This window comes from Sander vitreus, chromosome 11 (assembly GCF_031162955.1).
Source record: "Sander vitreus isolate 19-12246 chromosome 11, sanVit1, whole genome shotgun sequence".
Taxonomy (NCBI): Eukaryota; Metazoa; Chordata; class Actinopteri; order Perciformes; family Percidae; genus Sander; species Sander vitreus.
In genome coordinates, this window is record NC_135865.1 from 23154066 (window position 1) to 23222925 (window position 68860).

Below are 68860 nucleotides of genomic sequence, written 5' to 3' on the forward strand. Positions count from 1 at the left end.
CTTGCACTTTCCTATGAATCATGGGCAACTTTAGATCCTTTTTAGGAGGGCTCAGGCACTAAATTTCATCTCAGCCCCCCTAAAAATAATAATTTTTTAACACTTTTGCAAGGCAATGTATCCGTGTCACATTCTCATTAGGGGCTGAGCCCCCCTATAGGTTTGATCCTAGAATCACCCCTGCTATGAATGGTGGGGTATTTGATTTCTTTTTTGGTTTATGAATGACGACCTGTGAACAAGTGGGCACTCAATAAACCCAATAGAGAAAAGGGTTCAAGTAGGAGTGGTGTTGTGTTGTGGCACAAAAACCCAGCAGGAAAAGAAATCTGTAGCAGGAAATTGACAGCGACAGAGGAAGATGTACTATAGTAAATAGTAAAATATTTCTGTAAAGGTCTACTGTATGTTAATCAATGCGATCTGATAAACAAGACAAATGACTCACAATTGGTCGAGTAGGTGGCCCTGCTCTTTTAATGTCATTTATACATACATGTACATGGTTACATTAATGGACGCACTGAAACACACAACAATGTCACGCAACAGAAAAATAGACCACTGGCCTCAGACTGATTAATTCCTTTTGACTGGAACAGAAGTTTATGTATTGTTTATCTAATGCCTTTGTGTAGTCTAGGTTTTTACGTTTAAAGGTTACACCAGTGATTTTGCACATTTTTGCACATTTAAATCACATGCACTTCACATAATCACAAGTATGTAAAACAAGCTATTGAGTTTTTTGGGTGTGCTTTTTTTCAACCACTATTCCAGGCAGCTGATGTTTTACATTAATTTTAGTAAAGAGTGACAATCAATTAGTTGGAAACCAACAGCTTCTTGGAATTGATTGAAAAAATACATCCTAAAGTGTCCACCATGCATTTAAAACTAGTCTGCAAAACAAGAGAAATATACATGATTTGTAGTTAAGGAGCTGAAAACTCAGATAAAAACACTGGTATGGTCCTTTAAGTTTCTTAATATCCACAGGCTCACATTCATGATTTAACAGCTGCTATAAATGTACCTTTATGGGTAGCTGTGAAAGTACAAACGTGTTTCATGAACAGGCAAGCCTACAATTTCTAATTTATCCACTGTTGGATAAAGTCTTTAACATAACCTTTTTATCAATCGAAAATTACACATCTTTGGAAAATGTTCAGTGGGGTTTGAATATAAGTATTCAACGTAGTTACCATCTGATCATTAAAGCACAAACTTCATAATCATTAAAAACATACATATTTTCTCTTCACAGCAGCGATTTGTGACACATCTTTGTTTCTTGATTCCAGTGCTTTGACATATCACAAGTCAGTATACAGTATTGTGACAGTAACGATGAGAAAAAGATCAAATGTTCATTATTTTCCTTTTAGTGTACTATACTGATACATGTATGTGCATGCTGCCACTGTTTAGCTTAATGATATGTGTGTTTGCATGTAAGAAACATTAAGACCACACTTTGAATAATAAATAATCTCATAAAACAGCCGACAGTAGAAAACATACAAGGATCAGCAAGCAGTCTGATTGGTTAATTTACAGATTACTAAACCCTGACATGTGTACTCAGCACTTCAGTGGATTTAGGCAAACACTGTGTTTATTACAGTATCGCGACAAAGGTCTTCAATAAAAATCAATGTCCTCTGTAATGGTCTAACCTCTTAAACTTTTGATTTTCCACTTACATTTCCTTTGAGCTGATAATAAAACTTTTCCCCACAGAGGTTGACAGTATCAGATATATTCCATATGAGGATATGGAAGCTGTATACTGTAAGACTCCATGTCCACCTTTCCCCAAATTTTAGCCTGACATATTTTGAGTCTCTACTAGAATTCAAATAAAGTTCTGTGGGTCTGAACAATGTTTTGCTGCAGGACCAACTTTGTATGGTTAAGAGGTTTGCTTGATATCCATTTTTTTTGTAACACTCAGTGGACTGGGTGCATCAACATTAGTAGCTATTATGAAAGAGAACATTTGGTTCCAAACACTGGAAAAAACCTGCATATTCAGATAACATGCAGTTTAGAGGCCTCCATGTGTACACACCTGGCCCACTGTGAGTACAGTAGAAACTAAATTACAGTTTCAAAATGACATGCTCCATACTATTTTATTTTTTTAACATTTGGGGCCTTCCACCACCCTCGGATATAAATTTAGATGAACAGGATAGGTGTAGATTAAAAATGCTTCTAATGTCTCGAAGGTCCTCTTCTCTAGTGGTTGATATGAGGTGCAGAAGCCTACACAGACACTCAAGTAACGGACTTATTTAAGGAACTTGAATGAATAGTTTCCTCAGTGTCACATGGACTGAAGCTGAAATTGTGCCCAATCAAATGTTACTGATATAAGTTTGACGTGTGTGATCGTGTGATTTCTTTGCCTCTTAACATGATAACAAGAACACAGTGTAGGTGATGTGAAGCACCTGAAACCAGGATCAGCTGATGGTATACAGTTGCAGAGATGTGGTTTCAGTCCAACCTGTGCCACCCATTAGCAAGAAAAGTAACAGCATGTAAAAGCTGCAGATAGACTGTAAATATGCTCATCAGCACCATCTACAGGCAAGACCTGCAACAGCTTCAACAGTGTTGCAGACAACAACTGCAATTTATATTATATATATATATATATATATATATCTGCTGTTGTGTCTGTTTGTTTACAGGTTTTATATTTTACATTTTAAACATGACTAAAATATAACACTTGTCTCCTCTAAGTGTCACTGTCCTCCATGACTAGCCTCTGTGTTACTTTGTAGGCAGAAAGAGGGGGTCCTAACTAGATTCGGTGAGTTTAAGTTAATTCTTGACCTTAGACAGCAGTTGACAAGTGCTCTTCAAGGGATAAAGAATACAAAAAAAAAATGCAGTCTAAACTGCGGCTGCTGTTACTTTCTTTTCCTGTAGGTGGTGAAGGTTGGCAGGTGTAGAACTGATCAAACAGCTTCCTTGTGTGGGAAAACTACAGCCTGCTACACGTGAATGAGTGAGTTTGAGTTTGTGAGTGAGTTAGTCCAGTTCCATAACGTGCTTCACATCTACAAAATGTAAAGTGTGGGTATCACGGTATCCACTGACAGTGCAGAAATGCATCACTTACTGTTTCGTGAGTTTCCAGTCTGAAAAGCTTCAGGAATGCATGGAAATTAAGTAAATAAGGTGTGTCAATTCCTTATAAAGTCAAATTCTTCCACCCTACCAACACACTCTTATACAATACAGACCCTCACACACATACACACAGAGAGATCCCCCACCAAACAGCACCCTTCACACAAACAAACACCCACAACCGTCTGTAACCTTGTTTCAACCAAGGCCTGTCCTGTTCCCAGGCTTCACCGGCCTGCAGTGTCCTCACTGTGAACACGCAACAGCCACTGCTTGTTGTTGAATAACTGTTAAATATTATCCCGATGACATCGATATTGTTGGATATGCTTCTCTCTTTCTCTTCCAAGTGCGACCGGCAAACAGAGGTGAACAGAGTTTCCTGCCGACCGCTGGTCACCCACAGATCTCAGGACACCACAGGAGTCATGTCCCATAGCTGCAGATAAACATGAGACATAATCAGTTTTCATGGTTGTCAGTTTGAACTAGTTTTTAAAGGGAAATGTCTGCTGACTATTTCTAAAGTTCAGACAGAGATGAGCAATTAATCCACATGATCTACATCTGCAAAAATCGAGACCGATTTCTGGAATATGGTTTGTTTCATATGCAAGTTTCTGGATCTGACACTCATAATGCCATATTAAATGTAATATTAATTATGAGTTTTCACAAAATGTTACTGTGTGCTTGCATGTCTAAACTGAGACTCATGAATACAACAGATACTGTTTGTTCCCATCCAGACCTTGATAACCTTGTCGGTGCCAGAGGTGAGCAGATTCCCAGTGGTGGGCTCATAGTGCATGTAAACAATGCAGTGCTTGCTGTCGTGGAAGGTGGCTGTGGGTGCTCGACTAGAAGACACGAAAGGAATGCCAGTTACTTTACTGTGTGAGCACTCAGAACGCTGAGAGCACAAAGGTTCAGTATACGACAACAACAGAGGATGATTGTTACTCACTCCTCGTCGGTGATGGACTCGTGGCAGCTGTCACACACACGCACCTCGAACTCGAAGCCCATGAGGGGGATGGTGGAGCGTTTGGACGAACATTTGCCACACACTGCCTGGCCACACTTCCTGCAGTGGTGCTAAAGAACACAGGAGGACTTCAACACGTCAGCTTTGATTATCAACAGTCTCAATTCTTACCAAGAAAAAGGGTTAGTAGCCTAATTATCGGAGATGGGCCAACACCATTGTATTGCAAGTCACAAGTAAAGTCCTAAGTCATTATGCACTCTTCACCAAATGTAATGCAATTTTTGAAATGTAAAGCAGTAACAGTACAATACATCTACAGACATACAAATGTATATTTATCACGTCATAACAAACACCATCAACAAGTACCATCAGGTGTGTTAGTCCAGACAAAATTAAAGTCATTTGTAATTTCTTCTCCGGGAACCATCACCTTATCGTGGTGGAGAGGTTTGTGTGTCCCTATGAACCTGAGGGCTGTGTTGTCTGGAGCTTTGTGCTCCTGGTAGGGTCTCCCAAGGCAAAGTGGTCTCAGGTGAGGGGCCAGACAAAGAATGGTTCAAAAATCCTATGAAAAATCAAGGAAGGGATGAAGTGACCCTACCCGGAGGAAGCCCGGGGCCCCCGTCTGGAGCCAGGCCCAGATGGAGGGCTCGTCAGCGAGCGTCTGGTGGCCGGGTTTGCCACGGAGCCCGGCCGGGCACAGCCCAAAAAAGCTACGTGGCGGACATCCCTCCATCCCATGGGCCCACCACCTGTGGGAGGAACCGCTGGGGTCGGGTGCGCTGCCACATGGGTGGCAGTGAAGGTCAGGGGCCTCGACGGACCAGACTCGGGCAGCAGAGGCTGGCTCTGGGGGACGTGGAATGTCACCTCTCTGTGGGGAAGGAGCCGGAACTTGTGCGGGAGGTGGAGCGCTACCGGTTAGATCTGGTGGGGCTTACCTCTACGCACAGTCTTGGTTCTGGAACCATACTCCTGGATAGGGGTTGGACTCTTTTCTTCTCCGGAGTTGCCCAGGGTGTGAGCGCCGGGCGGGTGAGGGGATACTCACAAGCCCCCGGCTGAGCGCCGCTACGTTGAGTTTAACCCGGTGGACGAGAGGGTCGCCTCCCTACGCCTGCGGGTTGTGGGGGGGGAAAAACTCTGACTGTTGTTTGTGCATATGCACCAAACAAGAGTTCAGAGTATTCGGCCTTCTTGGAGACCTTGAGTGGAGTCCTGCATGGGGCTCCAGTCGGGGACTCCATAGTTCTGCTGGGGGACTTCAACGCACACGTGGGTAATGATGGAGACACATGGAGGCGTGATTGGGAGGAACGGCCTCCCTGATCCATAAACCAGAGTGGTTGTTTGTTGTTGGATTTCTGTGCTAGTCATGGATTGTCTATAACGAACACCATGTTCGAACATAGGGATGCTCATAAGTGTACTTGGTACCAGAGCACCCTAGGCCAAAGGTCAATGATCGATTTTATAATCGTTTCATCTGATCTGAGGCCATATGTTTTGGACACTCGGGTGAAGAAAGGGGCGGAGCTGTCAGCCGATCACCATCTGGTGGTGAGTTGGGTCAGGGGTGGGGGAAGACTCTGGACAGACCTGGTAAGCCCAAACGGGTAGTGCGGGTAAATTGGGAACGTCTGGAGGAGGCCCCTGTCCGACAGACTTTCAACTCACACCTCCGGCGGAGCTTTTCGTGCATCCCTGTGGAGGCTGGGGCCATTGAACCCGAGTGAACAATGTTCAAAGTTTCCATTGCTGAAGCTGCGGTGAGGAGCTGTGGTCTTAGGGTCTTAGGTGCCTCAAGGGGCGGTAACCCACGAACACCGTGGTGGACACCGGTGGTCAGGGAAGCCGTCCGACTGAAGAAGGAGTCTTTCCGGGATATGTTATCCCAGACGACTCCGGAGGCAGTTGCAAGGTACAGGGCCCGAAGGGCTGCAGCCTCTGCCGTGAAAGAGGCAAAGCAGCGTGTGTGGGAGAAGTTCGGAGAAGACATGGAGAAGGACTTTCGGTCGGCACCAAGGTACTTCTGGAAAACCGTTCGCCACCTCAGGAGGGGGAAGCGGGGAACCATCCAAGCTGTGTACAGTAAGGATGGGATGCTGTTGACCTCAACTGAGGAGGTAATAGGGCGGTGGCAGGAGCACTTTGAGGAACTCCTAAATCCGACTAATATGCCCTCTATGGTAGAGGCAGAGCTGGAGGATGAGGGGGGATTGGCATCAATTTCCCTGGTGGAGGTTGCTGAGGTAGTTAAACAACTCCACAGTGGCAAAGCCCCAGGAATTGATGAGATCCGTCCAGAAATGCTTAAAGCTCTGGGTGTGGAGGGGTTGTCTTGGTTGACACGCCTCTTCACCATTGCGTGGAAGTCTGGGACGGTGCCTAAGGAGTGGCAGACCGGGGTGGTGGTTCCCCTTTTTAAAAAGGGGGACCAGAGGGTGTGTGCCAATTACAGGGGTATCACACTTCTCAGCCTCCCGGTAAAATCTACTCCAAGGTGCTGGAAAGGAGGGTTTGGTCAATAGTCGAATCTCAGGTTGAAGAGGAACAATGCGGATTCCGTCCTGGTCGTGGAACAACGGACCAGATCTTTACTCTCGCAAGGATCCTGGAGGGAGCCTGGGAGTATGCTCAACCAGTCTACATGTGTTTTGTGGATCTGGAGAAGGCGTATGACCAGGTGCCCGGGAGATACTGTGGGAGGTGCTGCGGGAGTACAGGGTGAGGGGGGTCCCTTCTCAGGGCCATCAATCTCTGTACGACCAAAGCGAAAAGCTGTGTCCGTGTTCTCGGCAGTAAGTCGGACTCGTTTCAGGTGAGAGTTGGCCTCCGCCAGGGCTGCACTTTGTCACCAATCCTGTTTGTAGTATTTATGGACAGGATATCGAGGCGTAGTCGGGGTGGAGAGGGGGTTGCAGTTCGGTGGGCTGGGGATCTCATCGCTGCTTTTGCAGATGATGTGGTCCTGATGGCATCATCGGCCTGTGACCTTCAGCACTCACTGGATCGGTTCGCAGCCGAGTGTGAAGCGGCTGGGATGAGGATCAGCACCTCTAAATCGGAGGCCATGGTTCTCAGCAGGAAACCGATGGAGTGCCTTCTCCAGGTAGGGAATGAGTCCTTACCCCAAGTGAAGGAGTTCAAGTACCTTGGGGTCTTGTTCGCAGTGAGGGGACAATGGAGTGGGAGATTGGTCGGAGAATCGGCACAGCAGGTGCGGTATTACATTCAATTTATCGCACCGTTGTGATCGAAAAGAGAGCTGAGCCAGAAGGCAAAGCTCTCAATCTACCGGTCAGTTTTTGTTCCTACCCTCACCTATGGTCATGAAGGCTGGGTCATGACCGAAAGAACAAGATCCAGGGTACAAGCGGCCGAAATGGGTTTCCTCAGGAGGGTAGCTGGCGTCTCCCTTAGAGATAGGGTGAGAAGCTCAGTTATCCGTGAGGAGCTCGGAGTAGAGCCGCTGCTCCTTTGCGTCGAAAGGAGCCAGTTGAGGTGGTTCGGGCATCTGGTAAGGATGCCCCCTGGGCGCCTCCCTAGGGAGGTGTTCCAGGCACGTCCAGCTGGGAGGAGGCCTCGGGGGATACCCAGGACTAGGTGGAGGGATTATATCTCTAACCTGGCCTGGGAACGCCTCGGGATCCCCCAGTCGGAGCTGGTTAATGTGGCCCGGGAAAGGGAAGTTTGGGGTCCCCTGCTGGAGCTGCTACCCCCGCGACCCGACCCCGGATAAGCGGATGAAGATGGATGGAAGATGGATGGATGGATGGATGTAATTTCTGAGCAGAATGTTTTGGATGTTGCCACCTGTTTTTTTTTTTTTGTTGACCTCATTGCAGTGTTTACATTTGAATGTGATCATCTGCTGGTGTGATCCAATAAACACACATTTTCTTTGGTTGTCAAGAAAGACAAGAGTTACTGCACACTTTTGACATCTTTTTATTTTTTATTTTTGGGCTATCAACTCATTCCAAGTCAAAACCAAAAGTCTGTGTAAAGTCACAAGACATTTTAGATTTTGTCAAGTCAAGTGGCACCACACCAACACTGGTTTAAACACATGTGAGTGACCTTATGATATTGTTGTTTACTTCATGTTTGTTTCCATGTGTTTCCATATTTTCAACTGATTTAGCAATAGAACGATGGTCTTAACGTATTGTATTGTATGTATAAAGTATTACAATCTACTGTGCACGGTTGTGTACTGCTTACAGTGCTGCTTTATTGGTCCAATTCTCAGTTTTATTTAGCTTTTTGTGTGTTCTTAAGATTTGAAAGCGAAACACAGACTTCATCTCCAGAAACACCAAGTGAATGTCCCTGAAGTTCACTGTGCAGGCATTTCTTGTTAAATGTATTTTATTACACTGTATCCATGAACTCTGGATCCCACACACACACACAGGAAATGAGTAACCACAACATAAAGCTGTTCCTGAGATTGAGACAATATAACAGCCACATGACGTCTGCTGACCATTATTGTAGGAAGAGTTGTGTATGTTTTTTTACTGGAACGTTGTTTGGGATAAATTCAGGGTTTGGTGGAGCTAGTTTGTTTTTGTGTCTGATGATTTATAATTATGGAACCTTTAATATAGTGAAAGGAATACAAGAACATTAGGAATGGGTTTGTACAGTACCTGTCGCAGGCCGATCTTCTTGCTGTCCCACATCTGTTTGAAGTTCCAGAAGAAAGGCTGCTCACACTTCTGACAAGAGTCACTGTCCAACCACTCTGGGGTCTGTGTAAACAGTTTTAAAATAGTAAAAGTACTGCATCAAATTAACTTCCAATATAAAGAAAATCTATTTAAAGCACAACTTAAAAAGTTAAAAAAAAAAAAAATTTTAAATGATTAAAAAAGAAAATTCAAGACAAGTGAAAAAAAAAAATTAAAAAAAAGAAAGACATTTTGATAAAAAGATAAAACAAACTATAGTATGGCACAGAAGTCAGAATTTTATAGACTTTAAAAAAAAAAAAAAAGAGATATGCCTTTTTTGAGCGGGAGATGGAAATGTCAATATTAATCCCATGTCCATCATGTGTTTAGTTTGAAGGAGTCAGGATGTGGTTAGCCGAGTTTAGCGGTCTTATTTATACAATGAATCTTATTCATGTAATTCCTACAAATCCAGGAGTATGAAATCTAAAATTGTAGTTATTGGGAAAGTTACGTGATAGAACAATTGCTTGATAAACAAGAGATTATTAATCCGCCTAGTACTTCTGAGTCTCCTGCCAATTTGGGCCAAACAACAGAGACTGAGGCACAACAGAATGACACTGAGTGACTCTTTGTTAATAAAGAAGCAATAAGGCCTTACTGTGTTGAGAACAGCAGAGCACAGAGGGAGAGGAGAGGATGTAAGGCTGAAGCTAGACTGTTTGTTTGTAAGAGAGAAAATCAAAAAATATTCTGCTAATCTGGTGATTTTTCATGGATCTCCTAAAATAATTTTAATCTAGAGTAGGAGGGAGAGCAAACACATCTGCATTTGATCTAACACACTGATCTGTATAACAGTACAGTATGTGCACATGTGCAAACAGGCATGAAAACACAGCGCACACATGACTCCAGTTTTTTTTTTTTTTTCACGTGTCACAGTTCACAGATTAAGTGTGAATGTGTGGATGTCACACTCCATCAGTATGCTGCCTCCTCTTCTCTCTCTCACCTCTTGTCGTGTAACATCCATGTTCCAGATGACGATGCCTCCATCTGAGCTGCAGGAGATGAGCTGACGAGTGTGTGAGGCATAGCACAAGCCCTGAACCTTGTCACTGTAAAGTATAGAGCAGAGGGGTTTGTGTCCTGGCATGTTACCATGAACATAAGTGGTTAGTATTTTTTTTTTAAACAGTCAGAGCGATGGGCTCTTTCAGACATTGATGGTTGTAGACATGCACCTTGTTACGTAAATCTGATATCAATTTTAAATGTTGGTTTCACGTCTGAATCAGCACCTCATTCATTGTAACGTAAAAGTCACGGTGGCCAGCTCACTAAGTCGCACCTGTAATATTTCTGTAATCCTGTTAACGCGGTTTGAATTGAATTAGGGCTTATTTTCATTTTAATTTTCAATTAATCGATTAATTACTTGATCTATAAAATGTCAATATTGCGAAAAATGCTCTCACAAGTTCCTGAAGCCCAAGATGATGTCTTCAAATCACTGTTTTGTCAAACCTACAGTCCAAACCCCAAAATATATTTGGCATTTTTGCTTGAAAAGATTACTTCAACGATAAATCCATTGTCAATGTAGTTAATTTTTTGATGATCGACCTCAACTCTAAATTGAATGCAAACATAAAAGGTTAAATATGCACAGGGAGAGATTAAATGCATTTTTTGTTTAGATTCTTAAGATTAGTAAGTCTTCATGCCACCTGCATGAATGAATCATGATAATAGGAATATCCAGTAATTAGGAATTAAATGAGAGTCCCAAATTACAGCTTGACATTTTATGTTTGTGCACTGTCTGACTTATTAAGGGATTGATTTTGTGCCATTGTAGCCGTTCTGTTAACCTGACAGCATTCAAATCAGACGTATGCTGTGTTAGAAGTTTTACAGAAATGTTGCTTGTTGATTGTCTTTGCAACTTTTACACAAAGATACTCTGGGGGTTATTCAAAACATGAGAGAAATTGCACAAAAAGAATTGCGCAAAAAAAAACAAGGTGCATGTCTGTAAGAGATACTTTAATATTGCCTCATATTACAGTTTTTCTCAGTCGCCTTGGTACATTCCTCGAATCATCCTTAACATTTGCAAACCTGTAAGTCGATTTCTTCCACCATTTTGCATTTAAAGACATATTCAATGAACTTATGCCTATATGTTTTGGGGGGTAAGACAATTCAACAGACATCCAGTATATTATAAGCAACATGACATGAGCAATTGATCATGTAAAAAACAGCAGACAGTTGTACATGATCAAGAGCTTGCATGTACAAAAGCAATTGCAATTTAATTTATCTTGTGCACAAGTGACTAGATCATGTGAAGGTTGAAAAAGCAGTTTTGAGAGTGTCAATTGTGATCTGAGAAATGTACCAAAGCGACTGAGAAAACCCGTAAGCATTCAACACACTAAAATAGTTAAGTACCACAGTGCCATAGAATAGACAATAACAATCTGTAAAAAAACAAACCAAAAGAATACAAAAACAGAAGCACAAAACAGAAATGCAAATAATTACAACTTATCAGTTTTTAGTTTCATTCTGATGAATAACTGCTACAGTAGGAGACACATTCAGAAGTGGATGTTTGTGACTCTTACTGGTGTCCTTGCATTTCAATGGCGGTGCCTTTGCGCCCTCCGATATCCCACATGATGATGGAGTGGTCTGAGCTGCCGGAGAACAGCACCCTCTGGACCGGGTCCCAGCACAGCGCCGTCACATTACCTGGAGCAAAGTACAACACACGTGATAAATGTAGGAATTTAGAGCTATCATGCACTGGTTCTCACAAGTTTTTTTGTTTTCTTCCTTAAAGGTGCTCTAAGTGATGTGACGCGTTTTTTAGGCTACAACATTTTTTGTCACATACAGCAAACATCTCCACACTATCTGCTAGCTGCCTGTCCCCTGAACCCACTGTAAAAAAAAACACGGTCTCTGTAGACAGCCCAGGCTCCACAAATGCCAAGAAAAAAAAACTGTGCCAACCTGCCCAACGAAGCATAACAAACAGTGTTCCAGCCAATAACCGACTAGGAGGAGTTGGTTGAGTCATGAACGTGCATTGTGGAAGTAGGCTACTGGCTAATGCTGCTGCAGTGATGGCTCAACCAGCTCCTTCTTGTCGGTTATTGGCTGGAACACTGTTTGTTATGGTTCGTGGTGCAGGTTGGCGCAGTTTGTTTTTGTTGGTGTTTGTGGAGCCTGGGCTGTCTACAGAGACCGTGTGTATCAGCTCGCGGATAGTGAGGAGATGTTTGCTGTATGCTACAAAAAATGTTGTAGCCTAAAAAACGCGTCACATCACTTAGAGCACCTTTAACTGATTTTATGTGGTGAGCCTCAAGGCTAATTTGACTGATACTGTTAAAGGGGCGCTATGTAGTTTTGGCCATTTCTTCGCTTTTTTCTCGCAGGTTTCTCTATAGAGCTCCCCCTACAGCTTCGGAATAGATATTTGGCAGCTCCTATGTTTACTTGTGTCTGAGACTCGCTCGGTCAGTCTGCTGTTTCCTCATTCTCTGTTCCTCCGACAATACTTTCCTAGCTTTCGGTTTCTTTTTTGCCGGCTCAACCATGACGACAGTCACTACTATATTTCTGTTTAATGTAGACCCTCTTTTATTAGTATCAACTCTTTAAAGGTGCCAGAGTGGAGAAATGTAGGCAGTCTTGGAATTCAACACAGACTCAACCTTGACAACTCGACATGGACTCGAACACTGGGGACTCGAGACTCGACTCGGACTCAACAGTTGGTGACCCGACTACAACACTGCGATAGTGTGAAAAACTCCATCGCTACCTTGCTAGCAGGTTCCTGAATGGCTGTATGTGTGCAGTGCCGTGAAGCAATTTGATACATCGCGAGACCTGATATCACGCGATACTTCCTGATGCTGAGGCTGGTGGCTCACCGGCCGAAAGTTGAAGGGTGGTTGAAGAGTGTTTTTTCCGCTCACCGGCGCTGTGGGGGAGCAAGACGACCACCATTCAACTCAAAAAAAGTCATATAACCATTCCAAAGACTCTAAAGCTGTTCAGTTAAGGTAAATTAAGCTAAAAAAAGATAAAAAAATTAAAAAAATAGTTCTCCTTTAACATGCCTGACTACTGTTGCCTGACTACTGACTAATGTCGTCTCTTTTTTCTGCTTTTCTGATATTTCAAATGACACTCAATGAATACCTGAATATGACAAACATCCTTTCACAAAATGCAAGAGCTTTGTTCCTCATGGCCCTGAACTCATCTTAAAACTAATTCAGATGTCTCTTTATTCTTTAACCCCAATCACCAAGCTGGTATCTAAATACTTTAAATCCTATTTAAGACACTGTTAAATACTTTTTTAACTGCCTCCTTTTTTGAAGCAGTTTCCACAGTGACAGGCAAAAGATTTTATTGATCATTCAGGACCATCAGGGATCTAAATATCACTTCTTAACTGGCTGAATAAATCTGCAACCTGCCTGAGGACAACAGAAGTTGACAGAGACCATCTAGCATCATGTGAACTTAATGCAGCTACTGTATGAACCTTGGTGGTTTGTGTGAGGTTCCTCTAAATATAAAATAAAGCATAACAATTTAATTTTCCTCTTCCTTTATTCTTTTTCTCTCTTGGCAAAAGCTGTTCCTGATTGATATTTCTGCAGAAAACTGTAATTGTTTCATTAACACGTTTATTTATCTGTACATTTATCTTCTGTACAGACAACATCTGAGTAAATATTGTGCAAAAACCGATGAGGCTGCAAGAATTCAAAGCTTCATCAATGTGTGTGCTGCAACAAAAAATGACTTTCATTATGAATCAATCTGTGCAAAACCCCAAAATATTAAATTGACAAAGACCGAAAAAATCAGCAAATCAGTCGACTATCTGATTAATTCTTTCAGCACTAGTGTGTACTGTGTGTGTGTGTGTGTGTGTGTGTGTGTGTGTGTGTGTGTGTGTGTGTGTGTGTGTGTACCAGTGTGTCCCTTAAAGGTGGTGACCAGGCTGCAGCTGTCCTGCTCCAGCTTCAGGATGGTCACCTGACCAGACTGGTCCCCTACGAAGGCGTGTCTGGTCTCCACATCAAACCTGGGATAAAATTAAGGTTGAAGAAGAAGAAACTGGGTCCTGCTGAAAAACCATTCATGCATTCATTTGGATTTTTATCTGTGACTGGACCAAAAACACAGACCAAAAAAAAGCAAAATCCCACTGCTATGTCAACAAAGCCGCACAGTGTGTGAACCAAATCCTTTTATCGGCGTGTAAATTACAACATGTAAGATTTGAATCAAAGCCATTTGCAGCGGCAGCGAAGTGGATGACTCTTAGCTCTTTCACTGGCCATTTAGTCAGTCCTCTTCTGACCTGGTTAAGTCACTGCAGACCAAAATCGATACAACACTGCCCATAAAAAGGGAAACGACTGCACAAGGAATAACCTATAAGATTTCCATCCAATCTAAATCCTTCTGCCTTAAAAACAATAACAGAAATAATAGCAATCTAATTACTGGAACTTTCAATTTACTTTCTTTCTCTGGAAACCGGAGATATTCTGTGTCATTACTAGTGAGCACAGGCGATTTACAAGTGAAAAGACATCTAAAGATCTAGATCAGTGGTTCCCCTTACAAATCAACCTTTAACAATATTTGGAAAATTGAGAAACAAAAGAGCAAATTAAGTCAAACTTTTTGAACATTTCATTAAAATAACATCATTAAGGACATGCAGCAAGAGCTTCCGGTTTTACCTTTTAACTGCTGTGCACATAGGAAATGTTAAAACGAGTTAAAACTTTCCTCAAGCTGCATTTAGAATTTAGACACAAAAACATCTCCAAATACCAGAGAGCATGATAGGCTTCGTCATATTTTCTTAACCCGTTTGCTTTATGAGCATCACTAGTCTAAATATGTCTTCTATCTTATACGTTACATGTTATTTTGATGCTTTCAGCATCTGTTGAAATGAGATTCATTCAAACTTGCTGTAGTTATGCCATTTATCCCCAGGTCGAGTGCGCCCCGCCTGCAATGGCTCTATGCTCCACTATGACTGTTTGACCAGCAGCGCTTAAATTATAGTCACCAAAGGGCTTCTAAAACAACCTTAAAGTAGATGTCTAAAACACCACAGCTACAACAACATACATTTTCACATGCCAATTACAAAATTACACATTTACACTTTACACTCAGTACAGAAACAGCCCTTATTATTCCATCTAAAGTCACTCCAAACAGAAAATGTAACTGTCACTTCTCAGCCTCTCCTCTCCCGCTGGTTTTAATGCCATGCTAACTAGACAGGTTAGCATGTAGAGGCTAGCATCATACCAGCAGTCTGATGACTTCACAGCAGGCTCATTGGTATGGCTCAGCCTCGCTGCTGAGCACTCAACAGCCTTTCATCTGGCCATTACTGAAACCTACTCAGATCGTTTCCTTGACAACAGCATGACTGATGCCTGTTGCTAGACCTTCCCATTAGAAAGAAGTAACTTGAAGCTAGTCTCAATTGCCCTGTCTTATGTTTATGTGGCCTTAAAATAGACTGTGTTGTCATAACAAAAAGCCAGAGATTTTTCCCAGCGCAGAGCACCAAAGACGGCTCGTCACTTTCCACTTGGTTACGTCCACTCCGTTTAGCAGGAAGCTTGGCTGTCAAGTTCATTGAGTGCACTCTAAGGGCAAAGTAGCAGACAAATCAAGTAAACAAACAAACCAGGAGGGGCAGAAAGGGCATTACAAGGATACTGTAGTCCTGAAACACAGGCGGCGGTGCGATACGTCCCCAGCTGCTGGCCGCTTTCTGAGCAGTGCCAGTTGAAATTTTTGTCCTGACCGGTGCTCAGAAGCCACTCCATCTCCAACACAAACAGGACCACGGTCACTCTGCCCTGATGGGCTACAGGAGCACAAAAACATACATAAATAAAACATATACGATTATTTTCCCAATTACATAAATCACATTGCAGGGGAATACCCAGAAATATTGGATAGGGCGGCCGGTGGCGTCAACAATTTCAAAACCGTGTATAATCAACAGTGTGCTGAAATTGCACAGAAATGCACTTTTACACCTTATTATGGAAACAGCAAGAGGGTGCAATAGTAAAGAATAATAGTCCAGCACCACCGGCTTCTTTTAGGAACGATCTGAAAACAAATGCAGAGAAAGTTGCTCGGAACTGGTGTAGAGATATCTAGAGTTTCACAGTACGCAGTCACACGTGACACAATGACGTATGATACACATCTTTACATAAGATCAGAGAATTACATACCATGAAATGTCAACTATAAATATTATTTTGCATTCCTCTAAAAATCAATTTTTCCAAGTCTTGTATGTGCATTCATACAATAAAACACATCTAATGTAGTTAAGGCTGTAGGGGAGACGTGTAGAGATCGACCAGTTGTGCTCTGGTCCAGTTATTTCTGAGTGAGTTATACTCAAAAGAAAGAAATAAATTATGAAAACAGCTAGAGAACAAACATTCCTCAGGCTGCAGGGTTTTTCAAAGCATTCAGTACAGAGAGCAGAGTAGACTATATTAGCATTGAATTGTCCTGAAACTGCCTAGTAATACATACATTGTGATAAAAAATTAGGTCCACGGATTTTAGAGAATAGTGGAATTTTAGCAGGGGGACAGCTCCTAGAAATTAAATGATTTCAAAGCAATAAGGGAGTAATGAGGGCCAAGGAGCAGGTCAGTTACATATTTTAAAGATACACTTGATGTTACACATGAAGGTATGACACAAATGGATGCACATTACTACATAACTAGGTGTCTGCAGGTATCAGACAGTTAGAAATTGGTCTTTTAAAGACTTTGTGTCCAAGAATAAAGAAAATTATATAATTCCAGGTTTTTTATTTTCCCTTTAAAAATGGGGCAAAAGAGAGGTTATTATTTGTTTGAATGGGGCAACTTATAAGGGCTATAAGTAGATTTTTATCTTTTAAATTATTCGATGAGATAATCCCAATTTGTCACAGTCTCTTTTTTGGTACCACCACTGAAAGTAACCAAAGTCAGACATTTTCAAATCTTGTACATATGTGCTTTATCTGGTACTTTCAAGACAATAACTGCCACGATATTAACAACTTGATACTTGAGGCGCGTGGTCTGACCACGTGGTAAATCCAAAGTGTTTTTACCTGATCCAAAAGGCCACACTCGAAGGAGTGAAGCCGGCATTGAGAGAAGGGGGAGAAGCGATGAAGTTTATATATATATATATATATATATATATATATATATATATATATATATATATATATATATATATATATATATAAATATGGGGATTTTCAGACAGACAGTCTGCTGGAAAGCATTCATAGTGTTTCTGAAGCAATTCAACCACCTGACAAGCACTTTTGACAGAGTATACTGGCCCCGAAAAGTTGACTTTGTGTTTTTTAATCAGAATGTCTAATACTGCAACTGATGTAAAGTGACAACATTAAAAACAAATTGATTAGACTAAGCTTTAAATATTTGGAAAATTTAATTTTAAGATATTTTACCACTGTTTCAGGAGTGGTATCTTTTGGTTCTCTTCCAGACTTCCAGACCCCTCGCTCCCACACACACTCACTCACACACACACCCCTCACTCCTACACACACACACACACACACTCACTCACACCCCTCGCTCCCACACACACTCACTCACACCCCTCACTCCCACCCACACACACACACACACACACACACACACACACACACACCTTCCTGTCTCACCCTGGTAGGTGCTTGCTGGGGTCATCTTATTGTAGTCTTCTGACAGGATGAAGTCCTAAAAGACAGGAAGTGGACATAAATGTTTTACAGTGACTAACGTCAATGACTAAGGTTTCCAAATAAATCTATAGATGGCAAACAAATTATGTTACTGGGTTTAAATTTCAGTATGTATGTACTTGAACATTACAAACACGTTTGAAAAAGTTTAAGATTTTCACTAAAAATGTGATTATATTTGAAGCATAGGCCTTCCTTTTGCAGTCAGATAAATACTTTCCACCTATCTAAAAAAGTAAATGCAAATGTCCTAAGTAAAATAAATAACCCTGTGCATAGGCGAGTGAAAAGACGCTCTTGGTCTGACGTTGTGATTTCTTCTGAGGCCAACACAAAATAATAAACAATTGTCGGTTGTTTGAGATAAAAAATTCCTAGAAAATGTTCTGTTATGTCACTGTCTGACATTGTGTTCGGCTAACTTGTTCCAAAACAAACGACTCCCTACATCTATGAAATTCTCAAACAACAAAACAAAAACTGGACTGTAAAAAAATGCTGCATCTTAGAATAGACTGGCCTGTACTGTGTCATACAACCAAACTACTAGTGAAACAGCAAGGAAGCCAAACAGTCTTCAGTTGAGTAAGGAAAAGAAAGAAAGCCCAAAGGGTTGTGTTTGTAGGCGAAGCAGGCTTGGTGGTTTGTCTTACACAGATACTTCCAGTATCCATCCCCAAGGACAGCCTCCTTGTCTCTGGGTTAAAGGACATACAGGAGCATGATGCTGGAGACACAAAGAAGCACAAGAATAATAGTGAACATTCTGCCTGTATGTATGCATGTACCCTTTTTTCTTGGAATATTGAATAATATTACTGTTTTTGGAAGGTTTGGTGTAAGACAGACTCTCTAAAGAACTTAATTTCTGTCGAAAACGTGTTTGTCTGATTTCATGTGGTGAAAATAGACCCAAAAATCAATATCCTGTACATAATTTAGACCATTTAACCACTTTGGATGACGGTGTGTTTTTGCAATTTCCTGAATGTGATAGCTGAGGTTTGGGGGACTCAAAAAAACGTAGGACCAAAGTCCCGGCAATTTTTCACAGAGCACAACAAAAATGAAAAACGTGTGACGAAGCAATTCAAAGATGCCTTTAAGTATGAAAAACTCAGAGAATTAATTCCTTCTACCTATATAATATACATATTTAAGTAATTTCAGTCAAGATTTCCTCCCTATAAAAAACTGAAGGACAAAATGTAATTGCTATATCCGTAAATCCTGAAAGTAGTGATTACTGTATGCAATTTCAGTTTTTTTTAATGTCTAATATATGCAGCCTCTGGCACTGCTGTTGTAAGCTACAGATATTGCTGATGGCAGCATGGAATTTCCTTCAGTTGCACAACTGGAGGGAAACGAGGACAAACAGTGTCACAGACATGCAGCACTGCAGTACTGAAGATAGGAGAGAAGAGAGTCCTGTAGTGAATGATCCTACAGGAGTTCAGATGCTGAATCCAATTTCAGGAGCATGTTAACTCTGCGTTGTGGACCGCACAGTGGAGTCTGTGTAAGTCATTATGTTCGTTGTGATGAGGAGAGACACTCACACAGAATGAAAGCAAACACAGAGGAAGAGTGAACAAAAACATGAATGAACAACAGGCCGGTTTAAAGAAGTACATGTTATCTGAACTAAGTTACTTACTGAAGTTACATACTCATGACTTATTGGATTACACACAACGATCATTCATCTTATTCAAACACAGTCATGCATTTGTTTAAGATATTGCCGTAAAACAAAGGCCATAAATCAAACATTATAACACAGGTACAATTTACATATAAACATATACTGTGGGTGAAAAAAAAAGTGAGCAAGAATACTTACTTGACATAGTGTGGTAGACACTGGGCCAGTACTGGCCACTGTCTCTCTTTAGCCATACCCGAATAGTCCTGTGGGGTAAAACCATAATGTTTTAGCATCTGCATTGCCAAGAGCCCTCATTGCATCTGAGCTGTAATGCTAAACTCTTAAAGTGTTGCATTCTCTGTCACTTTGTGCTGTGTGTAACAAGGCAAGACAGCAAACATTATAAAACGGAACTCATAATCTATCATTCAGATGGACACTGGCTTAGTCGTGGGACAGTTCAGGAGCAGTTCAATTCGCTGAGATTTGAAATTGACCATTTTTTGGTTGAAACTAGCAACCCTGAGTGGTTGGCAAACCTCACTTTTTTTAGTTGCTCTCACTTGTCATCTGAACACATTGAACAAAAGCTTGCAAGAAAAAAAAGGTGGGCTTGTGTTGCAAGTGTATGTACACATGAAATAATTTGTTATGAAGCTTTGACTTTTTGGCAAGCAGATCAGCGATGGCAATGCGGTACATTTCCCAACTCCTGCGGGAAAATGATCTCAAGGATCCCAAACGCCAACATTTCTGTGAAAATGGGGAAATATTTAACCAGCTTTTATAAGCTTTCTCTGCTAAAGGAATACAGGAGAACATGCAGTTAAAGCTTAGTAAAATCCAATGGGATGATACTCTCCAAAGTTGCCACCAGCAGCACCAAGTGAAATCCAATAGTGGTAAGATGACCTTAGTACAGATTCAAGTTTAAACTCAATAATTAAAATAGTCTCTTAAAAAAAGGCTCATGGGCCAGGACTACACTTTGTTCTCCATGTGGCCTCTGGCATGAACATTTTGGACACCCTAAGCTTTACAGCCTTCTTTTCCCAACTTGTAAGTCACTAGGTAATACCATATGGTTAGTTCATATTTAAGACATATTTTCCCATAGAAATTGTTTTATTACGAGTGGATACTGAAATGTTCCAGGAAATGTATTGATGATATATTTAACATATCTTAAATTGCATAGTTTCTTCTATGTTACTGTACTATGTTTATTGTGACTGTGTGACAGTGATGGGAGTAACACGTTACAAAAGTAAAAGTTGCTGTAACGCAGTAATATAACGCATTACTAATAAAATGTCGGTAATATTATACCTGTTACAATCTCAGTAACGCGAGTTACAACGCATTTTAACCCAACATTTAGTGGTGTTTTGTTTTTTTTAAGAATTCACCAACACCACAAAACATTTCGGCACAGAAAAAAAAAGTCAGCGAGTGTTATTTCCTGTTGCTGTATTCGGTGGTTGAAATGACTGCAGAGACGGATACATTTGCGACATGGACATTATTTTCAGGAGTTGTTTACGCTGCGTTGAAGCGAGCTGTCCCGTCACTGTTCCCGTGGTCAGAGCCAGAACCAGACACAATATAGGGACATCTGTGTCCTGTCAGTGCCGACAGCAATGTGACCGAGCAACTGACAGATAACAACATGTCAGGAATTAATGTTTAGTCTTGCTACACGTAATATCATTACATTTTATCAGTGGTGGAAAGTAACTATACCGTAGGCTAATTCGATTCAATTGTAAGGTGCTTTTAATTGAGTATTTTCATTTTCAATTCATTTCATTTCATTTTACAATTCTGAGACAGTAATATAACTAATTACTCTCAAATGACAGTAACTAGTAATCAATAATGTATTACATTTTGGAAGTAACTTGCCCAACACTGGTTGTGACTGCATCAAAATACCAAGGCAAAGTCCTTCTATGTGAAAACCTATCTGGCAACAAACCTGATTCTGTTCCTAAATTAGTAAATATAAGTAATTAAAGACAACTTAGAGGTAAGAGGTAACTGTGATTGCACAGGCTTTACAGGGCATACAACCTTTGAACATGTAAAGGATCACACCTACCCTCAAGCACTTGCAGATATCAATACAATGGACACACACACACACACACACACACACACACACACACACACACACACACACACACACACACACACTAACATAACACACAATCCACAACACACACAGACCCAGGCAAGTGTAAACCTGGGAGAGTGAGGGGAGAAATGAAAGTGCTCTTGTTTCAACTATAGTGACCTCTTTAAGGGCCCCAACCCCAAGGTTGAGAAACTCTGTACGGTAAAACCATGTTTTACTAGCTTTAAGTGCCATAACATGTGAAACACATCAATATAGCCCAAACTGCTCAGAGGATAGCTTATGTTTTTTTCTGAATGGGTTCATTTTTGGTAGCTAGCAAGCTAAGGTTAGCCGTTATTAAAAATGAGCATAGCCAACAGTTAAATCTGATTTAATTTAATGTTTTATTGACGTTAAGTAACTTGGATAATGGTAAATAAAAAAATCTAAAAAAATCAAAGAGCATACCGTTACTGTGGTTAACTAGCATGAAATTCGCTCAGCTAACACTTTTATGGAAACGTTAGGGGATGTTTTCTTCGTAAACAGTTGGACTGTTTCTATATGAAATTATTAAGCCAGGAGGAGCATCAATGACCGACATGAGCGGAGACATTGTTGGAGGGGGGGGAGAGAAGCCAGTGATGGTTATAAATTGGGATGTGTGGTCTAGCCGCCGCCCAGCTCAAAGCATAACGTACCTGTCTTCGGACACGCTAATAACGCCGTCTTCCTTGGGAATGATGACCGCTGTGCTCACAACGTCTTGGAAAGCCTCGATTTTGCTGAGTAGACATGGCTTCCGAGCTTGCGGTTGGGGTTGAATTTCGGCCGCCATGAGTTGGTGGTGCCCTAACCTCCGTCTACGGTTCTGGCTCCGGGAAACATAACCCCCCCCCCCCCCCCCCCCCCCGGTCCGACTGCAAAGCCTTGGCTAGTAGCTGCTAGCTAACTGTCAACAAGCAGCACAGTGTTGTGACGGCTCCAGAGATGCTGCCAGTCAGCTGACATCAGACACCAAGAATTTCCTGTAAAACATAATATCAAAATAAGACTTCCTGTCAAACTTTGCTTTATTTTGTTGTATTTTCAAAATAAAAGCTTCAGACTAGTCAAGTGTATCTTTAGGCATACAAAATGAGGTTTTGTGGTAATACAAAAAATAAGAATAATAAACTATATATGGCACTTTTCTTAGATTACAAAGTGCTTTACAGAAAAAAAAACACCAGATAAAAAATAAAAAATAGCCTAACACAGCTGATCAAAAAACACCTGGGTATAAAATAACATTAGGAAGGCAAAATCTGAGCAGATTTCAGCAATAACATTTGAAAGTGTGATGCGCTATCTTAAAAAATTATGTCATCATTACTAAAACGACCATACCACTTTCTGATAAGACACCGTTATTATAAAGGGTTCATATACTACAGTGATTTTTTTATTTTTTTATTTTGGCACTTCCTACTTTAAAGTTGGGGGATTCACAAGCACAAGAGACGTTACAAAAAAGTGGTCAGGGGACAATTGATGAAAGAGTTGATGAGATATCCTGACTTTAAGTCCCCATGTGGATAAAGTTCCAAAAACACAACAAAAACCTTCAGGTTACCAGGTTGTGGAAAATCCTTCTCAATGTATGACACTTGCTTCGTCTTTTAACACAGCTCTTTACTCCGGAACCAAATGGACTACTTGCTTTCTGGAAAAGGGCTGCAGGTTATAAACCAAAAAACGTATCAACATTTCTACAACTGCAGACTTTTTTTTTTTTTTAAACATTTGAAATTGCAGACGACTGACTGGGAAACATGTGACACTGTTGTTAATGACTTTATTAACATTTGTCGTGTAGGCTATTACAAATATAGAGTAGACAATTTTTTATTAAGGAGTTAAATAATTAAAAAGATGGCTTTTTCGACAGAAAGAAAAGCATCTTTCACATGTTTTGTGAATACACTTTTACTATTTTAGGTGTTGACGGTGGATTTACAGCTAATATCAGATAAACTGTAGGCTAGTTCCCAACTTGCAGGCCTATATCAATTATACGACATACAACACTTTGCTTTATTGTTTGTTCCCTTTTTAATATGTTTATTGTTTTCTGTATGTAGCCTACCTAATAGGCTACACCAGGGCAAATTCCTTGCAAGTGTGAACTTGCTTGGTGGCCTAACATCAGATTCTGATTCATGTCAGCCTGCTTTTATGTTGAAGGCAAATAACGTTGTCTCTTTTACATTATTCTGGTGTAGCTTTACACATTTCACTGACGGGGCCCAACCATGGATGTTGTCAGTAACTGGATACAGTATTCGGCGGGAAGCCCCGTACATTCCAATGAGAGTGCTCAAAAGCCATGGATGTATTAAGAGAACGTGGCCAACCGGGACCAACACCATGGCCAACACAGTAATCAAGTTTCCGTGATAACAAAACATCCCACTTCCGGTTATGACTTTCATAGTAAAACCCTCACAGACAATCATGTATGTTTTAGTAACGTTTTTGATCCAAGCTATTAGGCCTAGTCTATTATAAAACATACAGAGATACATAATCTATTTAGGTGTTGTGTGTTAACATCAGCAAACATAACAATGTGACACATTATATGAAAACACTTAGTACCTCCTTAGGCGTTTACAAAGAGTTGTGAAACACGACGAAAGTTATTTCCGGTCACATTTTGTCTGGACTTCAGAATAAATGTCTAAAACTAGTACGGTAGGTATGCTGGTAGAAAAACTATGAATTTGAGCTCTTTGGATGTTCGGGGCTCAAATTGTTTGGAGCAACAATAGAAGGCTAGATCGTAGTAATAAATATATTTTTTAAAGTGGAACAAATGTTGCATTTGTAACATAGCCTATTTGAAACATGTATAACTCATCATATCATAGAAAACAAGTGCAAATTGAAAACAAATTTATATTGTTTTGAAATGTTATCAAGACAAAAAAACATAAAGAAGTCGAAATAACGGAGAACAAATTATTGAGGATAGCTCACAGATTGTGATTTAGCCTATTTTTACTCTAATGAAGAAGTCAAAAATAAAGGCCACAATGTAAAAAATACTCAGTAACAAGCAAAAGCCCTGCATTCAAATTTAAATTTCAAACTTACAAGTGTACTAATATAGAAGCATAAGCAAGAAATTACTTTCCGTATCATTACAGAATGACAAGTTTCAGAGGGTTTTGTTACTGTTTATATTACTAGATTTACATCAGGCCTACTAAAGCATTAACATGTAAACATTATTTTATGTTGTAGCTGGTTGTGGTGGAGCGATTACTATTTTTAATGCTGTTGGGTAGCCTAATTCTTCAAATATAGACTATACCTGTAGCCTACTTAACTTAAATAAAATACTTGAGTAAAGGTGTGTTACTTGGTTACTTTACTTTTCACTTCTATGTAGGCCTATACCATATACTTAGTTAGTTCACACTGGCAATAAATAAACAACAGGTGTACAATTTTGCCCTCTAGATCACATTACACCAGCCACATACGGTAAATAATTTTATTCTGAAAGACATGTTAGTGACACGCCGGAAAAGTGTGTGTGTGTGTGTGTGTGTGTGTGTGTGTGTGTGTGTGTGTGTGTGTGTGTGTGTGTGTGTGTGTATGTTGCTCCAATAAACTCTGTCAAACAGGGCAGACCTTCCTCCTCTTTGCTATCGCCAACCACCGGTTGGTTTCCGCTTATTTTTTGCGGAAGTGATGATATTATTTTCCAAGGAGCTAATTATATAGGCTTAAATAGTATTGCACAATCGCGCATGTCTGGCTGAGTGACATGTGGCATTAACATTGGAACCTATAATCAGCCAGGATGATGTGCAGCCTGTAGAGGATCAATTGAAATAATTCTTAAGTGTGTGTTACAATAGTTGAGACATCATATGACAAAACTACAGGTACAAAGCCAAAACTGATGGGGCAACAACAGAAGTCTGCGTACTAGCCTACTTTATTAAATCTCACTCATTTAATCTATTTTCAGAACTATACAGTTTTAATTTCTTATTTTTAGCGAATATGTAGGTTGTTGCACATATAGAGCTGCAGGGTGTGTGAGTGCGTGCGCGCGCATGTCAATCCCTTGCAGCGACTATTCAGCTAAACCTCTTTTCCTTCACATCGTTTCGCCGAAAGGGCTGTCTTTATTTGGTCATCACATGAAAACCAAAGTGCCATAGTGTCAGCGAGTACTTTCTGTTTACCCTTGGTGCATTCCTCGGTTAATATTTAAATGTTTTTATCTATCTATATCTGTGTCTATATATACATATATATATATTGTCTTTCTTCTGTTCTCTCTCTAGGGGTTGTCTTTCACATTAGCCCACGCCCGTGCACATAGAATGAAGTAAATGTTGATTAGCTCAGCTCTCAGGGCACACACCGGCTCATTCTTGAATAATGTGCTTTAACAATACGGCAATGCTCCGGAAAAGAGTGCGTCGCCACATATGTTGTGTCCTTTAACACATAATGCATGTACAGGATATTTTCCTTGCATTCCTGCCTCTCAGACAAGCAAGCATGCGCATGAGAGGCTAAGCTTTGGCCTTATTTGGATATGGTAATGAGTGGCTTCTGACAGCCAATGAGGAGTGAGATGTTTTACACGTGACGATGATGGACCTCTTGGTAGGCGGGGTCCACCGCGGAGCTTTGGTTAAAACCAGTGGACAACGCACAGCGCATTCAGTGTAGGGAGAAGCAGGGACACACTATGAGGGGGAACTTTGTTACTATGAAACTTAGGAATATTTGCAAAATATTGTAAAAATTATCAAAATCCCTCGTGAATCAATAACCTGCCCCTAGGGTCTGAGGTTGTTAGTTTAGTTTGCCCGAAAAGGGCTTCTACACTCACTATTCTTACACTTTTTTGAAAGAATGTGTGAGACAGAGTTAGCCAGCTAGCTAGCTAGCTGAGAGGTGATACAGGCGGCAGGAGAACAAAAGATCTTTTTGCGTTTTGGCCGGTTGTACTGACATCAAGTCCATGCAGAACGTGTCATTACCATCACAATGCCCGTTTTACTTTTTCTGATAGACACGTCCGCTTCAATGAACCAGCGCACCCATCTGGGCACTACCTATCTGGACATAGCAAAAGGCGCTGTTGAGACTTTTATGAAGGTACTGTAACCACGGGACACATGAATATTGGGAGATCCCGAGCGGGATTGTACTGTTGCAAGCTCGCCTGTCAAACCCGATCTCTCGGTAACCGTAAATAATTCTCTACTATTTCCACAGCTCAGAGGGAGAGATCCGGCGAGCCGAGGGGACCGGTATATGTTGGTAAATTTTGAAGACGTTCCGTTCGGGATAAAGGTAGAGTTTGTTTTCGGGTCATGTCCAGCTTTACATTGCGCAGATTGACTGTCCGTCCATCGCTCCACCACGTTGTGATCACTACATCAATTGTGTAGAGAAAATCTTCAGGAGGAGCTTTCATACCCCTTTTAAAACATGGCCGACATTTTGTTTCAATGTGAGCAGCAAGGAACTCTGGGTGTTATTTATACAGCGAGGTGATATCTGGGGGGACAGGGAGGAGGAGGAGGAGGAGGAGGGGGGGTGGTGGTGGTGGTGGTGGTGGTGACAGACTAGCTTACTTTACTTGTTTAGACCAAATTGCCACTTTAGTCCCGGCACACATGGCCACTTTATAATTTATGATCGTAGACCGGTCGCAGTAGCCTGGTGGAAACGGATCTTAACTGCAGTGCTGTCAAATGATTGGCTTGGGCAAATAGAGGGGAAGCGACCTATATATTTATGTTTATCAGTTCAGAATCCTAGTAAAATAAAGTTAAGCATTGACTTCTGCAGAAGTTGTCTGGTGCTCACAACAGTGGTGTAGTTATATACCTTTGTGCATGTTATTAACCAACATTTTTTTGTTTTGTTTTTTAAAGGCTGGATGGAAAGAGAGCCATGCCATATTCATGACAGAGCTGAGGAACCTCCAAGCAGCTGGACTCACATCTATTGGACAGTCCTTGAGGACCGCTTTTGATTTACTCAATCTCAATAGATTAGTGACTGGGATAGACAACTATGGACAGGTATGTAGCACTGAAGAGGCAGAGAAGAAGTCAAGTTGATGAAAGTGTTATGACAAGGTGCTATATGCCCCTACAGACCCCCTTCACCCACCCTCTACTCCCCTTCCCCTATCCCCAGTCTTACAAGCATCAATCACCGGCATACTGTGACCCCACACACTTTCAGTCATGTGCTTATGACACAAACATAACCGCAACAAAGTTACAAAGAAACAGGAACAACTTATTTTTTTTCATTTTAGTAACCGTTGATTTGTGGACCTCTGGTGTTAAAAACTGCCACTATGCTTTTAAACCATGTATAGCTTCATGCTAACATTTTTAAATGTACAGAGATTAGGGTTTTAAATTAGCTTTGACACTTAAACCCTAGAAGTGCATGATGTATTTCAAATTTAAGGATCCGTTACAGCCTTGGAGGGATTAACAGCCAAGTCTGCATAGATCTGCACTCAAGTTATTTTAGTAGCTACATCTAGCTAAAACTAAAGCACTCTAAAACAACAGGTCCGCTTTAAACCCCTGCCGTCATAAGGGTTATAATGTTCAGTTTTGCTGAAGCTGTTTCAGAGAGGTGTTCTTTCAACTTAATGATCGAGAAGGAATTGCTGTTGAATTATATTGCATTATGATGAGAGATGTTTTTATTCTCATTGACATAAATGAGGTGGACACACTTTTTGAAACCCCTCTCAGTAAGAGTACAGCTTCTGAAAGGACCATAACGGAGAGTCGGCACCTCTCTGAAATGTTTTCAACAACAACTGAACATTTAAAACCTTCATAAAGGTGTGATTTATTGCTGGGTGTTTTTTTTCAGACTGCATAATGTTTTGCTAGCCTGGTCCTACCAGACTCTGGTACATTTCATTTGTACAGAGAGTCTGGCCTCTCTCCATTGACAAGTGTTAACTTCCTTGAAGGCGGGTACTCTGTTGAAGTTCAAAACTATTGGATCTGCCCAGAGCCACTCTGGATCTGCCATAACCAATCGCTAACGTTTGGTCGTGACATCGGCTTAGCATCGCTAGCGTTCGCCTTAGCCAACTCCTTCACCACTAACTGAGCGAGCTGGAAAATCAAACTTTTCCCGAACCCCGTGGGGAGGAGGGCCACGACATCATGGCCACCAACAAAACTCAGCAAAGATTGTTCTTGCTCGGGCTTTAACTTCTGGATATTCGGCAGCATTGCTGCCACAACGGACCGAATGGCTTCACTCGTATCTTTCTCCACCGCCATTACGGAGCTACAACTCAAACTAGTGCACGACCTCAACGTCATCGTTCTCAGCCACTCCCTCTGTTCGCTGATTGGACCGGTAAAAATTTGGCCAGACACAACCCGCGAATATACCACAAACCCAGACGTAGTACTGAAGGGAAATGAAAATTGAGCAGAAGTACGTAGCAGGGCTAAGGCTAATGTTTTGCTTGGTAGCCATGAAGAAAATTGTAACTTAGTGTTTTTTCTTGCTTGCCAGGGGGCCTTTAAACTTGATTTGGGTTTAAATTCCCGTCTCACCCTTTTTGTAAGAAAGACATTGATTTTTATTTACTGGAATGTTTAGTTGGTTACTAATGCTGTAATTTTTTACTTTATTTTCTATTTGAGTCAACAACAAACATTGGGATTTATCTCACAGGAAAGTCTTTGAATGATTTAAATATTCTGTTCACAAGATCCTGAACGTTAGGATATAAAAAAAAAAAAAGCTTTACAGGACGAAAAAATGCCCTAATCTAGACATCATAGATGTTATTTCCATTGTGTTGCACAACTCAGTTTTTTAACTTGTGAAATTAAAACAAGTCTCTCCTCTAGCTGAACAGCGGAGTTGCTCTAATTCACAGCTGGCATTAAAAAATAATTGGTACTAAATATGGCAAACAAATATTCTTTGAGCTCACAAGGTCTGTAACTGATTCAATGTTACAGGCCCAGTTCCAAAAAGTACCGCCTAATGACATCACGTCTCTGTGTGGTCAAACTTCCAAGGGAGGAAGGGAGGTAGTTTTTGAAATTAAAGCTGTGCTAGATAGAAATTGTGAGATTGTGTTTTACAGTTGGAGTACTTTTCTAATCTTCTTTCATCGAGCCACTTAGTATAGTGTAATACAAAATGACCAGAGTGGATCTATCCCGATTTAGTCTCATTTGAAAGCAACGAGTAACAGCTTGCAGTAGATGTATCGCATCACCCTGTGAGGTTTTCTTGTCTTCTGTCCAGTGTTTTGAAATGAGTTGCAGTTTTCTGCCAAAATAGTCATTACAACTGTAAGCTTAAACGTCTAGCCCATATCCAGTTTGATTTGCTAGGTGAGTCTGCACGCTTGGGGTTGATGTAGAACCTGGACGTCTGTTTTCTAGTATGGAGGTAAGTCGAGATGAGCAATAGTGAATGCTTACTAGCATTTCCTAAGTAACAAACAGAAGATCCCTACCATCTGGGGTAATGCATACATACAGCATACATAATGTATGTTAGACACTCTCAGGCAGTTTGAATTTCAAATACCGACCTCACTATCACACTGGCATAAGTGTTAAGGACACAGACTATAAACTGTGACACAGACACATGCCTGTAAACACAAACGGCACATGCTGTGGTCAAGGTTACTGTTTATTGCTCTGGTCACCACTGACCTCTAATGACAGGTCGATTTAACAGTATTTCTAATTTAATGACCACCTCTGTGCTTTTTCAGAACTGCAGGCCAGTTTAAAAATGAATGGCACACTCACTCTATTTTAAATCATAACCGATTTAACTATTAGATTGTATTTAGCTTATGTCCTTCCAAAAGAAGTGGTATAAGGACCATTGTTAAATGGCTGAAACTAACAATTATTGGTAGTATCAATAATCTCTTTTGAAAACAAAAAACAAAAAGATATCTTTTAGTCTTAATGATGTTAAAAAAATAATGGAAAATGCTCATCTCAGTTTCCCCATAGCCCAATGTGACGTCTTCATATTACTACTCTTGTCCGACCAACAGTCCAAAACCAAATTCAGTTTACAATCATATAAAACAATTAATTTTCAGTACATTGACTAATTTATTAATTGACTGATTGTTTTAGTACTAGTGCATCACATCTCTCGTGAGCTGCTTTCTGTTGTATCTTTATGTAGTTGCTCTTTTTGTTTCTTGTAAGTGCAGGGAAGTGGAACAAGTGAGTTTCTGCAGAACATGAATGTGTTTATGAGAAGATAATGTGGTAGCAGATTAGTTTGAGAGCAATAGTCACATTTACACTAATAAAAAAGCTAAAAGCTAACCCTAAGCAGTCAAAGGTTTCATCAGCGCTCTGATGACTCTACACACCTTTCTTTGTCATGTGTTTTTCTGGATTAATTTACTTCAAGGACTGTAAATCAAAGGCAAAGTGATGTGGTAGCTTCACAGTGCTCTGTTGACTATGTATTTGAAGTGCCCCGTGTAATAACTCAATATCATCCGCTTTTCTTTCCAATTTCCAATTCATAAAAAAATTAGATTTTTCTTCCTCATGTTCGTAAGTGCTCATGGTGTAAGACGTTCAGTTTGGCAAAGAGGGAGAAGACAAAAGGGAGTAAGGCTGTGGGGGAGTTGATATTGCCCTGGAGTGCTTCTCTCTGCAGTAACAAGGAGCCCTCTAGGTTACCAGGCATCTGAGATGACTCCCCTGGGAGATGAAGATAAGTTTGGAGGAAGGGAGGGAGCCAGCCAGCGGGTAATCATGACACTTATCACAGTTTCATTATGAGAGCAATGAAAGAGCAGAAGAAATAGAGGACAGGAAAGGAGGCTAGTGAGGAAATAATATGACCGGTGATGTTTGGTCGGAAGTTATCACGTCAGCCCGGATGATAAACCTGGCTTTAATGGATCTCCATCAGCCTGGCATTGTGTTAGCAGACCAGCTGATCCTGCTGTTTCAGATGGACTGTAGCTGACTACATAGACGACCCATCTATGAAGTCCACTCCAGATGATTGGGGCTCCAATTACTGATTATTTTCATCATTGATTTATGCCCTGATTATTTTCTCGTTTAATCATTTGGTCGCAATTTCCTAAAACCCAATGTCATGTCATCCAATGGCTTATTTTGTCTGACAAATATCCCCAAATCTATTGACCGATTCACATAAGACAAAAAAGAATCAAATCTCCATATTTGAGTATTTATGAAATTACTGAGTGATTATTTTTCTGTTGCTTATCGTTTCAGCTCTACACGTGATAATGCACTGACCTGTCAGACTGTAGTGGACGAGATCACAGGAGCAGAGCTGGCTGCTGCTCTGTATCATCAGTATGAACTGATGTGATGTCCCCAAATCTAATTTGAATAGCTGCATTTGGCCTTTTTTTAGCCCCCTTATGACCAACACCTAATTGCATAGCAACAGTAAAGCTAAGTGAGCAGATGTGACACAGATGATCATCTCGTCGTATCGTCTGGCAAGTTGGCCTCATCGCCAACTCATTTGCATGCTAAGAAAGTGCTCGATATAATGGGATTTTGGGGTAGGAGGTAATAAAAAATTGCAAGGTTGTCATGGATACCTACAGTACAGTGGGTCTTGGTAGTATCCTGCTCTGTTTTCTTTGGGCTGTTTGTGTAACTGGACAGATCCATCATTCAGCAGAAACCACAGCCTACAGGTTGAGTCCAAACTGAGTGGGTCCACATCCATTAATAATCACAGCGCTGCCGGAACAGGATGGCCTTTATGAAAACTCTGTGTGACTCTGCAGTGAGGTCCAGTGTGCTGACTGTTTGCTGACAGGACTGCGTTGAGGTTTTACACTGTTAACTAACCAAGTTATTCTGTGGAGATCCCACAGGGCTGATGCAAAGTGATAAATGTAGTGCTGCTCCAGTTTCATTTTGTCAGTGTGTGAAGTGCTGGTGTCATGACATATTGTGAGGTCTAGCAAAAAAGAGGTTTCACATAGATCCTCAGGTAATGTACTCTGTCATTGTGGAGGATAGAGTGGCCATATAGTGCAGATACACACTAATACTCTTCATAGATGTACAGATGTTGTCACTCTGTGCTAAAGACTGTACTCTTACTGTTTCTGTGCATTATTCCCTTGAGTTAAGGTACTCTCTCTAGCCGCTCACTTAAAATAGATCCCCTTTAATTTAGCTGTATAATGATACGTTATCTGCACTCATTTATCCCTTAGAATGCTATAAATATACACCTGCTAAATTCTAGCGTTTTTATTTTTTTTTGTAAATGCGCATGACTCTTTGTCATTGTTTTTGTCTGCCAATTTGGTTAAGTATTTTAATTAATTGTGAATTTGTCGTCTTTTTTTCTTCGCAGGGAAGGAATCCTTTTTTCCTCGAACCCGCCATTATAATCACGATCACTGACGGCAACAAGTTGACCAGCAGCGGTGGAGTCCAAGACGAGGTCAGCCAACATCAGGAGTGCTTCCTGCTTGGTTGGATGACAACTCAGGAGCCTGTCTGATCACACAATGTTTACTTTAACACAAGCATTCATCCAACCCTTCCCTATGATCTGTCACCACGGAGGCTAAAATTAAACACACAGGACAACTACTATTACAAATCATTTTTAATAGTTAGGGTCAGAATCATCCCATGACTATATAAAGCAAAACAGTCCTGACGTATTGTACGCTCACAGGATATTACTTGTCTTACTGTGAGCTATCACTAACTAAATATCGTCACATTAGAAGAAAGATAGAAACTGTAACGCTAGTCAGTTTTAGCTTTGAAGTCATGTTGTGGTAGGGCCTACAACTAATGATATTTTTTTATTATCAATTAATCTACTGATCATTTTCTCAATCGTCTGATCTAAGAAGTGTCAGAGAATCTTAAAGAAAATACCCCCTCACAACTCCCCAAAGCCCAAGTTGACACATTGAAATGGCTCGTTTTATGTGACCAGAATTCAAAAACGCATATATATATATATATATATATATATATATATATATATATATATATATATATATATAGACACTCTCATAAAGGACTAACAAATCAGCAAATGGTCACATTTAAGACTAATCAATGAATCCTCCGGCCTTTAAAATGTCAGAAAATAGTGTAAAAAGGCCCACCGTAATTTCCCAGAGCCCAATGTGATGTTTCCAAATTGACTTTTTTTTTGTCTGACCAACTAATATAAAAGAAATTTTTTTAATTCTTTCCATTTGAAAAGCTGGAACCAGCAATTCTTTTGGACAAATCTGCTTGGTAAATGACTTAAAGAATTAATAGAATTTTCAAAATCTTAGTAGTTTAATTGATTATCAAAGTAGTTTTAGCTCTAGCGATGATACAGAAGTACAAAGGTCAGTCGTGTGAGCATGTAGTGTTGCCTTTTGAAGGGCTGTGTGAACACGATGATTCCTTTGAGGTCTGCTAGTCAGAGAACAGCTGTCCTCCCAGTGACTCAGTAACTTATTCTGCCTTGAACTATTCATTTATTTCTGCCTCCATCTGCAAGTTGTCATGTCTGTCATCCATGTAGAATATTTGTGCTGCTACTCCATGTGAGATAGAGAGGACCCGCTCTATTAAGCCATACATTCAGTTTTGTAGCTTGAGAAGCAAAATTTGTGGAGGTCAAACACATACAATTTAAATCCTTGATTCTTCAGTCTAATTTATGCCATCTGTGATAATTCCAGGCTTGTTCAGACTGGGCACAAGTTACAGAGTGACATTTGGTCGGACGTTTTGACTTTAATTGCGGCTCTTCTGGCGATATTTAAAAGTCTGAGCTGCCTAAGAAATGTCTGAAAAGATAATTTATGAGAAAATCACAATCTATATTTGAGGAGCAGTATGATGGATAAAAGCCTGTTACCATGAAGGGATAATGCATCAACACTGTGAGATCTTATAATGGCACTAATAGCACAGTTTGCAGTCTGTGTTTGCGTAAATGTTAATTAGGTCATCTTTGTTGTATAATTACAGATATGCTTTTGTATACTTGATGCCAACCCAGACTTGGGGTGGGCAATATGAACTAAATATTCTGTGACACTATATAGTTTATATCATTTTATATTGTAATAGCAATATTTTCTGGATGTAGTTTCTGCATGTTCATGTGAAAGAAAAGGTCTATAGATAAGATAACCAAATGGGAATATCTGTTTTTTGAATATTACAGGGAATTAAATATATGTTAAATTAAGGCACTTAAAGCGTAACTCTCACCAAAATGCAACCTAGGGTCTTTTTGTGAATGTACCCGAGTCAAACTTTCGTTTAAAAGCATATTTAGGACGGAATCGCCACTTTTAAGATTTACTGGTCAAATGGCCTTTTGAATGAGAGAGCTAGGGGCACTGCTATGATAGCATCAAAATCACTATTTATAAAACACTAAGAAGGCTCGACACAACATGACACTTTGCTCGAAGTATCGCCAGGGGCTCTACACCTTAACGAAAGCATTGACAACATTGTTTGTATACACAGAGTTTATTAAAAAAGGTTTTGAACGACTCACTTTAGCTGTTGTTGTTTACGTTATCTGCCATCTTGTCAGTCAAAAAGTGTCGATCTCCGAATGCGAATGAACGGACTCCATAGGAGGAAATGTCATTCTTATATGAGGCTCCTTTTTCAACCACAACGTCAATATTGTTTTTCACTAACGACAAAACAACAAATTATCTGTGCATTTATATGGAACTAAGCTTTAGGATCTTTCCATCTTTACTCTCCTCCTGTTACGTTGCATTCGGAGATCGACTATTTTTGACTGGCTAGATGGACGGCGAGCGGAAAAACCAACAGCTACAGTGAGTTGTTAAAACCTTTCTTTTTAGTAAACTCTGTGTACACAAACAATGTTCTCAATGCTCGAGTTCATGTGTAGAGCCCCTGGTGATACTTCGAGCAAAGTTTCATGTTGTGTCGAGCCTTCTTAGTGTTTTAAAAATAGTGATTTTGATGCTATCATAGTAGTGCCCCTAGCTCTCCCCTTCAAAAGGCCATTTGACCGAGAAAAAAAAAAAACGGTAAATCTTAAAAGTGGCGTTTCCATCCTAATTATGCTTGCATAATTTCTGTATCTTGGTGTATGTACTGTATATTGTCCAAAACTTTGTCTCTAGCTATGATCCATGCTTCTTTGTGTCAGTAACATTCAATCCTCTGTTTCTCTCCTCCACCGTCCAGCTCCATCTCCCTCTGACCACCCCGCTGCCGGGTAGCGAGCTGACCAAGGAGCCCTTCCGCTGGGACCAGCGTCTATTCGCTCTGGTGCTGCGCATCCCTGGTAACGCTTCGGTGGAGCCCGAACCCCTCGGTGGCGTCCCGCCCGACGATTCTCCAATCACCCCAATGTGTGAGGTCACTGGAGGTAGGCGGACTGAGTAAAAGCTGGTGGTGTTCCACAGGTTTTACACATAAAGGTCGGTTTACTCGTAATGAGAAGCTGCAGAGTTTATACTAATTATAGTATAAACTCTGCAGCTCTAGAGGAGCTTTGTCAAGTCTGAAAAGAAATCAAGAGTTCTCTTGAGTTAGATTTCAAATATTTGACTGAAGACGTGTTATAAATTCGGGAAATGGAGTTTGAAAGATGAGGGATGGGAAGGTTTAATGAACGATGCTATTGAGTTGCATTATAGGAATAGTAGAATCCAGTGTTTTTGGTGCCCACAGGATATCTCAACCTCTGCTGCACCGATTTTGACAATCCTTTCTTTAATCTGTCTGACAAGTCGCCACACTTGATGGAAGTGCAATAATAAATCACTATATATATATATATATATATCTAATTTAGGGTCTCAAAACAAAGACATTGTCTTAATTTCTTTATTAAATTTGGCTGATGTGACTTAAATAGTCTTTTTGTTAATGTATCATAACTACAAAAATGTTTTTAAAAAAAAAAGCCTGTATAGGCTTAAAAGACACAGCAAATGAATATAAAGCCGAGCCAGCATTTAGCTCATACGTTTTGAAATTATATTTCAAACAGTCCAAACATTTAGAAAACCAGTGTACATAATTTACATGATTAGATTTAGAGGCCTTTGTGTCTGCAGCATTTACTAATAAAGTATATGTAATTTAACCTCTTCTTCTACTACATAGTCTTTCTTACCTTCTTTTTTTTTCAATCATCTCAAACAGCTGGCTAATGTAAAGACATCAACAAATATTCTTTGTTCACGTGTACACCAGAATATTTAAGTTACTTGTTATTTACAAAGTATGGCCAATTATTTGTAAATGGATGTCATTATAACCTTTTCTTGGAAAAACATCATAGGCATATTCCTTTTGGGAGTGACCCAAGCCTCATTTCTACAGCAGAGCCCAGTGGAACATGCTACGACAAGCTCAAAGTATTTAGAACACCAGATCAAAATAGCTATTTGTTAAATGCATTCCGTTGCGCAGCTGATTAATCGTCTCTATCAATACAAAGGAAGAGAATAACAATAAATCTGGAGTGTTTTTTTTTTTTAAGAGGGGTTTTCTTTTTTTTTTGTAAGAAAGTTTGCCTTGGCAGCTGTTTTTCACTCACACACACCCCCGAGCTCTGTCTCAGCACCATCTTGCGCAACATTCAGAGTTACATGTGTTTACAGGTTTGCCAACGGGAGTTAAAAAAACACACAATACAAACACAATATGCTCTTGTTTCAACCGTTGAGCAGGTCTGCTCTAGCTGTTGTGGTCGGGTTCAGTGCTTTGCTCAAATGCACTTCAGGAGCAATTGTTGATTAAGGTTAGAAAGCTCAAATTTTCCCACTTGGTCCAGGATTGGAAATGCCTTTGTCTTACTCACAACGCATCAAAATACTTCTATCCAGGCCAGCCCTGGCTGCCTACAGTACCTACTACCTACCAGTTTTAAATAACATCCATTTATAGAAGTAGACTTGTATCCCTCCTGTCTCCAGTCCTCATGCTGCCTGGTTTTGGAAGCAGCTGGCAGGAGGAACAGACTAGAATGATGCTGATGGCAGGTTAAGATTAACGCACATAGAGAGACAGAGACAGAGCACACCAAAGCTCTGTGTAGCAGTCAGTGGTGCTGAATGCAGAACATGACACAACTCCATTGTCAGTGACAGTCTACAGTGCATGCTGCCTGTCCATTACTGCTGATGGCAGACCTGACACAAAGCCACGGCCTATTGAAAATGAGTGAGTGAATGGGTGCATAACAAGGTCATCAGAGGTGAAGTTGGAGGCAGTAAATGGCCAGAAGGCTGAATTAGACTAATTAGTTGTAGCTTTGTAAGACAGTGTGTCTGATTCACGGTCTTTACTCATGCAACCTTCGCTGTCCTTCGACTGATGCTGTGACAAATAAACTAAAACAGATTCAGAGCTTTAGAGAGCTACGTTTCATGCAAATGTACCTCTTTGCATGCCGGTAACATGTAGTGAGTGTAAAGGACTGATACAGCCCCATGAACATGAGTACAGTGTTAAGTCGAGAGCAATTGAAATTGTTCCGTATCTGTAGTCCAGCGCTGCAGTGTTTTGAATTAAACTAAGAGTACTCTACATTCAGTATAATGCAATGTATATTTAGTAATTTAATAGGTGGTTGATAAATTCATGGTTAGGTTTGGGTTCTGAAAGCTGGCACCATTTTGGATCTGGTTTTAAGTTGGTAAGATATCCAGATTCTTTAAGCTTTGGGTCTCAAATCTTTTTTCTTCCCTCACAAGAAAAGCAACATGCAGAACATTCAGATAGTTATGTTATCTAGATAATTCAGATAGATATTGGCACTGATCTTCCTTGATTTGATTAACTTTGCGTCAATTTGATTCTTCTTTTAAGATGAATGTCAAAGTGCTTCCCAGAATGTATCCTTGATACTTACCCTTCTTTTTATTTCACAAGCAAGTAGCTATCACATACTTTTTTCCCCGCAAAAATAATCATTTTGTCTACGCTGTAATAACTTCATTTCCACAATTTTACACATCATGTAGCCCTCGCTGTACTATTTCTGATGAGTCACCACAGTCTACACATAACATTTTATGCAAATGTACACATATTCACTGAGTAAAGGCAAATGGTGCAGATGCAAAGATTAATCTTGGAACTTTTTACCCCGGACTACTAAATGGAAAGTCTAAATGTAATCTGTCTTTCAAAACTTGAGTTTTAGATAGCTTTTAGAGATATTTATAACTAGCCAAACTGTGTATTGACTCTGACTACATGTTATGTAAAAGTGGTCGCTCATTGTAACAAACCCACAGATAATTATCACCCATCTCTAGTAGTTTCCCTCAGCTTCATGGAGCCTTCCAGTCTCTTTTCAGTATTTAGCTTTCAGTATATTCTAGCTCAGTATTTAGTTTTTTATGGCTCATTTACTGTGTGATTCAGCCTTTACCCTGTTCCAGCAGCAGTAGGCAGCTGTTTCCTGTTATCAAGCTCAGATAAACTTACTGCACTCTACCCGTTTAGCACCAAACATTAGAGAGCTGTTGAAGAGGAGTGGAGCGGAGCATCTAGCAGCTAAAGAGCCAGATATTTTTTTTGAGTTGGTGGAGCTAAATGTCAAAGTGAATATTGGACTTAAATTAATTCGGTGACCAGAAATGATCTATGATCTAGTAAATGATAATGTCTGGATGTGTTCTGATGCCAATGTTAATGCTAAAGCAACTAATAACTTTGATGAAATGTAAAATATTGTTCTTTCAGCTTGTTCCACTGTGACCTATGAATTTGTGCAGCCTTAACAGTGTTAGATAAAACTTCTAAAGAGAGTTGGAAAGGATTCATCTTTAATAAGGGGATTCAATACCTCAATATTCAGTTAAAGGACCAGTGTGTAGTATTTAGTGGCATCTAGCAGTGAGGTTGCTTAATAGAACCTACGGTGCCTTCAGGCAACGTAAAAACGCAAAATGCTCTCTCTAGAGGCGGTGTTTGGTTTGTCCTTTCTGGGCTGCTGTAGAAACATGGCAGTGCAACATGTCGGGCTCTGTGGAAGAATACTTGCTCCCTAGATATGAAGGGCTCATTCTAAGATAACGCAAACACACAAATTCTTAGTTTCAGGTGATATACACTCGTGATAATATAGTTATGAATATTATATTATATTTCTGCCAATAGATTCCCTAAATCCTACACACTGCTAATTTTAAAAGCCATTGGAATCCGGTTTAATTTATTCACATTTTCGTGTGTCTGTGTTGCAGGACGTTCCTACAGCGTGTTCTCTCAGCGAATGTTGAATCAGTGTCTGGAGTCTCTGGTGCAGAAAATCCAGAGTGGAGTGGTGATCAACTTCGAGAAGACTGGGCCTGACCCTCCTCCTTTAGAGGGTAAGAGACCCCTTCGTTTCATGACATTTCATTGATGACTCTATTTCTGAAAAACCTTTTTGGCAACTGCTGCACTGCATCGGTTTGATTAGTAGATAATCTCTTTGCTCTCTCCCGCTCCCCGTGTTTTTTTTTTTTTTTTTTAATCCCCCCTGAGCTTTTCTTTACTGTGGTTCATAAGCAGCTGGTGGATGTCACGGTTTAAAGCCCCAACTTAATATTTAAACTGCCCACACACTGTTACAGTTTATCCAAATCATTATGTTGTGTTTCATACCTCACAAAAACCTTCTTGTCTTAAATGGCTGATGGTTGTTTTACCTGTGAAGTCAGCTTCCTCTGTTACTGTCTGTCTGTCCAGATGCTCCAGTCGAGGTGGTGAAGTCCGGTCCACAGGCTTGGCATTGTTGTCACAAGCTGATTTACGTAAGACCCAACCCCAAAACTGGTGTCCCCATCGGTCACTGGCCCATCCCTGAGGCCTTCTGGCCGGACCAGAACTCCCCCACGCTGGTAAGAAACTTGTGGAAGAATCAACAAAGCTAAATCACCAAATCATAAAAATGTATGGGTTGACCATGCATCTTTCATAGTACCTTTTTAAAGCCTCTGTTGAATTTCTTGCATTTATATCTTGGACATTTAGCTGACAGTTGTATTCATCACTTAGGTCCTAGAGCAATAGGGGAATAATTCTAAAGTTCTGCAAAACCTTACAGAGATTATCTTTAATTCAAATTTTTTACAAAGATTGGATGCATATATTTGTGGCCCAAAGAAACTCCATTCGTGATGAAGATACAGTATACTGTATAAGGAAAAAAGACAAACAAAAGTATATTGTTTGTTCACATGGACACTCAACATAAAAAGCCAGACAGTTCATACAATAATAATGGCGCAAAAAGGGAAGTGTTGAAGGTAAAAAAAAAAAATTAAAAAAAAATCTGAATTACACGGGGCAATATATTGCACAATAGAACAAATAACGCAAGGGCAGGTAGCAGCGCAATATAGCTGATATGTATCTGGCAATATACTATGTTTCTTAAAACAGTAAAACAGTAGATGGAAAAGATCTTCAAAACGTGTTTTCTAATATTATAAAACTACATGACAACTTGTGAGAAAACGGAAACATAACTGAACAGTAATATCATTTATAACACAAAAACAATACATCTAAAATCTTATGTTCTTAAATATCAGCTGATAAAAATGAATGAAACCAATAATCCTGAGTTCAGATGGGAGATCAAATACAGTATTTTGCAGACAGGCTAAAAAAAGTGCATTATTCTGTATCCATGATTATAGCTACATGATGATTTTTACAGTGCAGAATGTTAATGTGATGTAACATAACGGTGTTATAACAGTATTTACCTCTCCCTCTGTGCCCCACCCAGCCCCCCCGCTCAGCCCACCCCCACATTCGTTTCTCCTGTCTGGACGCGGAGCCCATGGTGATAGACAAGGTGCCCTTTGACAAGTATGAACTGGAGCCTTCGCCTCTCACCCAGTACATTTTGGAGAGGAAGTCCCCGCACACCTGCTGGCAGGTACAGCACCATCACAACCACAACACAGGAAAAATAACTAACACTTTGTGGGAAAGGACTTCAACATTAAAGCTGAAATCCATATTGTTCTAACCTCTGCACCTGGTGGTTGGATGATAATTTCATTCTGCAACAAAGCTGGATACTAACATTAAATGTTCCGCCATATTTGCTGTGAGTTGATGGCGACTTAGAGATTTCCCCATTTCAAACCCTGATCCAAATGATTATTCATAATTGTCCAAAATCTCAATTAACTGCTCGTTTATAGAGTAAAAGTTACTGATTGTCTATTATGAGGGGAATAATGAATGAGTGAACAAGAGGGTGATTTCTGACACGGCAACTTTGATAAACCCCTAAATAAATGTTAAATGATACAGTGCATACTAAACATTAGCATGTTATGTTGCTGTGCTAACATATAAAATGTTACAGCTAAACATCAGCATTTAACATCCAGATGTTTTTGTTGCTAACTCAAAATATTGTAATTCTAAGAGGATAAAACCTTCTTTGAAGATTATTTTTTGGGGCATTTTTAGCCCTTTACAGATGAAGACATGAAAGGGGAGAGAGAGGGGGGAATGACATGCAGCAAAGGGCTGCAGGTCGGAGTCGAACCCGGGCCACTGCGTTGAAGAGTAAACCTATTTATATGTGCGCCTGTTCTACCAACTGAGCTAACCCGGCCACACTCCTTTTGATGTAGATCTCATGGTCTTTCCTCTGCTGCCACCCTCAGACCAAACTTTCCTATGAACGTTTAGGGTCTCCAAAGCAGACAACAACAACATTTGTTGACTCGGGGTTCACGGTGTTGATCAGAAGTTTATGGTCGTCTTTTATCAGGCGGTCTTTAAGGGCCTAATAAAATACGGCATCACCACTTGGTTTGGTAACCTCTCTGTGAAATGGAAGTCCAACTCTTGCAGACTGCATGGAAGACAATAGGTTTCCATCCCTGTAGTCTACCTACCTTTTTATAGGTTTTCTTTTTTTTAATCCGTTTTCGCATCAGTGTGTGTGTTCTATTAATATGTCCTCGGAAATGTTTCTTGTTTCCTGTAGCAGTTTTAACCTTATATTTTATGTGTGTGGAATGTGTTTTATGGATGCAGCATGGGTGAAAACCCAAACCACATGTTCTACAATGTGGGACAATCAAGTGAATGTTGTATTTAATATCTTTATTACTAGTTGTCTCTCCATTTTTCGTTCATCCCACTTGTTTGTTTCTTGCTGTACATCCTCAGGGGGCCGCTAAACTGTCTGTAAACATTTAGACTTGTTTTTGTCTGCCCTCTACAAATTGTTGTTAAATACATTAATGGAAACGTATACTTAATTTTACAGTAATAAATGCACAGCTATCATACGCTGTGTTCTACTTAGCCAGAGGTTAGTTGAGGTGAAAACATTAGCTTGTACAGCGGGTGTTTAAAGTGCAGTCTTCTTTTTTAAAGAGAGAGAGCTAGTTCATACTTTTCAGCAATAGGCGCATGGACATGGCTCAGGCTACAGATCATGTTCATGGTCATATTGCAGTGAACCAGCAGCATATTGAGACAGTTAAAAAAAACAACCTTCTGCATTGTCATATGTTTGTGTTTGCTGGTTGAAGAGTTCTAATGTCACCACACTTTGACTGATTTCCTTGTTGTCTTTTAGGTGTTTGTGTGTAACAGTGCCAAGTACAGTGACCTGGGCCAACCCTTTGGCTACTTAAAGGCCAGCACAGCTCTCAACTGTGTCAACCTGTTTGTGATGCCCTACAATTACCCCGTGCTTCTGCCACTTCTGGGTAAGACTGGTGGATCCATGTCACATTTGTCATTCTTCCCTCATTTTTACTGTAACTGTGTGCGCCTGTGACATCAATACTTCCTTGTAATATCTTGTGATTATCTTGTCATTTAGAGTGAAGTAGACATAGGACCAGTCTTTTGTACTTGTGTTTTTGTGTCATGCATGCCTCCACATTCCTCAGCACATGTAAATAAACATGGTCATAATGTGCCATTATTAAGAGGGTCATTATCTTTAAATCATTAAATTCATTATTATTTGGCACAGGCTTTAGAAATCAGAATTAATCCCTGAAAAAGTAAGAAATGTAAAATGTCTCTCTTGCAAAACCTGGGGGCTTTTATACAGTAAATGTTAAAGATGAACGTAATTTTTTAGTCTAAATTTGTTTTCTTTCTTGCAGACGACTTGATCAAAGTGCACAAGTTCAAGCCTACCATCAAATGGCGGCAGTCCTTTGAGAACTACCTGAAGACCATGCCTCCATATTATATCGGGGTCAGTGGACTTGAGCTCATCATTCTTCGTCTCTAAGTGTTTTTTTTTATTATTTGTGCCAACATAGGAAATCCATAAAAAATATACACTGGTCTTATTGTTGTTCGTCTTCCCACAGTCCCTGAGGAAGGCTCTGAGAATCATGGGAGCACCAAACCTGCTAGCTGACAACATGGAGTATGGCCTGAGCTACAGCGTGGTCTCCTACCTGAAGAAGCTCAGCCAACAGGTAAGAAGTTGGGATGTTTTGTCTTGCTACCTTTGGGCACATACAGTATCACAGAAAATCAGTGTCTGTATGTTAGCCTGATGCATCTTATTATTTCTAATTTTAGTCAGTCTCACATCCACTGTCCTGCTGCTATAATCACTCACCAGCACACAAATCCAAAGCTAAAAATTGTCCCCAAATGCATTATTTACTCCTATTTGAGTAAACCTTTAAGTAACTTGACAATAACAAACAAAAAAGTGTTTAAAACAGTCAAGTAACAAAATGCATAGATACAGTGTTTGTTAATATTATGCTTCATTTTATAGTTAATTGTATAGAAGCAAATTTAAAGTAAGGAAAACATTAATGTTTGATATGGGTGACAAAAATGCAATATCATATTGACCCTGGTATCAAAAAATGATAGTCAATCCTTGTGTGCATATTTTCGAATTGTTTGTATATAAGTAAGATACTGTATGTGACTGTGTTCCAAATGCATCTAGTCATATTACTTATTTGCTTACATTTCCAGTCAAAAATTGAGTATGACCGCCTGATTGCCTTGATTGGTAAGAAACAGCCACCCGAGGCCGGCATCAAGGTGCGTTGGCGAGGTGGAGGTATTTCTCTGGCCCAGCGCAGGGACTTCATTCAGCAGCTGCAGAGTCTCTCTGGGGAGGCTCCGACTCTGCCCTTGGAGTTCAACCCTAAAGAGTTCCAGGGCTTCCAGCTGGCACTGCTCAACAAGGTAACAATGGATTATTATTAATGTTAAAATCAAAGTTTTTCTAAGGATAAACGGATTCTATAAGCAAGAGTTATTCAGTCATGGTTACACACATCAACATTTTCTTTTACTCTTTTCTACTGAGCTGCATTTACTTTAAATATTTACATTCATCAAATATTATTTACCATTTATGATAGTCTTGTTCCTTGCTAAAATCTCTTTCACTTTCTGCTTAGACTTTCTCTGTCTTCCTGGCTTTCCAGCCAACAATCCTCCTGAGGTGTTCATTGAGATGAAGTGTGTTTGGGTGCTTGTTTGAGGGCTTTGGCATTTGAAAAATGTTCATCTCTCTCAGACAGTATCCACTTTATATCCTCTCTGTTATAGCCAAAGTACAACAGTATTTCATCAGAAAACGACCATATTTCCTGGCCCAATTTAAACTCACATCGCTGTCTTTACAATGCCCTCTGTCTTATGTCCTCATCAGGGCCTGAAGCCGCAGAGCTTTAGGAATCCCTACGACATCCCTCGCAGCCACCTGCTGGACCAGCTCAGCCGAATGAGGAGGAACCTGCTCAACACCAGCGTCTGTACTCTCAGAGGGCAGGACTCAGGTAAGTCACTTTGCAAGACTTGTTTCTCACACCCACTGTTGGGTTTGGTCATAACTGTGCTCTGGTATTCCTGTAACCACACCCAAAACTGATGTCATGGTGAAAACATCAACCACTGACTGAAAGGTCATCAAAAGAAAAGATTTTTAGCTGGTATTAAGTGCAAGAATTCTCTGTGTGTGTGTGTTAGGGCTGTTAGAACGAATTCCGAAAGTCGAATATAATTCGAATAGTAAAAAAATCAATACTATTCGAATGGTGAAATTACTATTCGAATTTGATATTTTTTGTTTTATATCTCTCTCTCTCTATATATATATATATATATATATATATATATATATATATATATATATATATATATATATATATATATATATATATGACATAGATCCGTTCAAGGACAGGCTGATGTTGGAAGTCCCTCTAGTGGACAGAACGTGTAACAACAACCACATGCTTATAGTGGCATTGACAATGCATAAGCCTGAGTAGTGTAGTACCAACATGGCATCATGACTTTGCATAAACATACACGGCACTTTCCTAAAGCCAAATGGCGTGTTATCTGTACGCATTTTGAGCTATCCAGGGGCCTGTTGCACAAAAGTAGAATGAAGAAATCCAGGATAACTGAAAAAGCACAGCTTGACTTAGTGTGGTCCGCTCATCGCGGCTTAATCGGTTGCACGTTTGCCGAGCCAGGATGAAAAGGTGAAGCTATGTCAAGCCAGGTGTAGATAGCTGGGATAAGTGCACGTTCACGGCTTTCTTAAATAGACCACGGTATCGATCACAGATTAACTGATGCAGAAATGGAGAAGTCGCGTGCGGCATATCTTTAACCCGCTGAGCAGCAGCTTTTAATGGAAAATTACGAGGAGGTGAAACATATAATATGCAAAAAGGGAAATACGGCTGTTATCAGACAGAGAAATAAAGCCCAACAGACAATAGCAGATCGACTGAATGCGTAAGGATTTAAAAAGATCTACTTACTAGTCACTCCACATTTTTACAAAGTTGTACACTGTTTAATTGCTTTTAATATGCTTGTTTTATGTGTTGGTTGTATTGCTGTATCTGTTTTTATGTGCTAAATGTGCTGGTTTTACTGTAAAGTGTCTTTGAGTAGCCTGTAAAGCACTATATAAATAAAATGTTTTATTATTTAGCCTACTTTGCCTTAAAACTGAGCAGAGGGAATTAATGTTCCTCGGGAAATTTACCCTAAGGACTAGGCTTAATTTCAAACCTGCATTCACAATGCGAGAATATGTTTTACAACCATATGCACAAATCTCTCTAAGCTATGTCTAATTCTAAATATCTTTCTACAATAAATGTTCATACAGAACAAACATGACTGGACAAAAACTAGAAAAAGAAGTAAGTGACTTCAAAACACACTGTAAGCATATCTGTAAAACAATATAGCCTATTATTCAGGTTTTTTTTTCTCACTCCCAGATGTGTGACAGCACCAAAATAAAAAGATTAAGAAGCTTTGTGGCATTCCAACACATTCCCACTCCCATCTCGTAAAACACGGACGTTTGGTCAGGTGCCATTGTCGTCGTTATTGACGCTAAAAGTCTCCTTTAGAGTCCGCTGCACGGTGTGGGAGGATCCCCCCGCCTCCCCCCGCCTCTCCACGTTGCACAGGGCAAATTTCACGGTGTCTCCGGTGCCAGTGCAACAATTTCTTACCATGTAAAGAACTACAATAGTAGGACTTACATCAAACTTGTGACAGCAATAGTGACAAGTAATGCATGTTAATGAAAATAAAGCAGAACACATTCAGAAGACAACGGAATAACTGTTAAACACGTTTATTTCGGATCAGAGCGGCAGCTGATTTAATACATAAGACTCCCGGATTAATCTTAGCCTGGCGGCAGGCTAACTGCAAAGAATAAATCTCCATGGTTACATGGCTGGGTTTAATTCAACCTGCTTTTGTGCAACCAAGTCAAAGCTAAATTCATCCAGGATAACTTAAATATCCCGGCTTAATCCCTTATCCTGGTTTTGTGCAACAGGCCCCAGGTGTATGTCTACGCTGTATACAGCGGAAGGTAAACATACACATCACGTGCCGTGCTATCGCGAGAACGTCAAAAAAAATAAAAAGGTTGGGTTTAGGGAAAGAACATTGGGAAAGGCTTTAGTAACACTAACAAACTACAAAAACACGACCGTGACCAACGTCACACGCTTAGGGAAACAATAAATGGTTGGGTTTAGGAAAAGAACATTGGGAAGGCTTTATTAAACGGTTGACAAACGCCACACGCGGGACGCGATCCCGGCTCTCCCAGGTAAAAGTCCTGTGTTTTTAGTGTGATCAGTCTGTGTAGTACATATTTATAACATGCTGCATATGAGCATTACATATTCAAATATTATTTGAATATTTGTAAAAATAGCAAATGGAATTCTAATGGTATTATAGAGGAAGCCTGACAGCTTGTGTGTGTGTGTATTAAATGTTCCTGTCTCCTGTCCAGACCAGCTCCACAGTGTGCCAATAGCCCAGATGGGCAACTACCAAGACTTCCTCAAAGCTGCTCCTCAGCCTCTTCGAGACGCAGACCCTGAACAGCCCAAACGTCTCCACACATTCGGCAACCCCTTCAAACTAGACAAGAAGGTAATATATCGGCCCTGATATATAAGAGGACCAGGGTTATTTTTTATATATATATATATATATATATATATATATATATATATATATATATATATATATATATATATATATATATATAAAAAAAATAACCCTGGTCCTCTTTCATGAGTAACAGACAAAAATTGTTAATTTAGAAAAATGTAAATTGACCACCTTCCTCTCTCCCCTCTCAGGGCATGATGATCGACGAGGCAGATGAGTTTGTGACCAGCCCTCAGAACAAGGGTAAGAGACCAGGAGACAGCAGCAACATGACGGGCGGAGGGCCCAAGAGACGTCGCTGCATGTCGCCTCTGCTGCGTCTGGGCAGAGCCTACACCCCTCCAGTTACACCGCCTGCCAGCCCTCGGCCAACAGGTATAATTACAAGTCTTTCTAACTATGCAATCCAACTCTGCAATGTATCTGACTTAGCACAAATAATACAGAAATGCCTGGAAAAAGTAAAAAAAGAACATGGCTCATGTCAGCCAAAGTCTGTCGTTTCAAGTAATTTATTGCCAAACGAAATAAACAAATGGTATTTATTTTTTTTAAATCTCTGAACCTGTAGACATGGACACGAATGACGGCGCAGCTGTACCGGACATGATCATCAACCACCTGAATCAGAACCACTACGGCTCAGACGAGAGCTCAGACTCTGAGCTGGATCAACCCTCAGAGCCTGGCGACCACCAGGAGAACCACACGGCCGCGGAACCGGAGGACCTCCGGCAAGGGGACGAGGAGGAGGAGGAGGACGAAGAGGAGAACGGGCAACCCCAGGCAGGCGAGCTGCCGCTGGGCAGCGAGGGAGGAGTGGAGATGGTGCTGGTGGAGGACCAGCCGCCTCGCTACCTGACACCTGCAGCTCTGAAGAAGCACATCCACATCGAGACCACCAAGGTCAACAACGAGCTGAGGACGCTCATCACCAGGGAGATCAGAAAACCTGGCCGACGTACGTAACCAAACATAGTCTATGGGAGGGTTGGGGAAAAAATATATACGGTCTACTAGGGCTGGGTTTAGATGGATATTCTTCTATACCAGTGTTGATGTGGTAGCCGAGTTTGGTATATATACCGAAGCGATATTTGATACCTTAATTTAAGAAATATAAACACATTATTTCTTCAAAAGCCTTCTTTTTTTTATTTAACATAAGAAGACAAATGTTACATATTGTCTAAACACAAGCAGCCATTTAAAGACCTATGCCTGAATTAAAGAAAGCATTGGCAGAACTATAGTTTAAATCATCAAATAACTGACTAAAGAGTAAGTAAAGAAGACCTGGTACTTGACCGTTTTTGATACTTGATGTTATGGAGAATGCGGTCAGTATACAAAACGTATTGAGGTTTAATACCCAGCTTTACTTGAGGACTTCTGCTGTCCTAGAAAACACAGCAATAATTGAGCAATTATTCCTCATTCACTTTCTCTTTCTGTCTCAGACTACGAGAAGATCTTCCTCCTCCTGAAGCAGATCCAGGGCACTCTGGACACCCGACTCATCTTCCTCCAAAACATCATCAAAGAGGCGGCCAGGTACAGAGTTAAACCCTCCTCTGATGTCACAGCATTTATTTGTATTACCCTGCTGTCTTAAATACGCTGGAACAGAACCATTTGGAGATGTGGTTAAGAAACAAATCACCTGCGTTTCGCTTGTAGATCCTGTATCGCTCAACTATCTTTGCTTAGGCCCTTTACGACTCTCTTCAGAAAAAGAGCAGTTCTAAATGATATCCTAGTGCTGTGATCACCAGCAGCATCCTGTTCCTGACATAAGAAAATGTGACTATTCAAACGCCTCAAATGTTTGGTTTAATGGACTTACTTGCTACAGAAAACAAACTTTTGTTTTTATCGTTTGTTCCTCGCTTTAGGTTCAAGAAGCGTGTTCTCATCGAGCAGCTGGAAAACTTCCTCGAAGAGATCCACAACAGATCCAATAACATGAACCACGTGGACACGCTCTGAGACTGGCTCATTCCTAAACTTAACCTAATAAAAATGAACCTGACAATGCCCCACGTCCTTCTGAATCCCCGCACCCCCCCCCCCCCACCTATACTGGGCCCCTGCGGAGACGAGACAAAGCATCTAGCTCTCAAGCTATCACCTCTTCAGTGGACTCAACATTATTGATGGTCGCATTGGTTTGCACACAGTTTAAACTAAAGTCAGTGTTGACCCTGGATGATGCAAGTTTTCAGATATCCAAAAGGGGGAGTGAGGAAGCATTTTATTGCTACAGGTGAAGTGTTTGTCTACCCAGTGAGATTTTTGGCCTGTAGAACATTTGAGCATGGCTGTTTTCTGATCTGGGAACCCGTCCTGAGGCGTCCCCCTCGCTTATTCTCCTCCTCCAATTTAGATTTTCTTCTTTTTAAAAGACAAAGTGAAAAGAATCTCTCAAACTACAAGGTGGATAAAACTAGGGAGTGCAGGACTTTTCTGGAGAGCAACAGATAGCAGCCTGCGCCTGAATGTTATGTTCAGTCGTGTTTTATTTGTGATGATGATGATGATGTAATGGAGCGACAGTGTAGAAGGGTTCAGGTTGTGTGTTGGTAACTCAGGGTCAAACAGGATCCAGTGGAGATGCTTATGAAACACTTTTCTTCCCTTACGTTCATTTACTTTTCCCTTAGGTCTTCTACTGTTTGTTTTGTGGGATGATGAGTTTGTTGTTCTGTTTGACTGTTGGAATTACCTTTACACTCCACTAACTGAAGCACTCTAATGCTGAGTATGACTTGGCTCAAGTAATTAATTTGTCAACTTGTGGTTTACCTACCAGACTGACGATTATTATTATTATTGAGTAGTAACTTCAGAATGAATAATTTTGACAAAACTGATCCACAGTTTTCATTACGTCTGGAAACGTTAAACTTAAAAAATTCTGTGTCTTTTGCATTACAGGTTTTCTGAGAGATCAACACAAAGTTAAAATCATTTTTGAATGATGCAACATCATTGGTTACAGATGTTGAAATACAGGGACAAAAAGCTCAGGAACTAACACACATCATAATCAGCAATAACATTGGAACTACTTTTACCCCCCATTTTTATCTTAATTTTAGCCTGAAACAGCTGATATGCAACACAAACTGTTGTCCCCTGGAGTGTTGATGAACCAAGGTCTCGGATGCCAGCTTGTCCCAACATGCTGGTCGCTGCCAAATAACTTAACCTGTCCCCAAAACTCCTCCCCGCCATGAATCTCAAACCAACTTCTTGTCACTTAACCGTGAATGCACTTGTGTAAATTTGAGAATGTTTATTTAATGTAATTTAAAAGAAAAACGTACCTTTTTGTTGCGAAAGTTTTTTTTTTCAACAATGCTGGTCAGGCCTGTTCAATTTTCTCAAATATACACAAATAATTAAGTAAGGTCTGGAGGTCAAGAGTTGATTTCTGATTCAGGGGGCAGCCCTCTTCTGTTCCCTCCCTCCTTGGACAGGGACCAAAATCTGCCATACTTGTCTTTGTTTGTGAAGAGGCCGCTACCAAAAGAGTATTTTGAATACACTGTAAAGATGTAAATAACCCTAGAGTACTATTTAAAGAGAATGTTCAGTGGAAAATGGCCTTTTTGTAAGTATTTCCATGAATAAAGTTTCTATTTTACACTGTGAAGGGCCATGTAAATAAAGTGTTCTGTAAAGATGTGACTCTACGTGTTTTTGTCCACGTTTGTTGGCGGATTTAGTGACGGTGCATCAGACTTTTTTTTTTTTTTTTTTTTGCTTCACAATAATGGAAGAAAGGACCAAAACACTCTGAGCTTAAAAACATGTATTAAAATTTTATTTACAGACATGTACAAAAATAGTGTCCCTCTTCCTGAAGTGTCCATGGACCCTCCCGTTGGTCCACAAATAAATACCAGTAGTGAATAGGGGTCAGGGTAGGATTGTGTGTGAGAGGTGTTTAGGTATATGAGTCTAGGGTGCTTGGTCTGTTGGGTTCATCACTCGGCCCATGAACAAGATGGATCCTGAAATGGAGAACACAACGAAAAACGGTTCACTAAGATGGTTTTTCACCTTAAAGGATCATACCAGTGTTTTTTTTTCTCCAAAAAGACACTGTGAAGAATATTTGTGATTGTAGCATAAAAGAAGGCATGTTTTTGTCTGTAGAAATAAGACAAAAGTTGAGAAATTGTTGCACCAAATGTAGCATTTAGCCCATTCCTTTCTACTTTCCAGACAGCTGTTGATTTCAATTAGTTTCTGTATGTTATAGCAGCAGACTTGTTTGAGTTGTGTAATCAATCTCTCACAATGAATCAAGTCTGTGTACTTTTTTGTCAAACATAAGGATAAGTTATTGTGGTAACTAAATCCCATAAAAAAGACCAAAACCCAACAATGTGTTCAGCTGTATAAACTCATAAACCTTCAAAAATGGTCCACAAATGACATTTAACACAAATCAAAGACCTGTGGCTATCTGTAACAGTAGAAAGGAAACGCTACAGCATGCTCTGCAAAACATCTAATCATGATGTAAACTGTATGTGATTGGTCATAAGGAGTTAAAACATGCAAAACTACTGGGATGTTCAGTTAACCAGACTGGAGTGGCAGTAAAATAAATACCTGTGTTAATCTGTCGTAGCAGAAATAAGAATGGCCGGTCGGCCTTGAAAACAGGTGCACGGGATCGTTTGAGTAGCACCATAGCTGCAAGGTTATGAAATTATTTTATTATTCTGTTAAAAGAAATGGTTGCAGGCAAGTAGAATCATGTTAAATCACATATCTATATAACAAATGTGTATTATTTTGCAGGGTCATCTCTCACCTGTAGCAGCAGCTGCCTTTGTCCCATCTTCTGTGACTTCTATTCTCACTTCATGGAAGGCATCAGACACATAAAGACTCTCCTCCACTGTCGGAAGAAACAAACTGTCAGCTGCCAGCAGAGCTACAGTAATCTTTGTGTGGCCTTCAGCTTATGGTACGTTATGCTGTTGGTTATCTGGGGTACCTTTAAAGCACAAACAACTGGAGCTTTAAGGAGGTGTATTCTGTGAAAACCTGATGAGTCACTGTAATAAAAATCAACAGTTTGAATGCGTTGAGCCATGTGTATTGACCTGATATTCCAGTGAAATCAGCTGCTGACGGGTTAAAAGCATCAGTGATGCCCATGGCTGGAAGCGCTGACCTCAGATTGAACTTGTTCTGCATTCTGAACCTGTGAACACCAGACGACAAATTGTTGTACGTCTGAGAACTATGACCAACCAAGTCTAAAAATCATCTGTAGCCGGGGGCATGATCTCCACCTGGGTAGGAAGATGTCCATTTTGGTTCTGCGCAGGCCGGTGTCCCAGGAGGCCAGCTGGCGAGCGGTGAGCTGGGACTCGAGGGAGGACAGCGGCGTCTTCCTCTCGCTGGCCAGGACCACCTGCAGGCTCAGGGAGCGGCCCAGGTACGGCAGCTCCAACACGGTGTAACGCTGATCGGATGCTGTCCTGAACTGACCTGCCAGGGACAGCAATAAGTTCAGGTGAGTCACATCTGACTATTTCCATTGATTTATTTGGTGATTATTTTTTGATTAGTCTATCCAAGATATGACAGCTACAATGAAATGAAACTGAGAAAAACTAGCAAAACTATGAACAAACTGTATATCGTATATAACTATATACTGGACATTCACTTTACAGTATGATGGGTTTATTACAACAGTTATGTTGATGTTAAATTATTGACAAAAGAGAAAAAGGAATTAGTTCTTTCTTTTTGGATGGATGGATGGATGTATGGTGTCTCTTACCAAAGCTGACCTCTGTAGCCTGATACATCATGGGCACCTTGATGGCACTCCCATCAGAGAGGATGAAGGGCAGGTTCTGGGTGTTGGTGAACAGGAACTGTTTCTGCCAGACGCCCCTGAAGGCCACCGTGTTGACCAGGGCCATTTGCAGCCGGTGTCCCCACCACAGGGCCTCTGCCTGGGCCTCGCCTGAGCCCGACAGCTCCCCGCTGCTGCTTCCTGCCTGGAGGGGCCACGTCTCATCTGCGAGGTAACAAGGGAAGGGCAAAGTTTAATGTAAAGGTATGTCGTGTGCAACTCATTTCTTAGAAGCCAGCCGTCTCCAGACTATTGGCAAATGTGGTCTGATGAATGAACAGAAGAAAATAATTTGTAAATACACCCAGTAGAGGTTTGGGGGGTATCATTTACATTAAAAACATTCCTCAAACATCTTGGGCACTATTTCACAACATGGAACGGGTCACAAGATGTTTACCAGGATAAGAAAGCTGGAGAAAAACTATATTTCCTCTACACACAATCATGTTTATCTTCTCTTTATTGGACTTGAACAGCTTTTCCTCTAATCATACTTTTTCAATGAATATTAATTCTAATACAAAATACTATCTTCAAAACAAAAAACTTAATTTGAGGGGCCACAAGCTAAAGCTGTAAGAATTAGAATTAGAAAAGATAATGCATTAATCAAGTTTCTAGGTCACTAGGGGGCAGAGAAACCCCACAACAAGGTGACACATTATCACTCTATAAAGTTGTTTTGGCTGACATGTTGGGAAACCGTTTCCTATTTACACATCCACCAGAAACAGAGCCACATTATCATTCTACTAAAGTCTCCTTTTAGCTCTGGACTGGACTCCATTTGCTCCACTATGTTCACCAGCTCATCGCTAACTTTGTCTGCCTACTGTTTGGTGCTGGGCAGTTAGCGTACTGTGGGTTCATTGGAGCTTGTTTGCAGCAAACAGCTGCCTGCTGCTGCTGGAACAAGGTCCATGAGAGCGTGGAGACTGAACCAAACAGTAGCAGCTAAAAGAGGCTAAAAGGCTCCATGGAGCTGCAGAGCTGATGATAATTCTCTGTGGGTTCACTAAAAGCAAACCCTTTCATATTATACGTGCAAATGTCATTCATTCTCAATATGAAAATGGTAATAATGGGGATCTGACTGTTTTATAAAGCTGTCTTGCTTACCGTGGTTGTGTCCAGCTCGCTCCAGCTTGCCGTGAGTGGCTGGGTTGGGCTGGCTGAAGTTGGCTCGGACAACGCTGGTGTTGGCCCAGGCTGCTGCATGCTGTGTAAACTCAGTCAGGAGCTGGACGCCGCTCTGGACGAATAATGTGCAGGTCTGCTGCAGCCACATCCCCTGGCTGGTGTTGCTTATGTCACTCTGTGAATGCAACAGGAAGTCCTGTACCTGGGCATCTGCAGGATAAGAAGACACAGAGAACGGGTGAGATGTGGTGGTGCATTACGAGTTTTAGGAAGTTTATAAAAAGGGAAGACTTCAGTTTGAACTTCATCAGCTGGATATAAAAACATGTATGCACAAGAATGGGTTTTGCACCACAGAGCTGCAAACCACTAAAATACTGCCAGCTGTTCATCTTTTTGAACTTGTTTAGAAGCAGCTTTACTATCCATCAATCATCTGCTCTAGTTCAACACATGGTCATCAGCACTGTCAACGAATTAGAATTCACACCACTTTAAACAAAACTGCTGAAAAATGACTTGTGAAAGTCTCTGCATCAGAGGAGTCATTCCTGAAATGGTTTCAACTCAACAGCCTTTGGCTTGTTTCAGTAGCAAACTAACTGAATTTGCACCATATCCCTGCAGGACTGTGCACAAACAAATGCTCATTTGACTTAATTTGCTTTGCTTAACACAGTCTGCTGAGCACTGCAGACCACAGGGACCTTCTCATCTGATAAACTCGAGGCATTTGTAGATAAAATGATCCATATTGAAGTGAAACAGGTTCTCTCATGACTGCAACATTTCATTAGTGCACAGCAGTTATTATGAGCGGAAAGCAGTCAATTTTAGGTTGGCCTCGTGTCATGCGTGATTTGTATTTTATTTTATTTTTGGTGTTGCTGTTATTGTGGGATTTTGTTTTGATTTTGAGTAAGGGGTAGATATGGAATATGCTGATTTTCTGGTTAATAATTCTTTCTATTCTTTCGCACTCAACCTCTGCTCTTAAATGTTTCTTTGCATATGTATGGCATTGGAAAAGCAGTCATTATCAGAATCAAATGAGTATTTTCTATAAGCAGTCACTACACAGTGTGATTTCTTTCTTTTCTATGCAGCAGGGCTAAACTGAACAACAAAAGACTGACCCTCAGTCTGTTTGAACTGTTTTACTACAAGCACATGACTTTAGGGCTGAAACGATAAGTTGATCAATTGATTAGTCGATCGTCATCACGCAAATGGGCCAAAAACGTGCTGGTTCCAGCTTCTCAAATGTGAGAATTCCCGGCCTTTCACTGTTTTCTATCATTGTATATTCAATATCTGTGAGTTTTGGACTGTTGCTCAGACAAAACAAGCACAAGTTTTGGCATTTTCACTACTTTTTATAGAACAAACAATTGATCATTTATGAAAATAACAGTTGCAGCCCTACATGATTGTGATGTTTTAGCTCAAGTTAATTTAAAATGACTTTCTTTAGGAGCTGATCTCAGTTGAGGTATCCTGCTGAATTAGAGCCCAATATCGTCAGTTTCTATCCCTGACTGACATGTCAGATCACATCATGGAGGTAAAAGAAACAGCAGCTCCAACTCTTATTTTGTCTTTAATTAAAGCTTTAGTGCGTAACATCTTCTGTTACATTCAAGCCATTGCCAAATGAGTTGATACAAAGCTAATTAAGACTACCAGCTCTACAAAACTCTCTCTTTATTTCTCAGCATGGCTGTGTTTAGAAATTGTTGTTGTCCGGCGACTTTTGTGCACAAGATAATGACCTCTTCTGAAGAGTACATTATGTTTTTTTAATCCTCTGTGTCCTCCTTGGCTACTAGCAACTGCGTGGAGGAGGAGGAGGGGGCGCGATTATGGAAGGCTTGTGTCATGTGGATGCAACAACAGTGGTGTTGTCATTACTTACAATTCCTCATGGGGGCGATAGAAACTACACACTATAGCTTTAAACACACTGACCTCTCGACCCAGAGACCGAGCTTCAGGAGTGGTTAATGAGATTAGAGTGTGGAGGCAGGTATTATGGCTCCAGACACCACTGTGCTCTGCAGGGCCAATAGCAGTAGCAGCACCGCTCCCCACTACCTGGTACCAACAGCACTGAGGGTTAACAACAACCTCTCCAACCTCACTCTCACACCATGAGGAGCAGCTATGTTACCTGTAACACAAGCTTAGCCTTTTTCATCTCCATATCAACAATCTGGGATGAATCCTACCCTTCACATTGTATCCGAGTGTTCCCTCCAGCTGAGCCAGTGTGTTGCCCCTGGCACCGAGCTGCAGCAGCCCCAGAGACAAGGAGACGCTCACTGGTGACACGATCAGGTTGGAGTTGTTCTCTGTCTCGATGAGCGTCTGATAGAGGCTGACAGCGAACCTGGTGTGCAGCTCCTCCATGCTATCCTGAAGGCTGCCGTTACAGTGGCTTCTCTCCACCAACCAGAAACAAATGAAGAGTGAAGCCACTGGCAGGCGACACATGTCCTCAGTGCTGCAGGAGGGGGAAGTGTCCACAGAGTGCAACAGAAGACCCAAAAAACTAAATCCTGTATGACCAAAAGAAAGAACGTAAATAACCCACTGAGGGCAGTGAGGTAAACAAGCAGCCAAGTCATATTGCGGTATCATTAAAAAAAAAAAATCTGTAAAAGTTCTCGACTTATACTGCATGTGTGCTGATTTACAACTGTTTTGTTGGATGTAGTGCATACAAATTGAACACAGTTTATTGAAACATCAATTTCATAATTTCATATGTGTTTTTTGCATACATTTGCTGTATCATGATATATATAGAAATCCGTAAAATATGGACTAAAAGTGTTTCATAAATCCTAGGTCAAATTTATATTAAGCAACGTCGAGTGCAAAATCTGAAAGACATATTTAAGATGTATAAAAGACCACTAAACATTAAAATAGCAGGCAATATGCCAAATGGCAGCAGCAGCAATAACAGCAGCTATATTTGGCAAAAGTAGTAAAGTTTAAGTAGACTGACAAATGATGTTGTACAAATGATGTTGTACTATATTGTATTACTAGTATACTATAGTAATTTAAGGTCATTGTGGAGAGATTAAAGCCAATTAGGTAATGTTTCATCACCTATCCAAAAGATGCAGAAATATTAGTCTATAGGAACAGTGGTGGAATGTAACTAAGAACATTTACTCAAGTACTTTACTTAAGTACAATTTTGAGGGTACTTCTTTGCTTGAGTGATCCATTTTGTACAATACTGTACTTCAATTTTTACTGCATTTTTCAACAGCTGTAGATCAAACTATACACACCTCGATTGGCTGCACCATTTAAATGTTGCTGACATGTTAATGCATGACATAATAATGATAATATAATACACAATACTATTAATTTAACACTCATTTGGGCCATTTTCTGCATAGTTAGCATTAATTATACTTCTCTATAATGTACTTTTACTGAAGTTTAATGCAGGACTTTTGCATTGTTGTATTGCTACTTTTACTTAAGTAAATAATCTGAATACTTCTTACTGCACTACATAAGTGATGGAAAATGTAAATTTAGGAGCTTACTAAAATGATGAATATAAGTTGCCCATTAAGATGATAAATAGCCCTAACCCTAATAAGTGCTACAAACTCCCATTAGGCTTACACCTTAAGGTGACCACTATTGTGATCCTTTTTGTCTCCTCAGATGAAATATTATTGTGATCATTTTCCGTTGCTGTCTCAGCTCAGCTGAAATGATGCAGCTGCGGGTCCCACCTGCGAACAGGTGAGGTAGAATCCTTTTAACTCCAGCTGTTCTCTCAGACTGTCACCAACCATTCAGCCTCTGCAGGGGAGCTGGTGTCCTGTCTGTCCCCGGCGATCTGTCACTGTCACCTGTTTCTTGTCACTGAATCAGTCCTCTGCTGTCCCCGGCTGTCGGTTCGGTTCTCCGGTCGTCTCTCACTGAAGCAGTCTGTAGGCTAGTCATAAGACCGTGTTTAGAGGGGAATGCTCCGCGCCGTGTTTGCGGTCTCCGTCGGCGATGTCCGTACCACTCGTCCGGGATTCCTGCCTCCCCGGGGCTATAAGGAGCCAGGCGGAGGGAGGCATGTCACTGACCAGCAAATCCCAAACCGGGCAGAGGGAAGGAAAAAAAACACACACACGCGCGCGCACAGCACGCATGCATGCATCCAAGTTTTCTGAAATTTTACACCCAAGGTGAACATTTCTGCATACCTATCGGTGAACAGTTTATCCGTGTTAATTCTGTGGATAATCTATATTTTGAATTTGAATTGCTTTATTTAAATGGTGTGAGCACCAATACAATTCCGCTCACCTACAAAACTTGTAAAAAAAAAAATGTATCTGGATGATGGATAGATACCACTAGAGGATATTGAGAAAATAGTAGTTTTAGTAGCCTACTAATCTGGGTAAACTGGCCCTTTAAATAGCAAGAGAAGCGAGACAGTGGTGCGTTTGAGAGGAAAAATGTTCACCTTCATGAAGCACTAAGTCCCACACAGCACAATTATACATGCAGCAACCTAATTAACCATAAGAAGATCAACCAAAATATGCTGTCTGTGTTGCTGACAAAACGTTTTTTAGTGGTTGAATTTGAATGTGTGGGCTAATGATGGTGTCTCTTATGGTCCAAGACAATGTGTTTTCATTTGTTACTATCTCCAAGATTTCTTAAAATGTCTGCCTCCACCCCCATGTCATGGAGGTGAAACGTTCTGCACATCTCACTGTGGACACTTTTCAAGGGAAAAAAGTATATTAATTAGGCCTACCACAAGGCAGGGGCCCACAAACTTTTTTTTGCCCTGGGGTCGTTTAGACTCTAGTGGGTTAATATGGCTATGGAGATAGTTACTCTATCTATCCATCTATCTATCTATCTATCTATCTATCTATCTATCTATCTATCTATCTATCTATCTATCTATCTGTCTGTCTATCTGTCTATCTATCTATCTATCTATCTATCTATCTATCTATCTATCTATCTATCTATCTATCTATCTATCTATCTATCTATCTATCTATCTATCTATCTATCTATCTATCTATCTATCTATCTATCTATCTATCTATCTATCTATCTATCTATCTATCTATCTATCTATCTATCTATCTATCTATCTGTCTGTCTCTGTTTATCTATCTATCTATCTATCTATCTATCTATCTATCTATCTATCTATCTATCTATCTATCTATCTATCTATCTGTCTATCTATCTATCTATCTATCTATCTATCTATCTATCTATCTGTCTATCTATCTATCTATCTATCTGTCTATCTATCTATCTATCTATCTATCTATCTATCTGTCTGTCTATCTGTCTATCTGTCTATCTATCTATCTATCTATATATCTGTCTATCTGTCTATCTATCTATCTATCTATCTATCTATCTATCTATCTATCTATCTATCTATCTATCTGTCTATCTGTCTATCTATCTATCTATCTATCTATGCTTTGGGTCTGTTTGTGGATGTCATTATTGTTAACTGTGACATTTGTTATTTATTATGGCATAAATATCATAGGCTGCTATGAATATAGGATATCATATTTATTGCATTTATTGCATTTTTGTTGTTGTGATACTTTTAGGGCTATATAGTCATTTTGTAGGAAAAACAAATAATAAAAATAGTTATTATCAAGACATCCTTTCTGTTATACAAGCCATTCTGCCTTTTGTTGCGATGATCAAAAGACATTCTGCTCTGAGCGTCACACTTCTGCGTCAGCATTTCTAATTGGAATCACTGTGTGGAATGTGGACTCACTCATCATGGACATGTTGCTGCTCCAGCATGTGTAACTGTAATAACAGCATCTCAGCCATCAGGAAGCATTTTATCAATGATGGGTACAGACATGGGCTGTAGCATGAAAAAGGCATATAGACATTGCTTTTTTAGAACAATATTAGAACCAAAAACAAAACATAATAGCCTAGCCTATATAACAATGTACAAAATCTTAAATAGTAATAAATTAGGCTTTATTTTCATATATAAAAACGGCAAATAAAAACCTCTAATTATAAAGCTAATTGTGGATGATCTCTTCAAACCTTGCACGGGATAAAGATAAAAAGCGTTTCATTGGGATTTGTTGATTTACTGTAAAAACAAGTCTACATGCCACGCTAGCAGCCGTGCTTTGAGATAAATGCTAACTCTAGCATGGCAACATGTTAACATGGTGTTTTTCAGGTAAAATGTTGTAATGTAATGCCATTAGTTTTGCAGATATTTACAGTAATCATAAACCAAGGTGTTGGACAAATCAATATTTGACCCGATGATGGCGCTAGATGAAGAGTAAGGAGTCACTAAAGTTATTACAAGCCATTCTGAGTGAGATATGAATGTGTGACCAAATTCCAAAGCAATCCATCTAATAGTTTTTGAGATATCTCACTCAAACCCCTAAATGCAGTGGATGAAAAGTCAGGGGTTCACACAAGTTGTTATGCTATATTGTCTGGGGATCATGAATGTATCAAAACAAAGTTGGCAATCCATCCAATAGTTGTCTAGATGGATCAGTCTGGATCAAAGCGGTGGACTGAGGGACAGATTGACATTTCCATTGTCACAGTGTGGCTAAAACACAACAGTTCTAATGATCCACCAAAGAAATAGATTTAAAGAAAGTCTCCCTGTATATTCAGATGTTAGTCTTGCTGTAGTAAATAAGTGTCAAACAACCTGTGAAAAGCAGCAGGACCAATACAAATCCTCCCTTACTATGTAAAACAAAACTGCTCGACATCTCTTTAATCCGTTAGTTCTTTGAATGTAATTACTTTGGAGCAATTACACAGATAAAGCTTTATTGAGTGTGCACATGATCCGTCATTACATTTTCCACTCTTAACAGCTATTTTAATGTAATTATTTTGCAGTGAGAAGGAGCAGAGAAAATAAGGGATGTTTGCATAATTAGATTTTTACCGGAATACATCTCCTTGATTTAAGTACAGATTTGATGTGCCTTTACAGTGCACTTGTCATAGTCATTGTCACTGGCAACACAAATACACTCATCTGAATGTATATGAAGACAAGAACATGAAGAATTGTCCATAGTTAATAATGGTATGCCCTGTATTTCACCTAAAATCAATCTGCTATGGAGTGATCTCCCCTCAACTGCCCCTCTTAATTGGGGACATGACAGTCAGCAAAATAAATTGTGGACATTTTTTCCCATGAAGGAGAGAACATGATTGGTAGCCATCAGGTATTTGGCTGCTTTGTCTAATGGGGGATTCCGGCCATTACTGGACTTGACTAATTAGTGGAGGCATGGCTTGGCTTCATTAAACGGAGTCGCCACATTCTTTAAAACCCAACGCCCCAACTACAAACACAGGAATTTAGATTTTTAAGGACTGGGATGGAGGAGATGAGATGTCACGGTAACTGACCAAAGACAATTGTTTGAAAAGATGCCACCATAAACAGCAGCTTTCATCTTGGCGGTTGTGAGGCCTTTGAAGGAACACTATGTTAGAGGTTCATATTTGTGAAGTAGAAATAATGATTTGAGCTCTCTGTTTCTGATCCCTGGACCAACTGCAAAGCAAGCTGCCGCTGCTCTGAGGGGTCAGGATGGAGGGCGACAGCGTCACTCTGCAGTGGGGAGTTGTGCTCAGGAGGCCTCTGCACACTAAAGATAATCATTCTTCACTTATCTGTGCAGATAATTATGTGCACCTGGCACTGTTTCAAAAGAGCATGCTGATATTAACAGGACAGTCACTTTCACTGCTCCTTGAGCTGCCAGTTTACCCTGCAGTTTGGTCGGCTGCCACTTGGTTACAGCCAGGCCAAACTGACCTGTCATGCCAACCAGTTTGTGCCAGGCTACAGACAATACTGCTGTAGTACATGACGAGCTGCTCTGCCCTTTTGGGGTCAAAGTCAAGTCTCAAGTAAATGCACAAGAGTCCAGTCTAAGCCTCAAGTCTGTTGATAAGATAAGAAGTAAAAGAGGGAGCGATAGTGTCTCAGTGTATGAGCGTGTTTTCTGATTCTGTTGCTATATTTAGTGATGTGGTGTTAATTGAAGAATTGATCGTGTACAACAATGGAGAATTACCTTTACTGAAACAAATGGTAAATGGACTGCACTCAGGGGTGTCGGACTGAGTACCCAGGGCCCTCATGTGAGGAGGGCCCAAAAAGATGCTAGAATGAATAGCTGTGGATGCGGGGAGGGGCCCATAGAAAATGCCTTTCTACAAGGCCCAGAATTTTGTACTACACCCCTGACTGCACTTATACCGCATTGTGCTTTTTCTTTACATTAGCGGACAAAGCGCTTTAGAAATTCTTCATTCACACACACACACACACACACACACACACACACACACACACACACACACACACACACACACACACACACACACACACTGATGACAGTTGACCTACCATGCAAGGCGCTAGCCTGACCATCAGGAGCAATTTGTGATTTAGCGTTTTGCTCAAGGACACATGTGTATAGGGAGAGCTGGGGATGGAACCACCAACCCTGCAATTAATAGACAAAATATTGCTGTCACAGTGTGTCCATTGTAATTGCAGGGCTGATTGTGAAACCTCCAGTATACATACACTTAGAATTGACTTTTTTAGGGAGTGTAGACATTAATGATGTTTATGTTCTGTTCAACATCCTCAGCCCATTTTTACAATATTATAATCACAACGTAACGCGTTATCGCAGAAAAGTTCTTTGAAATTAGAAACATCCTTTTGAGAACATTATGAGATGTTAAGTGTGTGCATCCTGCTAACTAAGATAAATTAATCAGCACCTCTTGTGGCTCTGTATCTGTATATAGATAAAATATATTACAATCATTTCAAGATTAACCAGCATTCACTGGTCATTTTAGGCATGAGAGAAAGTGTATATTTCAGAATTGTTTGGGTTTAGGAGTAAATCAAGTGATGCATGTCAGTGAAATGTCCTCAACAATGATTCTAATACCTAACATTTGCACATGCATGTCAGTCTGTGTTTCCAGTTTTTTTTTTTATTACTCTATGAGAGTTTTCCCTTCCATTTCAAAATATGTTCATTGATGAGTGTCTCTGTGTGACTCTGCGATGCCTCCGCCTTTCCCCACATGGCAGCAACTTAATCCCTAACTAACGGAGACTGTCGCCAGGCTCTCCATTCAGACCGCTCACCCCAGTCCCCTTTCCACCACCTGACCTTTGACCCCGAAGGGAAAATTATAATGAACGAAAAAGGAAGAGGAGGAGGAGGAGGGGTTTACAGAGTAGAATAACCACAAACCACAGGAGTTATCTGTGGAAAGAAGAAGAAGAAGAAGAAGAAGAAGAAGAAGAAGAAGAAGAAGAAGAAGAAGAAGAAGAAGAACAACAACAACAACAACAAGAGGCAGAAGGTGAAGAACAACAAAGATGAACATGATGATGAAAAACTACTACTATAGCTGGCTAACCCACTAATCTTTGCTTCATGGTACAGGCCCCAGAAGAAAAACAACAAATGAGAAGTAGAACAACAACAACGGAAGAAGGAGCGAAGAAGAAGAAGAAGAACAACAACAACAACAACAACAATCGAAGATTAGAAGAAGAAGAAGAAGAAATCAACAAACACATCAACAAAGAAGGAAGATGATAAAGATGAACAAGACTAATGGAAGAAAATGATAAAGATTCAAGTCAAAGTACAGTGTTGTATAAACGATGAAGAAAAGTAAAGGAACAGGACAAAGAACAAGAAAAAGCAGACCAAGTTACCAAATACCAAAGATATTTCTGTTGCCAGTACACAGTTTTAAAGCAGCCTATATGAAAAAGTTGCATACATGAATAATGGTTTCGAAGCAGCCAAGAGTTCAGTGTTAAGGAGAGATGCACTGAGCACAGTTTGGCTGGGATTGACAGACTCATTCTGCTTCACCTCCAGTGTCCTACTTCCCCTCAGGCTCCTGGGCCTTTGGGCAGTTCAGGCGGGGAGGGATTAGAGGGGATGCTGGTGTGCGGGGCCGGGCCAGGCTGCAACAACGCCAGCAGCCCTGTGAGCCGGTGTCGCCAGAGCGATCTGCCAGGTACGCCACGGCGGATTAAAGCTACTAGTGCTGGCACTGTGAGAGGGGCGACGTGAGGGGACGTGTCCCACGTAGCCTTCACCCCGCAGGAGCATGGCTCCGGAGAACCGTGGGAAAAATGTTTGGTGGTTGTTATTTTGAGTGTCAAGACAGCAGCTTTAAAAAGCAGAAATACCCTTAAATGTTTGAGAAATATCCTAAACATTCACTACTGTAACAAATTTAAAAAAGTTTTAGATCATGTTGGTTCGAACATTGTAGCAGTTACACTGTGGAGGTTTTGGTTTGTGTAGCTTTTAATAAACATGTTAGTGATTTGTGAAGTAGTTGTAGTAGCTTTTTCAACCTATTTCTCTATAGCGCCATCTGCTGCCATTTGGTACTGAAGTGAAAAGCTGTCTTCTGCATTCAAGGTTCAGTTTTGTACTGTATAGCTGCAGAAGTACCCATACTTCTGGTTAGGAATAATGCTTTGCGTCAGGGGTCTTCAACGTTTTTTAGGCCAAGGACCCCTCAGCTGAAAAAGAGGGACCCCTTACTATATATATATTGTATAAAATTGAGTTGCATATTAAACTGGGCCTACAATAACGTGTAGGGTGGCCTAGAGCCTGCACATACCTTTTTATGTTGCATAAATACTAATTATTAAAATAATAATTGTTGACATATTCATATATTTATACATCAGTTTTAGCTACAATTAGTTTTCATGTTAAATTGTGGCACAGTGAATATATAAGCTTAACTGTATCTGTGGATGGCTACCTTATGGCTACCTTATCTATGGGCCAGTAAGCCTATCATCAAAAAAATATGTATCTTTACAAATAATATGTTGGATTTATGTTAATGTATATTTTCAGACATATTTTATTGTAATTATTATTTTTTTTTTTTAAACTATCAAACAATCATTTGGTGCCCCCCCTGCAGCAACTCTGAGGAGCCCCTAGGTGTCCCTGACCCCCTGTTGAAGATCTCTGCTTTACGTTGTAATTACAACAGTAAACCCCTCCTATTACTCACAGACATGTATCTGTATGAGACAACGTGGCACATATGGCCTATAAAGACCTCTTTTCTCTCATTCACTCACTCACATTCTGTGCAAATATTACTTTGAAAAGTTTTTCTTCTACAAAAATAAGTTAAGGGTATAAATGTACTGTTGCATAAAACATGTAAACCTTTGTCAGTCAGGGATCTCTGGATCCCAACTTGCAGACTGATCTGTTTTCCAGACTTCCTCATCTGTAACCTCTGCACTGTGGAAGCAATACATTACAAAACTCTCTGTGTTGATTGGTTGATGATGACATCACCTCTGCAGGACTGCAAGGAGACTTCGCCATGACAACCAGTGTGCACTATTATTGGATTTCCCGCTTCAGCCTGTATGGAGACCTCACAAGGAGACACACACCTGTTTAAGTGCTCAGACTGTGGAGAGAGGCAGGTTTCACAGGCTGAGCTGAAACAAGAGGTTGTTAAAGATGTCCCCAGACACAGAGGAGCATTACAGTGAAACAGCTCTGACATACAGTGATGCTATTTCAACAAGTCCTGAAAAACTTATAGGATGTATAATCTGACTTTATTCATTTAGAGATTAGTTTAAAATCAAGACACAGCTGATAATAAAATCACTTGAAGTGAATTAAATCTTTAGCCTCAACGTTCAACACAAGAGGGCAGCATTGTATTGCATTAAAAGACTTTACCGTCTAACTAAGAATATTAGAACATTTTTACATGTTAGAAGATCACTCATGTTCCTTCGTAAGTCAGAAAATATTTAGTCTTGTTGAGTCTTTATCTTAAGACAATTGTTTTTGTTTTTTTTAAATGTTATTATAGCTACATGACTGAACATTTTCTGTAATCTGTAGTTTTCTGTGCCTCACTATCCACCAAACTATATACCTATAAAGTCCCTTTAACTTTTTATTCACATAAAGTAAGTAATCCTCAGTTTCCCCTTATTTATTAAGGGGTTTAATCACTTGAGGTATAATTTAACAGCCTGTCTCTTAAACAAGCTCCCCCATTGACATCAGGACAGCAGAAACACATCTTCCATCACAGACTGAAAACTTATCTGTTCAGACTGTAACTTGGCCCATAAATTAATAATAACAAAAAAGTAAAACTTGCATGATTGTTTCCAAATGGTTGAATGCTCTTATAGTAAGACACTTTGGATAAAAGCGTCACCTAAATAATTGTAATATAATATAATGTAATCTGCAGAATGTTAAACTGGGCAAAGCTTGTGTCCAGTTGACTGCATTTACTACCTTGGCCGGACTTTTAGTATCTTCTGCTGCTGATGTGATATTTTTAAATTAAAATGGCCCCTCCAAATAGCCAAAAAAGCAATTACAACTATTTTTTGCTGTTAGATCCAATATGGGTGTTTTAATTTTTTTTAAGTTATCATCTGGGCATTTTCACTCCAAGCCAGTAGGGGGCAACAACATAGTTATGGTGCTGTCCCTTATAATTACACACCTGTGCACTTTGATGATGTGTTTGGTTGGCAGCACATTGCACAACAGTTCTTACACCTTAAACACAATTGCAAGATAAAGAAACTTCTGTACGGAAGCACATTACATTCACCATAGAATAAAAAATGTAGACACCTTATCTCGTAATATTGAGAAAATAACTCATAATTTTGAGAAAAGATCTCGTTATTACGAGATCCTATCTCGTAATTTTGAGAAAAGATCTCGTAATTATGAGATGAATGCATTTTCACAACAACAGATATCAGCTCTCTTGTGTGAAGCTTTCAGGCTAGCTGATGCCATGGAAGCAAATAGGCATACATCTCACCTGTTTAATCCGTTTTTATTTTGGTTTGGGTTTGACACATTGGGAGATGCTAATGTCTTTAAGTACTATAGATGGGATTGTTATCAGTTTGTCGACTTTGCGCAGGCACCTCAGGACTTTGCGGTTGTTCCGGCGGAAAGCCTATTCTGATCTGTTGGACATTGAAGTGTTTCTGCACGATCAGTTGAACAGATATGGCATGCTTCACAGTTATAATATGATGTATCTGAATGTCCATTAACTAATACTATAAAGTTACATTAGAAGTATCACGCTAACTTAACCCAGCTGAATTTAATGTTACCTCTTGGTGGTACAGTTGATCACTACTGACAACTAGATATGCCGCCTTCCAGGTGTTTAAAATTATCTCATAATTACGAGATCTGTTCTCAAAATTACAAGATCTGTGGAACTCATAATTATGAGATCTTTTCTCAAAATTACGAGATCTTTTCTCAAAATTACGAGATCTTTTCTCAAAATTACGAGCTAGGAACCCATAATTAAGAGATCTTTTCTCAAAATTATGAGTTATTTTCTCAATATTACGAGATAAGGTGTCTAAATCTTTTTTTCTATGGTGAATGTAATATGCTTCCGTACTTCTGCGCTACAAGTCAAACTTCCGAGTTCACAGCGCTGTAAGTCATCTGCTTCAGTTTAATATTTGTCATAAGGAACAAACTCAAAGCCATTCAACACAGTAAGTGCCAGTTTGCTAACTTAGTTGTTAGACTTTAAAAGTTTGTTACCAATTTGTACCACACTGAGGTGCCAGCTGACGGTATCAGTTTCTTTTATTCATGTA

The 68860-nt window shown here is 40.2% G+C and overlaps 3 protein-coding genes and 1 long non-coding RNA gene across 4 annotated transcripts; 1 reads left to right on the plus strand and 3 right to left on the minus strand.

The window, feature by feature from the left end:
• Positions 1-1603: 1603 nt before the first annotated feature.
• wdfy2 (WD repeat and FYVE domain containing 2) lies at positions 1604-22380 on the minus strand. The gene is made up of 12 exons (XM_078262399.1): positions 22182-22380; positions 19557-19624; positions 18364-18437; positions 17651-17705; positions 15637-15787; positions 13851-13963; positions 11472-11598; positions 9848-9953; positions 8806-8907; positions 4121-4251; positions 3905-4013; positions 1604-3592 (listed from the first exon to the last, which is right to left on the minus strand). The coding sequence occupies exons 1-12, from the start codon at positions 22316-22318 to the stop codon at positions 3563-3565; spliced, it is 1203 nt and encodes a 400-aa protein (XP_078118525.1). The 5' UTR covers positions 22319-22380; the 3' UTR covers positions 1604-3562.
• Positions 22381-26196: 3816 nt separating this feature from the next.
• Positions 26197-51397, plus strand: ints6 (integrator complex subunit 6). The gene is made up of 18 exons (XM_078262401.1): positions 26197-26652; positions 26773-26850; positions 27438-27587; positions 32923-33012; positions 35778-35961; positions 39800-39925; positions 40287-40438; positions 41335-41487; positions 43159-43291; positions 43700-43794; positions 43913-44023; positions 44544-44759; positions 45232-45358; positions 47872-48014; positions 48227-48410; positions 48607-48996; positions 49496-49589; positions 49931-51397. Exons 1-18 carry the CDS (start codon positions 26542-26544, stop codon positions 50022-50024), a joined length of 2631 nt encoding a protein of 876 aa, XP_078118527.1. The 5' UTR covers positions 26197-26541; the 3' UTR covers positions 50025-51397.
• On the minus strand, positions 44300-45183 carry LOC144525508 (uncharacterized). The gene is made up of 2 exons (XR_013502690.1): positions 44927-45183; positions 44300-44747 (listed from the first exon to the last, which is right to left on the minus strand). It is a non-coding gene; the product is annotated as an uncharacterized LOC144525508 (long non-coding RNA).
• Positions 51398-52001: 604 nt separating the features above from the next.
• Positions 52002-57564, minus strand: serpine3 (serpin peptidase inhibitor, clade E (nexin, plasminogen activator inhibitor type 1), member 3). The gene is made up of 8 exons (XM_078263148.1): positions 57300-57564; positions 55051-55281; positions 53851-54093; positions 53354-53552; positions 53162-53262; positions 52867-52953; positions 52662-52745; positions 52002-52054 (listed from the first exon to the last, which is right to left on the minus strand). Exons 1-8 carry the CDS (start codon positions 57562-57564, stop codon positions 52002-52004), a joined length of 1263 nt encoding a protein of 420 aa, XP_078119274.1.
• Positions 57565-68860: the final 11296 nt, after the last annotated feature.

Bases quoted from the DNA above. Each gene is read 5' to 3' on its own strand.
- ints6 (XM_078262401.1), top strand. From the start codon at position 26,542: ATGCCCGTTTTACTTTTTCTGATAGACACGTCCGCTTCAATGAACCAG. The intron at 39,926-40,286 runs GTAAGAGACCCC...CTGTCTGTCCAG, and splicing joins TGACCCTCCTCCTTTAGAGG to ATGCTCCAGTCGAGGTGGTG. The intron at 41,488-43,158 runs GTACAGCACCAT...GTTGTCTTTTAG, and splicing joins CCCCGCACACCTGCTGGCAG to GTGTTTGTGTGTAACAGTGC.
- serpine3 (XM_078263148.1), bottom strand. From the start codon at position 57,564: ATGTGTCGCCTGCCAGTGGCTTCACTCTTCATTTGTTTCTGGTTGGTG. The intron at 55,282-57,299 runs GTAGGATTCATC...CTTATCCTGCAG, and splicing joins ACTCGGATACAATGTGAAGG to ATGCCCAGGTACAGGACTTC. The intron at 53,553-53,850 runs GTAAGAGACACC...TGTCCCTGGCAG, and splicing joins GGCTACAGAGGTCAGCTTTG to GTCAGTTCAGGACAGCATCC.
- wdfy2 (XM_078262399.1), bottom strand. From the start codon at position 22,318: ATGGCGGCCGAAATTCAACCCCAACCGCAAGCTCGGAAGCCATGTCTA. The intron at 19,625-22,181 runs GTACGTTATGCT...TTTACCCCACAG, and splicing joins ATTAGCGTGTCCGAAGACAG to GACTATTCGGGTATGGCTAA. The intron at 11,599-13,850 runs GTACACACACAC...ACTTTGCTCCAG, and splicing joins CACCTTTAAGGGACACACTG to GTAATGTGACGGCGCTGTGC.